The sequence below is a fragment of the Nerophis lumbriciformis genome, linkage group LG28 (assembly GCF_033978685.3).
Source record: "Nerophis lumbriciformis linkage group LG28, RoL_Nlum_v2.1, whole genome shotgun sequence".
NCBI classification, from domain to species: Eukaryota; Metazoa; Chordata; class Actinopteri; order Syngnathiformes; family Syngnathidae; genus Nerophis; species Nerophis lumbriciformis.
Window position 1 is genome coordinate 20,738,501 of NC_084575.2, and position 72,089 is coordinate 20,810,589.

The following is a 72,089-nucleotide window of genomic DNA, read 5'->3' on the forward strand; positions in this document are numbered from 1 at the left end:
GCATTTGTTGACAAAGTGGTGACCCTCGCCCCATCCTTGTTTGTGAATGACTGAGCATTTCATGGAATCTACTTTTATACCCAATCATGGCACCCACCTGTTCCCAATTTGCCTGTTCACCTGTGGGATGTTCCAACTAAGTGTTTGATGAGCATTCCTCAACTTTATCAGTATTTATTGCCACCTTTCCCAACTTCTTTGTCACGTATTGCTGGCATCAAATTCTAAAGTTAATGATTATTTGCAAAAAAAAAAGTTTATCAGTTTGAACATCAAATATGTTGTCTTTGTAGCATATTCAACTGAATATGGGTTGAAAAGGATTTGCAAATCATTGTATTCCGTTTATATTTACATCTAACACAATTTCCCAACTCATATGGAAACGGGGTTTGTATTTGCATTTTCTCCTTGCAGCATTGTGGGTGTTTTGATGATCAGTGTAAATTTTGCGTATTAATGAAGACAGAGACGCAGAATGGATTGCACACCTCAGGCTATGTCTACACTAAGCCAGGTAACTCCTTAAACAAATAATTATTTAGCCTAAGCCCAGTTTCAGCCACACTAATCCATCGTTTAAGGTCCCCCTCCTTGGACAATTTTTTAAACGGGTAAATGCGCCGTGTATTTCTTGAATCTCCGGCTCTTAGCTTTGTATGGACTCATTGATCGTTTACAAACTGAGTTCGGAGAGGAAGTGACGCCAGAAATTACACACAGGAAGTGATGTCAGAAAGAACGCGCCACAGCCAGCTTCATAATAAAGCGGTTTCGTAACTCGGAGGTAACCACTGAAAATGTGGAGGCGAGTCATCCAGACATGCCCGTGTTTCTCCTTCCGTCTGTACAGACGCTTGTGGAAATCACACATGAATACCTTAAGAGAAAGCGATTGCAGCTATTTGGGATACAACACTTCTCAGACGGCAAGAGAACTTTCCAATGTCCAGGTCAGCTGTGATTCCACTTACCAAAAAACTTTGTCCATTTGTCGAAGAAGAGACAACGAGAACGTGGGCTCCCGTGGATGTGATTAAAAAAAGGTAGCATGTGCTTTGTATTACCTGGCCGTCGAGGGAAGACTACGGAAAACGGCGAATGCATTTGGACTGGCGAGGCAGACTGTATCAGTTATTGTCCGCCATGTACCGTATTTTTGGACTATAAGTCGCAGTTTTTTTCATAGTTTGGGCGGGGGTGCGACTTATACTCAGGAGCGACTTATGTGTGAAATTATTAACACATTACCGTAAAATATCAAATAATATTATGTATCTCATTCCCGTAAGAGACGAGGCAAATGTCAGCAATCGTCACACACACACGTCAACCAATAAAAATTTGGCGGGGGCGGGTCATGGCAGAAGTGCATTGTGGGTCATGGGATGCTAGCTGCTCCTACGTCCGTAGCTATAAAAATGGATCATTTCAACATTGGCCGTAACTTATAAAAACTGAGAAGGGCTGAACAAAAATGGCACCGAAAAGGAAATCATATACTGCAGATTACAAGCTGGACGTAGTGAAATATGCAGCAGAAAACGGCAAGAGGAAGCGGCGCATACCTTTGGAGTTGGCAGACTTGTTTAGAAGCGACACCGAGGAAGAAGATTACATCGGATTTAGCGATTAGGAGTGACAGATTGTTTGGTAAACGTATAGCATGTTCTATATGTTATAGTTATTTGAATGACTCTTACCATAATATGTTACGTTAACATACCAGGCACGTTCTCAGTTGGTTATTTATGCCTCATATAACGTACACTTATTCAGCCTGTTGTTCACTATTCTTTATTTATTTTAAAATTGCCTTTCAAATGTCTATTCTTGGTGTTGGATTTTATCAAATAAATTTCCCCCAAAAATGCGACTTATACTCCAGTGCGACTTCTATATGTTTTTTTCCTTCTTTATTATGCATTTTCGGCCGGTGCGACTTATACTCCGGAGCGACTCATAATCCGAAAAATACGGTATGTCGCGGACTCAACGTCTAGGTCCAGAGTACCGTATTTTTCGTAGTATAAGTCGCACCGGAGTATAAGTCGCACCTGCCAAAAATGCACAATAAAGAAGAAAAAAAACATATATAAGTCGCACTGGAGTATAAGTCGCATTTTTGGGGGAAATTTATTTGATAAAACCCAACACCAAGAATAGACATTTGAAAGGCTATTTAAAATAAATAAAGAATAGTGAACAACAGGCTGAATAAGTGTACGTTATATGAGGCATAAATAACCAACTGAGAACGTGCCTGGTATGTTAACGTAACATATTATGGTAAGAGTCATTCAAATAACTATAACATATAGAACATGCTATACGTTTACCAAACAATCTGTCACTCCTAATCGCTAAATCCCATGAAATCTTATAAGTCTAGTCTCTTACGTGAATGAGCTAAATAATATTATTTGATATTTTACGGTAATGTGTAAATAATTTCACACATAAGTCGCTCCTGAGTATAAGTCGCACCCCCGTCCAAACTATGAAAAAAACTGCGACTTATAGTCCGAAAAATACGGTACATGGCGGACAATAACTGATACAGTCTGCCTCGCCAGTCCAAAAGCATTCGCCGTTTTCCGTAGTCTTCCCTCGACGGCCAGGTAATACAAACCACACGCTACCTTTTTTTTAATCAAATCCACGGGAGCCCGCGTTCTCGTTGTCTCTCCTTCGACAAATGGACAAAGTTTTTCGGTAAGTAGAATCACAGCTGACCTGGACATTGGAAAGTTCTCTTGCCGTCTGAGAAGTGTTGTATCCCGAGTGTTGTAGCTGCAATTCCTTTCTCTTATACGGTATATAAAGTCACCAAAAAGGAATGGACAATGAAGGTGAAGGCAAAAGAGTGAGGAGTGTCCTGACCAGATATCTAGATCCCTAGTTTGATTGATGTAACACTTTCTGTATCACATTGTGTACTTTCACATGTCCAATAAAGATTTGATTCATTTATGATGGCTCAGGTGTGATTCACTACAATAGGGCCTCACAGCACACTGGATTCCAGTTAATTGAAATACCACAACACTGGATTTTGTTCGGATAAGTTACATTTAAGAACTTGCACACAAAGCTACACTGGAGGTGACTATGGCGTGCGCATTTTCCGCGCATGCGTACTAGGCCGTGTTATTCTGCTCACCTAACAGACGAGATCCACTTTGCACACGTTTAGTAGATCAGCTTTGCGTGTGCTATCAGGTTTGCACACACGCAAACATTTAGTAAATCAGGCCCATGCTGTATGTTGTGCACCTAAACAAACATGTATCAAATCTACCGTATTTTTCGGACTATAAGTCACAGTTTTTTTCATAGTTTGCGACTTATATATGTTTTTTTCCTTCTTTATTATGCATTTTCGGCAGGTACGATTTATACTCCTGTGTTACTTATACTCCGAAAAATACGATACTCATTCACAGGCCTCCAAAACACACCTAAAGCCCAGCCTGAAACAGCAAAAGGTTAACACCAGTGATAAGTGGATACGTGCACGTGTGTGAGTGTGTGGAGTAGAGTTAAGACTCTTATGAGATCATGTTGTGGTCAGGTGAGGCAAGTCTACTTCCTACAAAGACATAGGTGATGGAGTCCCTCTCTACACCTCTCTCTCTGGGGTTGCTGCTATCCGCTTGACTGTGCTGGTGCGTGGTTCTTGCTCTTCTGGCGGAGACCCACAAGTGTTTTGTATGTTGGCGTTGTTAGCCTGACTGTCAGAAGAGGAGTTTGAAGATGTGGAGGATGCACGTGATTTAGAATCAAGACCATCAAGGACGTGTCGAAAGAGTCCATTAGTGATTGCTCCCTCAGGGTTGTTGTTTCCATTGACTGGAAGGCAGAAAGAAACAAATCTTAGAGTTGTGTTTGGGATGTTTTTTTATGTCAGGGGTGTCAAACTCCTTTTAGATGGGGGGGCCACATGGAGAAAAGTCTACTCCCAAGTGGGCCGGGCTGGTAAAATCACGGCACGATAACTTAAAAATAAAGACAACTTCAGATTGTGTTTCTTTGTTTAAAAATAGAACAAGCACATTCTGAAAATGTACAAATCATAATGTTGTTTTTTTACACTTACACGCATACTTGCCAACCCTCCCGAATTTTCCGGGAGACTCCCGAAATTCGGCGCCTCTCCCGAAAACCTCCCGGGACAAATATTCTTCCGAAAATCTCCCGATTTTCAGCCGGAGCTGGAGGCCACGCCCCCTCCAGCTCCATGCGGACCTGAGTGAGGACAGCCTTTTCTTTATGACAACAGGGTGACAAGAACTAAATCATCCAGACTAGAGATACATTGTATTATTATGTTTATCTTACCTAAAAATAAATATATTTATTAATTTAAAAAAAAAAAATTACATTTTTACTATATTTTGCTAAAAACATCAAAATTAATTGTATTTTTATTTATTTTTTCTGACTCCTTATTACATCCAGCCATAGAATTATACATTAAAATAAACATATGTGAAATCATTAATTTTAAATGATCATAATAATTCATTTAAAATGACCATATTTAATTATTAAAATAATTACTTGTTTATCAACAACTTTAGCATTTTATTCATTACATTTTGAAGCTCTCAAAAGCCAAGTTATGTTATATTCCTTAAGATTTATTTATGCAAGTTTGAAGTATCAATTATCTAAACACAGTTTTGTTTGCATACTTTCAGGATATATATATATTTATATATATATATATATATATATATATTTATATATATATATATATATATATATATATATATATATATATATATATATATATATATATATATATATATATATATATATTTGTGTGTGTGTATATGTACATATGTATATATATATATCTATGAAATACTTGACTTGGTGAATTCTAGCTGTCAATATACTCCTCCCCTCTTAACCACGCCCCTCTCAACCACGCCCCCATCCAGACCACGCCCCCTACCTCCCGAAATCGGAGGTCTCAAGGTTGGCAAGTATGCTTACATGTTACGGTTAATAGTATTCTATCTTTATTTCTCATTATTTACACTTTCCTAATAAATTATGTGATAATGTTCATCAGTCAACTCATTGGTGATCATTTTCAATCTATTAAGATAAAAAAAATAATATCAAAATCAAATTACAGGATGTTATTTATGTACTTTGCTAATTTTCCTCGACTGGTGCACTAATTTTTTTTTACATATGTAGCATAATCTACAAAGATACAAATAATTGCTATTGTGACATCTAGTGGACACATTTAGAACAGCACACTGCAAAAAGTCAGTGTTCAAAAACAAGAAAAAAAAATACAAAAATGAGGGGTGTTTTATTTGAACTAAGCAAAATTATCTGCCAATAGAACAAGAAAATTCGGCTTGTCAAGACTTTCCAAAACAAGTAAAATTAGCTAACCTCAATGAACCCAAAAATACCTTAAAATAAGTATATTCTCATTAATAACAAGTGTACTTTTCTTGGTAGAAAAAAAAATGAGACCTTTTTGCTCAATATGTTGAAAAATATTCTTAAATTAAGTAAATGCTAGTGCCATTATCATGATTTTTTTTCATGCTTGAAGTAAGAAATTATTACTTTAAAAAAGTAGTTTTATACTTGTGAGTGTTGATGACACAGCTTTGCAACAGTTGACATTCTAGTTTCAAGCATGGTTTACTCAATATAGGTCATCAAATCTCAGCAACAAGCTGTAATATCTTACCGAGATCATTTAGGACCAACACCCTTAAAACAAGTAAAACAGTAACATAAAATCTGTTTAGTGAGAATAATTATCTAATCAGACAGAAAATAAGCAAGTATCACCCTTATTTGAAATATTTAATCTTACTTAGATTTCAGTTTTTGCAGTGCAGTTTCTTTCATTCAAAAATTTCCACTCATTTTTATACTTAGCAAACTCATCCCATGGGCCGGAAAAAACCTGTTCGGCCGTACGTTTGACACCCCTGTTTTATGTCATGCTTTATACAACCCGTCGCATTACCAGGCATTGCGGAGTTCAAGAGGTTGTCTTCTCCTCCAGAGCTCAAGAAGACATCCAAGGAGTCCTGGTCAGAGATGTCAATCAGCTCCATTTGGTCCAGCAAGTCCACATTCACCTCCATAGATGAGATGCTGCCGATTGGAGCTTCAAAGAGAGAAGAAATGAAAACATTTTAGGTACTCGGTGCATGTCTGTGGAAAGGTGTGCGGAAATGCTGCCGTTCCAGCTCACGTCTTGTGTAGTCTCTAATAGAAAGGTGGGCCGAGGACAGGTAGGCATCCACGTCATGCTGGAAGACTTCCTCAAAGAAACGCTGCCTCTCTTTGAGTTTAAGCTGATGGGCTGTGTCCACATCTGGGATCCTCTGGCCCCGTTCTGGCTCCGCTGAAGATATCAGACATGAAGGTTAATATAACTAGTCTTGTCCAATCTATGTTTAAAAGGAAGTGTATCCGTACAATCAATCAAGAAACCAAAAGGAAGTTCGAGATTTCTCCAACATGGAATATTTCAGCGGCTTCCTGTCTAACACAAATCTGACAGGTCTTCTTCCTGTCTTCAAGTCTAAATCTAAGAAAGTCCAGTTAAACATTGTTGAACTGTTCATTTACAATAAAGATGTAGTCTGTATATAACAATTAGTTTGACGTCTTCAGTGATGTCTCTGCACAATTTCTCCATGAGTTGAGTCCACTCATAACCTTGCAGCGTCTAGGTCCTGTCACTTCAACTCTGCTCTGTTTGGAGTGACAGCATGATTAATTGGCCCAGGTACTTCTTCAGTCAGGCAGGAAGGAAAATACTCAGATTTTTTATGCCTGACAGATTATTGAATTGATATTTTATAAAGTACAGAGAGACTTGTTATCAGTCCAAAAGCATCTTTTTCTGCAAGTTTAAGTTCTTTGGGCTGTGTGACCTGATTAGTACTTCTTTGTTTACCCAAATGTTATATATAACTGGGATTTATATAGCGCTTTTCTAAGTACCCAAAGTCGCTTTACATGTAGAACCCATCAATCATTCACACCTGGTGGTGGTAAGCTACTTTCATAGCCACAGCTGCCCTGGGGTAGACTGACGGAAGCGTGGCTGCAATTTGCGCCAACGGCCCCTCCGACCACCACCTATCATTCATCATTCAATTCACCGGTGTGAGTGGCACCGGGGGCAAAGGGTGAAGTGTCCCGCCCAAGGACACAACGGCAGCGATTTTTGGATGGTAAGAGGCGGGGAGCGAACCTGCAACCCTCAGGTTTCTGGCACGGTTGCTCTACCCACTACGCCATGCCGCCCCAAATGTTGTTACCCTCTGCTTGTTTTCATTGAATCTATAGTCCAAATCTTTGTTTTGAATGTGTTCAGTACCACAGTGTTTTTCAACCGTGAGATACAGTCTGGTGTGCCGTGGGAGATTATCTAATTTCACCTATTTGGGTTAAAAATATTTTTTGCAAACCAGTAATTATAGTCTGCAAATGATGTGTTGTTGTTGAGTGTCTGTGCTGTCTCGAGCTCGGCAGAGTAACCATGTAATACTCTTCCATATCAGTAGGTGACAGCCGGTAGTTAATTGCTTTGTAGATGTCGGAAACAGCGGGAGGCAACGTGCAGGTAAAAAGGTATCTAATGCTTAAACCAAAAATAAACAAAAGGTGAGTGCACCTAAGAAAAGGCTTTGAAGCTTAGGGAAGGCTATGCAAAGCAAAACTAAAACTGAACTGGCTACAAAGTAAACAAAAACTGAATGCTGGATTCAATATTATGTTTTGAGCAATGACAGTTTGAAAGAAAAAAAAACAGCTTTGTTTTATTAGTCAACATTGAAAGTTTTTCTAAATTACATTTCACCTTTAAGCTTTTTTATTTCACTTTTGTTATGTTTTTGTTTATTTTAATAGTATTTTTAGAATGTGCCGTGGGCCTTTAAAGGGGAGCATTATCACCAGACCTATGTAAGCGTCAATATATACCTTGATGTTGCAGAAAAAAGACCATATATTTTTTTAACCGATTTCGGAACTCTAAATGGGTGAATTTTGGCGAATTAAACGCCTTTCTAATATTCGCTCTCGGAGAGATGACGTCACAACGTGGCGTCACATCGGGAAGCAATCCGCCATTTTCTCAAACACCGAGTCAAATCAGCTCTGTTATTTTCCGTTTTTTTGACTGTTTTCCGTACCTTGGAGATATCATGCCTCGTCGGTGTGTTGTCGGAGGGTGTAACAACACGAACAGGGACAGATTCAAGTTGCACCAGTGGCCCAAAGATGCGAAAGTGGCAAGAAATTGGACGAAATTTGTTCAAAATACGAGGCTGTGGGGAAAGCCGACGAAATGGTCAGTCGTTTGTTCCGCACACTTTACCAACGAAAGCTATGCTACGACAGAGATTGCAAGAATGTGTGGATATCCTGCGACACTCAAAGCAGATGCTGACATCAACTCCAAAACTGGACAGATCAGCTTTCAGGAAAAGAGAGCGGATGAGGGTATGTCTACAGAATATATTAATTGATGAAAACTTTAGTCATTACTCGCGGTTTTACGTAAATTATTATACATAAACTGTGTTTACCAATAATTTAGCTTAAAAACATTTATTTTTTTCAATCATTCGAGTACATTCGGGTAGTCTTGTGTAATGCAGTATTTTGTGTCTATTTAGGTATGGTTAACCTGAGTGCTGAAATCGTGGAAAAATATATGTTCTTAGCGCGCCTGAAATGGGCTGTCTGCACTCTCAAAGTGCATGTTGTTGCCAAATGTATTTCATATGCTGTAAACCTAGTTCATAGTTGTTAGTTTCCTTTAATGCCAAACAAACACATACCAATCGTTGGTTAGAAGGCGATCGCCAAATTCGTCCTCGCTTTCTCCCGTGTCGCTGGCTGTCGTGTCGTTTTCGTCGGTTTCGCTTGCATACGGTTCAAACCGATATGGCTCAATAGCTTCAGTTTCTTCTTCAATTTCGTTTTCGCTACCTGCCTCCACACTACAACCATCCATTTCAATACATGCGTAATCTGTTGAATCGCTTAAGCCGCTGAAATCCGAGTCTGAATCCGAGCTAATATTGCTATACCTTGCTGTTCTACCCGCCATGTTTGTTTGTATTGGCATCACTGTGTGACGTCACAGGAAAATGGACGGGTGTATATAACGATGGTTAAAATCAGGCACTTTGAAGCTTTTTTTAGGGATATTGCGTGATGGGTAAAATTTTGGAAAAAACTTTGAAAAATAAAATAAGCCACTGGGAACTGATTTTTAATGGTTTTAACCCTTCTGAAATTGTGATAATGTTCCCCTTTAAAACATTAGCTGTGGGCCGCAAAAGGCCTCCGGGGCACACTTTTGACACCCCTGCTATAGATAATAAAAAATTAAATCTGATAGATCTATGGATAAAAAGCAGAGCCTGGCGATGCATGCACGTTTATCATAACTCTATCGCTCTCTCTGTCTCTGCCCCTCCCTCACGAATGCTGCTGCGTGCGCACAACTTCACAATTTGTTTTGTTTTTAACCCCTTCTTAACCCTGAACGTACATTGAAAATACACGCAACCCTACCTCAAAATGCCGGACATTTGAGGCGTTTAAGAAACTCCGCCCGGACAGCCCGGACAAAAGAGGACATGTCCGGGGAAAAGAGGACTTATGGTCAGTCTAATTTAGATTATACATGTACAATGATACAAGGCTCACTTTCCAACAAAGATGTTGAATACCCTCTCGTCTCAAAAGGTATGCAAGTATTTGCAAATGTTCTGCTTGTGTTAGACATTCACCATTACAACAATGTTTGCACCAGTATCCTAAACAATTTTGTGCAAATTTGCATTCCTTAATGTGTTTATTAGCTGTGTCAAGTTTAAATGTTCCCCTTGTGTTTTAGTTGGTTTTCTCCCACAGTGCAAAACCAATGACATGAGGTTAAATGGTTGTTTGTCCATATGAACCCTGTGATTGACTTTTGACTACAACAAGACTAATGGGATAGGCTCCAGCTCACATGTGAACCTGCACAGTAGTGTGAATGAGTAAAAAAAAAAAAAGTTTCACGTATGAATGTTGAACAGGGTAACCCAAAAAAACTGAACCTACAAATATTTAAATAAATCTGTTCATTTTAATTGTGCTTCATTTCTTTTTCAGGATATACAAGTTGACTTTTTACATGACATATTGGAACAACTGTCTTCCCCAACATAACTTGGCCAACCAAGCAAAACTAATTTTGAATGGAGGCTTACAGTATTTCTCTATCAAATCATACACTGTGGCGCAAACAAATGTTCAGATAGTTTCGGTGTCGTCATGCTCCATCAATAAGCACATTTTTTTTACTGGTTTTGGGAAGTTTAGAAAGTATGGCACTGTGCAAAATCTTGATTTTAAAATACCAAAGAGGAAAGTGTTTGAGTAATTAACAATTTCGAGCGACATATGCAAGTTTGCCTCGAATGCTGCAGAGCCTATTGATTGATTGATTGAAACTTTTATTAGTAGATTGCACAGTACAGTACATATTCCGTACAATTGACCACTAAATGGTAACACCCGAATAAGTTTTTCAACTTGTTTAAGTCGGGGGTCCACGTTAATCAATTCATGGTACAAATATATACTATCAGCATAAAACAGTCATCACATAAGTTAATCATCAGAGTATATACATTGAATTATTTACATTATTTACAATCCGGGGTGTGGGATGTGGAGGGGGTTGGGGCGGGAGGGGGTTAGGTTTGGTTGATATCAGCACTTCAGTCATCTACAATTATATCATCTGAGAAATGGACATTGAAACAGTGTAGGTCTGACTTGGTAGGATATGTACAGCGAGCAGTGAACATAGTGAGCTCAGAAAGCACACTAACCTACTCAGTGGCCTAGTGGTTAGAGTGTCCGTCCTGAGATCGGTAGGTTGTGGGTTCAAACCCCGGCCGAGTCATACCAAAGACTATAAAAATGGGACCCATTACCTCCCTGCTTGGCACTCAGCATCAAGGGTTGGAATTGGGGGTTAAATCACCAAAAATTATTCACGGGCGCGGCACCGCTGCTGCCCACTGCTCCCCTCACCTCCCAGGGGGGGGGATCAAGGGGATGGGTCAAATGCAGAGGACAAATTTCACCACACCTAGTGTGTGTGTGACAATCATTGGTACTTTAACTTTAACTTTAAAGCATAAGAACAAGTATATACATTTGATTATTTACAATCCGGGGAGGTGGGATGTGGTGGGGGGAGGGTGTTAGTCTAGGGTTGTAGTTGCCCGGAGGTGTTCTTTTAGTGCGGTTTTGAAGGAGATTTGGAAAGAACGTGACTTTAATGCACAACGACCCAGATAACTGCAAGTTTAATCGTACACAGACTAAAGTTTGAGGTCACAAAATTTATTGAAATGTGTTGGACTTTTTAATACCCATTTAATACAATTTGTATGGGTTCTTTTTTCAGGGGTTTGTAGATTGCACATACAGTAAACATAGACAACATTTTTGTCAATGTATGTGTTTAATATGATCGGAGAGCCTAAACTAAACCCTTCATGTGTATCCGTACAATACATAAACAGTTTATCATTGATGATTTTAGAATGATGAGCTTAATTAGATAAAGGGGAAATATGGTGTCGGACGGACATAAGTTATAGAGTGTCTGCTCAGCAGCATGCTCCAAATAATGTGTTCATCTTTAAGTGTGTATCCTGGAGTTTTAAAGCTCAGTTAGCCATGATTGATTGCATCATTGATTGCCCCCACTTAAATGATGTAGCCCATACAGAACTAAAGGTTAGCTACAGATGCATATCCTCGGATTGATTTTGCTTCCTTATTCCAGGTCTTTTTCCCTACTGAAGCACCGTGATCGATGTGGTTTTCCCTTGCCTCGAGCAACCTCGGTGACCTTAGATAAGAGCTGTTCACATGGGAAAGTCATCTGTTTTTAGAAACGCCGCAATGCTCCCAAATAACATGACTACCGTATTTTTCGGACTATAAGTCGCAGTTTTTTCATAGTTTGGCCAGACTCCTGTGCGACTTGTATATGTTTTTTTCCTTCTTTATTATGCATTTTCGGGAGGTGCGACTTATACTCCGAAAAATACGGTATGTTCAAGAGGGATGGATGAACCACGACAGGCTATGTCGTTGGTCTTTCGGTCAGTCTTTTACTTAACAAAGACTCCTTCTGGTTGTCCGTATTTGTTTTTGTTTCCATCTTTCTCCTGTCTTGAGTCAACATTTTTCTTAGAGCGTTCTTTCTTTATTCCTCCCCTGTTGGGAGTTAAGAAAGAAAAAGGTCATAGACGAGGGCTCGGGACCAGCTGGAAATGCGGAGTGACAGGAACAAGCAGAAAAACAGTGTGCGGCCGGACGTGCCTGCGTGACAGTCTGTCTTCCCACAGAAGGACTGACATCCACTCTGAGGGCCAAAGTCTATTCAGAGATGCATAAAAGCACAGCTCTGAGGGAAAGGGGGCTGACCCGTACTGCTTAGACATGATCCAAGTTACAGGAAACCACTTAGGATGTAGTGGAGCGTAAATACATCTAACCTCTTAAGACTTTTGTTTGACTTTCACAGTAGATACTTGCAGATTCTAAACCGTTCTGTTTGCTCTTGAGTAGAGGCACATGATGAAGCATCACCATGACAGTCCAAACAATGCATGATGTTCACTTGATGACAAAGACTTCATTCATTGCCTTCTTAAAGGCCTACTGAAATGCGATTTTCTTATTTAAACGGGGATAGCAGGTCCATTCTATGTGTCATACTTGATCATTTCGCGATATTGCCATATTTTTGCTGAAAGGATTTAGTAGAGAACATCGATGATAAAGTTCGCAACTTTTGGTCGCTGATAAAAAAGCCTTGCCTGTACCGGAAGTAGCAGACGATATGCGCGTGACGTCACAGGTTGTGGAGCTCCTCACATCTGCACATTGTTTACAATCATGGCTACCAGCAGTGAGAGCGATTCGGACCGAGAAAGCGACGATTTCCCCATTAATTTGAGCGAGGATGAAAGATTTGTGGATGAGGAAAGTGAGAGTGAAGGACTAGAGGGCAGTGGGAGCGATTCAGATAGGGAAGATGCTGTGAGAGGCGGGTGGGACCTGATATTCAGCTGGGAATGACTAAAACAGTAAATAAACACAAGACATATACATACTCTATTAGCCACAACACAACCAGGCTTATATTTAATATGCCACAAATTAATCCCGCATAACAAACACCTCCCCCCTTCCGTCCATATAACCCGCCAATACAACTCAAACACCTGCACACACTCAATCCCACAGCCCAAAGTACCGTTCACCTCCCCAAAGTTCATACAGCACATATATTTCCCCAAAGTCCCCAAAGTTACGTACGTGACATGCACATAGCGGCACGCACGTACGGGCAAGCGATCAAATGTTTGGAAGCCGCAGCTGCATGCGTACTCACGGTACCGCGTCTGCGCATCAAACTCAAAGTCCTCCTGGTAAGAGTGTCTGTTGTCCCAGTTCTCCACAGGCCAATGGTAAAGCTTGACTGTCATCTTCCGGGAATGTAAACAATGAAACACCGGCTGTGTTATCCGGCACAACAGTCAGGGGGTGCATTCTACGGCGGGGGTGCGTTATCCGGCACAACACCTGCCGCAATACACCGCTTCCCACCTACAGCTTTCTTCTTTGCTGTCTCCATTGTTCATTGAACAAATTGCAAAAAGATTCACCAACACAGATGTCCAGAATACTGTGGAATTTTGCGATAAAAACAGACGACTTAATAGCTGGCCACCATGCTGTCCCAAAATGTCCTTTACAATCCGTGACGTCACGCGCAGGCGTCATCATACCGAGACGTTTTCAGCAGGATATTTCGCACGAAATTTAAAATTGCACTTTAGTAAGCTAACCCGGCCGTATTGGCATGTGTTGCAATGTTAAGATTTCATCATTGATATATAAACTATCAGGCTGCGTGGTCGGTAGTAGTGGGTTTCAGTAGGCCTTTAATAATTACATATTTGAGTGTAAACAGTGAGGTCACTCCACAATGTGCCTTGACCATTTTCAAGGACGGGACCCTGAAGCCGCTGTGCCAACTGCACAAACAGCAGAGGCAAAGCATTGATCCGGAGGCTAAATGTAGGGATGTTAGGCCTCACTGTCGCCCACAGGCTGCCATTAACTCATCTCTGTGTCAAATGAATAAGTGAGCTCACAGATTGACTCCCCTGTGACAAGGAGAAGGAAGGTCAGGCTGGAAAACTGCCTGCCCAGATGATCGACTTGCTTTAGACCCCAGAAGCAGAGAAGCTTCACTCTCTCTGTAAACTTGAGACAGGCAGCCACATGTGAAACGTTCTATCCTGTTAAGCCCTTGAATGCTGAGACAAAAGACATCAGGGTTTTTCATAAGAGACCGTCCTAATACAAATAGATCGAGTCAAATAGTTACGCGGCTTTGTACAAACTGTCATTCCTAGGATAATCAGAGCTACAGCAATTACTGTGGTGTTTGTGATTGAAGCAAAGAAATATGTCAATAACGGCGAACCTATAAAAAGTACTTTACTTTGCTTTTCTCCATTCAAAGCCCATTCAACACAATAGCACAACGTGGGTTAATGGAATGGTGCAGGAACTATAATACAGCATGCCATGAATAAAAAGGTAATTTGATACTGTCAATGTTAGCCAGTAATTAGCAACGTTTACATGCCTGTATAGAGACAGGTAAAGTGAAGTAACCATGCATTATTAGTAAAACAGGTTCTCTTGCTATTTTTACCACAAGAAACCGTGTGTACTTTCCGGTGCAACAGCAGTGGGATTAAACAACTGCTCATTAGTGGTGTTGTCTCCTTGCAAAGGCGGTAAAAAAATCCTCAGTGGTCATGAGGAGTGGAAGAGTAACAGCTTGATTTAGTTAGTGCCGTCACTAACGGCTGATTTTCTGAAGACTGATTTTTCGACAATTTTTTAGAATAATCGACTCATCGAAACTACACACAAAAAAAATTTAAGTCCTATCTTAAAACTCATTTGTATACTCTAGCCTTTAAATAGACCCCCTTTTTAGACCAGTTTATTTGCCGTTTCTTTTCTTTTCTGCTCTGCCCTCACCTCCCTTGTGGAAGGGGGGGGGCACAGGTCCGGTGGCCATGGATGAAGTGCTGGCTGTCCAGAGTCGGGACCCGGGGTGGACCGCTCGCCTGTGCATCGGTTGGGGACATCTCTGCGCTGCTGACCCGTCTCCGTTCGGGATGGTCTCCTGCTGGCCCCACTATGGACTGGACTCTCACTATTATGTTAGATCCACTATGGACTGGACTTTCACAATAGTATGCTAGACGCACTCGACGTCCATTGCATCCGGTCTCCCCTAGAGGGGGGGGGGGGGGGTGTCACCCACATCTGCGGTCCTCTCCAAGGTTTCTCATAGTCATTCACATTGACATCCCACTGGGTTGTGAGTTTTTCCTTGCCCTTATGTGGGATCTGAACCGAGGATGTCGTTGTGGCTTGTGCAGCCCTTTGAGACACTTGTGATTTAGGGCTATATAAATAAACATTGATTGAAATAAACATTGAAAAATGATTTTGAATGCACTACCTAAATTCTACTGAAAGCAAGCAGGCACACAGCTGTACTGCTCATGTAACGATTACACTTGCATGCAAGACGGGGTTAAAAACATTACTGCCAGAGTCCAAGTAGCCTTTTTAACATCCAAAGGAGGGGTGGGAATTGGGCCTAAAATCCAATATTGCAGTAGCCTATATATTGCAGGATTTTATTTAGAATATACCACAACATTATTTGGCATATACATCAAATAGAACCATTTCTAAACAGAATACTTGTAACAAAGGCTGCTCTTCTGGCTGCTGACATATACAGTAACATTTTAAATTAAAGCTGCAAGCAGCGATGGACAGGACCGACTTTGACGGCACATAAAATCCAAACCGGAGCAGTAATTAAAACTATTTGGTCAACTTTTAATCAGAAGGGTTCAATCTCTCTCCTGTGCTAGTTTGAAGCCGACACGACAAACGTGCTCAGAGGAGATAATGTTTGAAAAAAGGTGACCGTTTTTTTGCAAAACTTTTGTTTTGAAGGGGGAATTGCAAACTTCCTGGTGATTTTTGCTGGGGGTTGTCAATATATGAAATGTAGGTCTAAGTGAGACCTACACAGAGGTTTTTGTTTCATGTATCTAAGACAGGGGTCGGCAACCCAAAATGTTGAAAGAGCCATATTGGACCAAAAATACAAAAACAAATCTGTCTGGAGCCGCAAAAAATTAAAAGCCATATTACATACAGATAGTGTGTCATGACATATACATTGAATTAAGAGGACTTAAAGGAAACTAAATGACCTCAAATATAGCTACAAATGAGGCATAATGATGCAATATGTACATATAGCTAGCCTAAATAGCATGTTAGCATCGATTGGCTTGCAGTCATGCAGTGACCAAATATGTCTGATTAGCACTCCACACAAGTCAATAACATCAACAAAACTCACCTTTCATGCACAACGTTAAAAGTTTGGTGGACAAAATGAGACAGAAAAAGAAGTGGCATAAAACACGTCTTAGAGAGTCGGAGAAAGTTATACATGTAAACAAACTACGGTGAGTTCAAGGACCGCCAAAATTAGTAGGACAAAACGGCGTTCGCCAAATACTCGAATCAGTGAAGCATGTTTTATGTAAACAGTGGGCTTTGTAACAATTAGGGAGGCTTGTGTCATGTTTGTCCTCCTACAGAAACCAACTTAAAACAAAAATAGATTTTTTTCCCCTCATCTTTTTCCATTTTTCATACATTTTTTAAAAAGATCCAGAGAACCACTAGGGCGGCGCTAAAGAGCCGCATGCGGCTCTAGAGCCGCGGGTTGTCGACCCCTGATCTAAGACATTCCTACTGGAAGTTACAGCCAGTTTTGTCTGAGTTTTCTTCCTAGGAGCAGTTGTGTCTGTTTTCTTCCTAGAGGGCACTAGAGCGCAATTTTGAGTTTTGGGGTTGGATTTTTTTATTAGATCGCAATGTTTGCCAGTCCTGATGTGTGTGTCCAGTTTGGTGAGTTTTGAAGCATGTTAAGGGGGTCAAATTACAGCTCAAAGAGGCAATAGTGACAGTTTTTACAATGTTTTTGTTTTGAGGGGGGAATTGCCAACTTCCTGTTGTTTTTTGCTAAAAAATGTCAATGTATGAAATCTAGGTCTAAGGCACACCTACATAGAGGTTTTTGTTTCATGTCTCTACGACATTTCTACCGGAAGTTACAAGCAGTTTTGTCTGTGTTTTTTCCTAGGGGGCGCTAGAGCGTAATTTTGAGTTTTGGGGTTTGGTTTTTTGATTAGATGGCACTTTTTGCCAGTCCTGATGTGTGTGTCAAATATGGTGAGTTTTGAAGCATGTTAAGGGGGTCAAATTACAGCTCAAAGAGGCGGCGGAATAATAATAATAAAACCTTACAATTACAATAGGGTCCTCTGTCCCAAAGGGACATTGCGGTCCCTAATTATTTCAGGTTTTAAAGATCGGATGCGATCCTGTGTACTGTAGCTGCTTTGTGTAGTTGTATCATTCTCTGTCTAGATTCTTATTATTCAATTTGCCAATTTACTTTTCATAGCTGATTATTAGAGATGTCCGATAATGGCTTTTTTGCCGATATCCCAATATTGTCCAACTCTTAATTACCGATTCCGATATCAACCGATACCGATATATACAGTCGTGCAATTAACACATTATTATGCCTAATTTTGTTGTGATGTGTGGATGCATTAAACAATGTAACAAGGTTTTCCAAAATAATTATTTTTGATGACTTTATCACTGTTCCCTCCACCAACACCCGAACTCCAACATACTTTTTCATTTTCGTTTAAGCATTTTCACAATGACACGTCCAATCAAAATCAAAAATCAGTTTGATATAATTCCAGTCTCCCGAAATTCAGGCGGACTCAGGTCCATGCGGACCTGAGTCCGCTTTCCCACAATATAAACGGTGTGCCTACACAATGACGTTATAACTGTAGAATGATCGAGGGCGAGTTATTGGTTCCTTATGTGGGTTTATTGTTAGGCAGTTTCATTAACGTCCTCCCAGCGCGGTAACAACACACAACAACAGCAGTCACGTTTTGGTCTACCGTAAAGCAGTTCGTCTGCCGTAAACAGCAATGTCGTGACACTCTTAAACAGGACAATACTGCCATCTGGTGCATTAGATGAAAGCACTTTTGTGCGTGCCACACAGCAATGCATCATCAGAGAGGGTGTTCAGCATGGTTAGTAAAATAGTGACAGAGAATAGAACAAGGATGGACAATTCAACCCTTAACTCAACAAGTATATGTGTAAATAAATGAACACTGAAATTCAAGTATTTCTTATATATATATATATATATATATATATATATATATATATATATATATATATATATACAATAAAAGAAATATATATTTATAGCTAGAATTTACTGAAAGTCAAGTATTTCTTATATATATATATATATATATATATATATATATATATATATGAAATACTTGACTTGGTGAATTCTAGCTGTAAATATACTCCTCCCTTCTTAGCCACGCCCCCAACCACGCCCCTCTTAGCCACGCCCCCCCACCTCACCCCACCTCCCGAAATCGGAGGTCTCAAGGTTGGCAAGTATGCTTTATAGGCAGAATAGAGCGGCTCTCTTAGGCTCCATTATACGCTGACTTTAGATTGCATTTATTTAATATTTAGAATTTTTTTTTTTTAAATACATTCGTCATTATGTCTTTCATACTGATTGTGAACGATAGGCACAATTCCCACACAAAAAAGTGTACTTCCCCTTTAACAAACTCCATCTTTACATGAACATATTTCAAGTAAAGATATTTTCCTGATTGTAGAACAGAGTCAAACAAAATGTAATTCCTCCCCAACTTATACATTTTTAGTTGTTCTATATGCAGTAATGTTAATGTTACTGAGAGTATACATATGGAACCAAATGGCCCCAATAAGGGTGCATTACTATTAACTGTCATTTAGCAGGGGACACCCTCCAACTCCCTCCGGGGGTTTAGTGTGCCTTTTCTTTGGCCCAGCCCTATAATCTAAAGTTAAAGTTAAAAGTACACATGATTGTCACACACATAATGTTATTTTTTTCTGCCTACAGTAAATAAAAACAGCATCTATTTAGATCTTGACAAATAAAAACAAGACTTGTGTGTTGTTTGGGAACAGTTGACAATAGTTACCGTATTTTTCGGAGTATAAGTCGCACCGGAGTATAAGTCGCACCTGCCGAAAATGCATAATAAAGAAGGAAAAAAACATATATAAGTCGCACTGGAGTATAAGTCGCATTTTTTGGGGAAATTTATTTGATAAAAGCCAACACCAAGAATAGACATTTGAAAGGCAATTTAAAATAAATAAAGAATAGTGAACAACAGGCTGAATAAGTGTACGTTATATGAGGCATAAATAACCAACTGAGAACGTGCCTGGTATGTTAACGTAACATATTATGGTAAGAGTCATTCAAATAACTATAACATATAGAACATGCTATACCTTTACCAAACAATCTGTCACTCCTAATCGCTAAATCCCATGAAATCTTATACGTCTAGTCTCTTATGTGAATGAGCTAAATAATATTATTTGATATTTTACGGTAATGTGTTAATAATTTCACACATAAGTCGCTCCTGAGTATAAGTCGCACCCCCGGCCAAACTATGAAAAAAACTGCGACTTATAGTTCGAAAAATACGGTACATACAGTAAAACGTTGAACTCCACTTAATGTGTGTTCTTAAATGTGTGTTCCACGTCTTCCAGGTCGAGAGCCGTTTTGATTTCGGCTTACAAGGTAAACAACTCAAATTAATGATTTATCCACACATTTGTTCAAATGTGGCCAAGTACATGTATTGTGGGTTTCCTGAACGTCGTCTACATCGCTAAAAGAATAATCTAAAAGGAAGAGAATTCCTCTGCCATCTTCTACTAGGTTTTTATTTTTTTGTAAATCGCCCGCTTAAATATTTCCCCCTTCTCTTCTCTGACTCCCTCGTCGTCTGTTGTGATTTCCCTTCCTTTTTGCCCTAATCTTAACCAATCGTGACTCATCATAGTAAACCAACCATCCCATCCCATCCATCCATTTTCTACCGCTTATTCCCTTTTGGGGTCGCGGGGGGCGCTGGAGCCTATCTCAGCTACAATCGGGCGGAAGGCGGGGTACACCCTGGACAAGTCGCCACCTCATCGCAGGGCCAACACAGATAGACAGACAACATTCACACTCACATCCACACACTAGGGCCAATTTAGTGTTGCCAATCAACCTATCCCCAGGTGCATGTCTTTGGAGGTGGGAGGAAGCCGGAGTACCCGGAGGGAACCCACGCAGTCACGGGGAGAACATGCAAACTCCACACAGAAAGATCCCGAGCCCGGGATTGAACCCAAGACTACTCAGGACCTTCGTATTGTGAGGCAGATGCACTAACCCCTCTGCCACCGTGAAGCCCGTAAACCAACCAATCACAGATTTTCTTATACGTAAACCAATCTGTGGAGGGAGATGTGGCCAGTGCTGCCTGTAGGAGCAAAGGTCACCGCCTCTGTCCATGGTACTGAGGACAGAGCACCATCAGACGCGGGCATGGCAGTGCTGACGGCGAGACACAGCTGGCAGGTAATTAGATTTCACAGGTGGTACATGTTTAATCTAATCATCTGTTGTCTTTAACAGTAAGCAGCCGGGAGCAGGAGGGGAGAGAGGATACGGACGTGGCTGAAAAGTTGCGTGCTTCAGGAGAGAACATTTTTGTTAAAAACCTATGTTTATTAAAACCTTGTTAAAACCTGCACGCTTGGCTCCTGTGCCGTGTCTGACAGTGGGACTCCCACACAATCGTCATGGATACTTCCCATGTATCTTTTTCCCCTGCTTGTAGAGTTTCTCTTTTTCTTCTTCCTCTCTCTTCTTTTGCGGCGTCTAGCTTTATAGCTAAGCTACCTGCTACACGCGTCTACAGAAATCGCTACCTGTTTAAAAAGTAGTGAAGGTACTGACAAGCTACTGGGAAATGTAGTTAAGCTACTTAGCTTTGCTACATGTAGCGAGCTACTGCCCAACACTGCTGTGTGTTTAGCTCAGCTTCTGGAGTGTGCAACTACTTGGGTAAGCTAACTATGAATACTTGGCACAAAAGAAAAAATGTGTTTAATTTCACATGGACAGATTGTTTTTCCAGTGACAAAAAATAAAAAACATGAAAACTTTTGAAAGTTTATCAGCCGAGTTGCGTTTTGCGGATTTATACTATTTTTCTTTGATGCAGTCGGCGGCAAAATGTTTCGGTCACACTTTAGTATGGGGAACATATTCTAAGTACCGTATTTTTCGGAGTATAAATCGCTCCGGAGTATAAGTCGCACCGGCCGAAAATGCATAATAAAGAAGGAAAAAAACATATAAGTCGCAGTGGAGTATAAGTCGCATTTTTGGGGATATGTATTTGATAAAACCCAACACCAAGAATAGACATTTGAAAGGCAATTTAAAATCAATAAAGAATAGTGAACAACAGGCTGAATAAGTGTACGTTATATGACGCATAAATAACCAACTGAGAACGTGCCTGGTATGTTAACGTAACATATTATGGTAAGAGTCATTCAAATAACTTTAACATATAGAACATGCTATACCTTTACCAAACAATCTGTCACTCCTAATCGCTAAATCCCATGAAATCTTATACGTCTAGTCTCTTACGTGAATGAGCTAAATAATATTACCGGTATTTGATATTTTACGGTAATGTGTTAAAGGGGAACATTATCACAATTTCAGAAGGGTTAAAACCATTAAAAATCAGTTCCCAGTGGCTTATTTTATTTTTCGAAGTTTTTTTCAAAATTTTACCCATCACGCAATATCCCTAAAAAAAGCTTCAAAGTGCCTGATTTCAACCATCGTTATATACACCCGTCCATTTTCCTGTGACGTCACATAGTGATGCCAATACAAACAAACATGGCGGAAAGAACAGCAAATTATAGCGACATTAGCTTGGATTCAGACTCGGATTTCAGCGGCTTAAGCGATTCAACAGATTACGCATGTATTGAAACGGATGGTTGTAGTGTGGAGGCAGGTAGCGAAAACAAAATTGAAGAAGAAACTGAAGCTATTGAGCCATATCGGTTTGAACCGTATGCAAGCGAAACCGACGAAAACGACACGACAGCCAGCGACACGGGAGAAAGCGAGGACGAATTCGGCGATGGCCTTCTAACCAACGATTGGTATGTGTTTGTTTGGCATTAAAGGAAACTAACAACTATGAACTAGGTTTACAGCATATGAAATACATTTGGCAACAACATGCACTTTGAGAGTGCAGACAGCCCATTTCAGGCACGCTAAGAACATATATTTTTCCACGATTTCAGCACTCAGGTTAACCATACCTAAATAGACACAAAATACTGCATTACACAAGACTACCCGAATGTACTCGAATGATTGAAAGAAATAAATGTTTTTAAGCTAAATTATTGGTAAACACAGTTTATGTATAATAATTTACGTAAAACCGCGAGTAATGAATAACGTTTTCATCAATTAATATATTCTGTAGACATACCCTCATCCGCTCTCTTTTCCTGAAAGCTGATCTGTCCAGTTTTGGAGTTGATGTCAGCATCTGCTTTGAGTGTAGCAGGATATCCACACATTCTTTCCGTCTCTGTCGTAGCATAGCTTTCGTCGGTAAAGTGTGCGGAACAAACGACTGACCATTTCGTCGGCTTTCCCCACAGCCTCGTATTTTGAACAAATTTCGTCCAATTTCTTGCCACTTTCGCATCTTTGGGCCACTGGTGCAACTTGAATCCGTCCCTGTTCGTGTTGTTACACCCTCCGACAACACACCGACGAAAGTGAGAAAATGGGGAATTGCTTCCCGATGTGACGTCACGTTGTGACGTCATCGCTCCAAGAGCGAATAATAGAAAGGCGTTTAATTTGCCAAAATTCACCCATTTAGAGTTCGGAAATCGGTTAAAAAAATATATGGTCTTTTTTCTGCAACATCAAGGCATCAGGCGGATCGGTGCGGCATCTTCAGTAATGCAGACGCTGTATCGATCCGTTGTGGTGAAGAAGGAGTTGAGCCGGAAGGCAAAGCTCTCAATTTACCGGTCGATCTTCGTTCCCATCCTCACCTATGGTCATGAGCTTTGGGTTATGACCGAAAGGACAAGATCACGGGTACAAGCAGCCGAAATGAGTTTCCTCCGCCGGGTGGCGGGGCTCTCCCTTAGAGATAGGGTGAGAAGCTCTGCCATCCGGGGGGAGCTCAAAGTAAAGCCGCTGCTCCTCCACATCGAGAGGAGCCAGATGAGGTGGTTCGGGCATCTGGTCAGGATGCCACCCGAACGCCTCCCTCGGGAGGTGTTTAGGGCACGTCCAACCGGTAGGAGGCCACGGGGAAGACCCAGGACACGTTGGGAAGACTATGTCTCCCGGCTGGCCTGGGAACGCCTCGGGATCCCCCGGGAAGAGCTGGACGAAGTGGCTGGGGAGAGGAAAGTCTGGGCTTCCCTGCTTAGGCTGCTGCCCCCGCGACCCGACCTCGGATAAGCGGAAGAAGATGGATGGATGGATGGATGGATGGATCAAGGTATATATCGACGCTTACATAGGTCTGGTGATAATATTCCCCTTTAATAATTTCACACATAAGTCGCTCCTGAGTATAAGTCGCACCCCCGGCCAAACTATGAAAAAAACTGCGACTTATAGTCCGAAAAATACGGAAAGACTTAATTTAGAGTTATTTGGACACAAGGGGAACATATAAGGGTTATGATTATGGTTAGAGTTACTAATAAGCTATACTTCTGAGGTTATTGAGGGAAGACTCTTAGTTAATGGCTTACTGGTTGTATAATAAAGCCATGCAGAATAAGGCATTTATAAATACTTAATAATGACTAAAAGGCAATATGTTACTAATTTGCATGTTAATAAGAAACTATTTAATGGTGAATATGTTCCACATACTAAAGTGTTACCAATGTTTCTTTTGATAGTAAAGGTTGCAGACCCCTGCTCTATAACAACACACACAACTATTCTTTTGGGCAATACACATAATGGATCTGGTGGCTCCTTTCCAGGATGAAGTACAGTATCTGTCAAGTAATGACACAGGTTTTCATTCAATAGCATGGGAAAGTGTGTCCAAACCTTTGATGGGTGCTGTTTATTCCAGAATCATGCAGCACAGTTTGTCAGCCAAACAATCGCACCACTGTTAACCATGTATTTCCCTTCATCACGTCCACGCTAACAATAGGACTGTTTGTAGGTCAGTGTCTGGCCCCACTGCCCCTCTATAAGCCACAGGATTTATCTGCTGACACATCTTGTTGTTTGCTGTGTTTACAAATCCCTTTTATCCAGATAGATTTGTTAATTTAGGTACACCAGAATATTGGAATAGTATTTCTGTCAACAAACGTTGGTTCCCCAATGGCCCAATACAGTGGCACCTCAGGGTACAAGTTTAATTTGTTCTTTCGACATGTCTATGGATGTGACTATTCTCATCCATCCAGGTCAATGTAATCTCAGGGCATTCAATCAAATTCAACTGAACTGTTTGGTTTGTCTTAGAAGACGTTTCGCCTCTCATCCAAGTAGGCTTCATCAGTTCACGTTCATAGACTTAGAATGGTCAAATCTAGTCCTAGTCGAGTCTTGTACTTCCTATACCTCGTAGTTTTCGTATACCGCAAAACTTGTGAACTAGGCAGAGGTACCGCCGTACATGCAAATATACTGTATTTATATATGTACAAACCCTGTTTCCATGAGTTGGGAAATTGTGTTAGATGTAAATATAAACGGAATACAATGATTTGCAAATCATTTTCAACCCATATTCAATTGAATGCACTACAAAGACAAGATATTTGATGTTCAAACTGATAAACATATTTTTTTTGCAAATAATCATTAACTTTAGAATTTGATGCCAGCAACACGTGACAAAGAAGTTGAGAAAGGTGGCAATAAATACTGATAAAGTTGAGGAATGCTCATCAAACACTTATTTGGAACATCCCACAGGTGAACAGGCAAATTGGGAACAGGTGGGTGCCATGATTGGGTATAAAAGTAGATTCTATAAAATGCTCAGTCATTCACAAACAAGGATGAGGCGAGGGTCATCACTTTGTCAACAAATGCGTGAGCAAATTGTTGAACAGTTTAAGAAAAACCTTTCTCAACCAGCTATTGCAAGGAATTTAGGGATTTCACCATCTACAGTCCGTAATATCATCAAAGAGTTCCGAGAATCTGGAGAAATCACTGCACGTAAGCAGCTAAGCCCGTGACCTTCGATCCCTCAGGCTGTACTGCATCAACAAGCGACATCAGTGTGTAAAGGATATCACCACATGGGCTCAGGAACACTTCAGAAACCCACTGTCAGTAACTACGGTTGGTCGCTACATCTGTAAGTGCAAGTTAAAACTCTCCTATGCAAGGCGAAAACCGTTTATCAACAACACCCAGAAACGCTGTCGGCTTCGCTGGGCCTGAGCTCATCTAAGATGGACTGATACAAAGTGGAAAAGTGTTCTGTGGTCTGACGAAGCCACATTTCAAATTGTTTTTGGAAACTGTGGACGTCGTGTCCGCCGGACCAAAGAGGAAAAGAACCATCCGGATTTTTATAGGGTCAAAGTGTAAAAGCCAGCATCTGTGATGGTATGGGGGTGTATTAGTGCCCTAGACATGGGTAACTTACACATCTGTGAAGGCGCCATTAATGCTGAAAGGTACATACAGGTTTTGGAGCAACATATGTTGCCATCCAAGCAACGTGACCATGGATGCCCCTGCTTATTTCAGCAAGACAATGCCAAGCCACGTGTTACATCAATGTGGCTTCATAGTAAAAGAGTGCGGGTACTAGACTGGCCTGCCTGTAGTCCAGACCTGTCTCCCATTGAAAATGTGTGGCGCATTATGAAGCCTAAAATACCACAACGGAGACCCTCGGATTGTTGAACAACTTAAGCTGTACATCAAGCAAGAATGGGAAAGAATTCCACCTGAGAAGCTTAAAAAATTATCTCCTCAGTTCCCAAACGTTTACTGAGTGTTGTTAAAAGGAAAGGCCATGTAACACAGTGGTGAACATGCCCTTTCCCAACTACTTTGGCATGTGTTGCAGCCATGAAATTCTAAGTTAATTATTATTTGCAACAAAAAAAAAATTGAGTTTATGAGTTTGAACATCAAATATCTTGTCTTTGTAGTGCATTCACTTGAATATGGGTTGAAATGGATTTGTAAATCATTGTATTGCGTTTATATTTACATTTAACACAATTTCCCAACTCATGTGGAAACGGGGTTTGTACAGTCGTGGTCAAAAGTTTTGGTTACATGTCCCTTGGCAAGTTTCACTGCAATAAGGCGCTTTTGATAGCCATCCACAAGCTTCTGGTTGAATTGTTGACCACTCCTCTTGACAAAATTGGTGCAGTTCAGCTAAATTTGTTGGTTTTCTGACATGGACTTGTTTCTTCAGCATTGTCCACACGTTTAAGTTTCTAAAACCTTAATTCTAGCCTGATGTAGCCATTCCTTTACCATAATAAATTCATAAAATAACCAAACTTCATGAATGTTTTTTGTGACCAAGAAGTACATTATGTGCTCCACTCACTCTATCACAAAAAAATAAGAGTTGTAGAAATGATTGGAAACTCAAGACAGCCATGACATTATGTTCTTTACAAGTGTATGTAAACTTTTAATTGCGACTGTAATATATATATATATATATATATATATATATATATATATATATATATATATATATATATATATATATATGTCTTAATAAGGTTATCCAAAAAATAGTGCTCAATACCGTAGTAGAGCGCAATATATGTATGTGTGGGGGAAAAAAATCACAAGACTATTTCATTTCAGGCCTGTAGAGATTAAATAGTCTTGTGATTTTTTTTCCCACACATACATATATATATATATATATATATATATATATATATATATATATATATATATATATATATATATATATATTAGGGCTGTGAATCTTTGGGTGTCCCATGATTCGATTCAATATCGATTCTTGGGGTCACGATTCGATTCAAAATCGATTTTTTTTTTTTTCCAATTCAACACGATTCTCGATTCAAAAACGATTTTTTTCCCCCCGATTCAAAACGATTCTCTATTCATTCAATACATAGGATTTCAGCAGGATCTACCCCAGTCTGCTGACATGCAAGCAGAGTAGTAGATTTTTGTAAAAAGCTTTTATAATTGTAAAGGACAATGTTTTATCAACTAATTGCAATAATGTAAATTTGTTTTAACTATTAAATGAACCACAAATATGACGTATTTTATCTTTGTGAAAATATTGGACACAGTGTGTTGTCAAGCTTATGAGATGTGATGCAAGTGTAAGCCACTGTTACACTATTGTTCTTTTTTTTTTTTTTTATAAATGTCTAATGATAATGTCAATGAGGGATTTTTAATCACTGCTTTGTTGAAATTGTAACTAATATTGATACTGTTGTTGATAATATTCATTTTTGTTTCACTTCTTTTGGTTTGTTCTGTGTCATGTTTGTGTCTCCTCTCAATTGCACTGTTTATTGCAGTTCTGAGTGTTGCTGGGTCGGGTTTGGTTTTGGAATTGGATTGCATTGTTATGGTATTGCTGTGTATTGTTTTGTTGGATTGATTCATTTAAAAAAATAAAAATTTAAAAATATTTTAAAAAAATACAAATAAAATAGATGAAAAATGAGAATCGATTCTGAATCGCACAACGTGAGAATCGCGATTCGAATTGATTTTTTCCCACACCCTTAATATAAATATATATAAATATATATATATATATATATATATATATATATATATATATATATATATACAGTGGGGCAAAAAAGTATTTAGTCAGAATCAGAATCAGAATCAGCTTTATTGTCATTACGCAAGGTAACGAGATTGAGGCCATTCCATACAGTGCGATGTGTGCATGCTAGAAAAAGTCAGCCACCAATTGTGCAAGTTCTCCCACTTAAAATGATGACAGAGGTCTGTAATTTTCATCATAGGTACACTTCAACTGTGAGAGACAGAATTTGAAAAAAAAATCCAGGAATTCACACTGTAGGATTTTTAAAGAATTTATTTGTAAATTATGGTGGAAAATAAGTATTTGGTCAATAACAAAAATTCAACTCAATACTTTGTTATTGCCAACAAAGGTTATATTACAGAGGTCAAATGATTACTATAGGTCTTTACCAGGTTTGCACACACAGTAGCTGGTATTTTGGCCCATTCCTCCATGCAGATCTTCTCGAGAGCAGTGATGTTTTGGGGCTGTCGCCGAGCAACACGGACTTTCAACTCCCTCCACAGATTTTCTATGGGGTTGAGGTCTGGAGACTGGCTAGGCCACTCCAGGACTTTCAAATGCTTCTTACGGAGCCACTCCTTCGTTGCCCGGGCGGTGTGTTTGGGATCATTGTCATGCTGGAAGACCCAGCCACGTTTCATCTTCAAAGCTCTCACTGATGGAAGGAGGTTTTGGCTCAAAATCTCACGATACATGGCCCCATTCATTCTTTCCTTAACACGGATCAGTCGGCCTGTCCCCTTAGCAGAAAAACAGCCCCAAAGCATGATGTTTCCACCCCCATGCTTCACAGTAGGTATGGTGTTCTTGGGATGCAACTCAGTATTCTTCTTCCTCCAAACACGACAAGTTGAGTTTATACCAAAAAGTTCTATTTTGGTTTCATCTGACCACATGACATTCTCCCAATCCTCTGCTGTATCATCCATGTGCTCTCTGGCAAACTTCAGAGGGGCCTGGACATGCACTGGCTTAAGCAGGGGGACACGTCTGGCACTGCAGGATTTGATTCCCTGTCGGCGTAGTGTGCTACTGATGGTAACCTTTGTTACTTTGGTCCCAGCTCTCTGCAGGTCATTCACCAGGTCCCCCCGTGTAGTTCTGGGATTTTTGCTCACCGTTCTCATGATCATTTTGAACCCACGGGATGAGATCTTGCGTGGAGCCCCAGATCAAGGGAGATTATCAGTGGTCTTGTATGTCTTCCATTTTCTGATAATTGCTCCCACAGTTGATTTTTTCACACCAAGCTGCTTGCCTATTGTAGATTCACTCTTCACAGTCTGGTGCAGGTCTACAATTCTTTTCCTAGTGTCCTTTGACAGCTCTTTGGTCTTGGCCATAGTGGAGTTTGGAGTCTGACTGTTTGAGGCTGTGGACAGGTGTCTTTTATACAGATAACAAGTTGAAACAGGTGCCATTAATACAGGTAACAAGTGGAGGACAGAAGAGCTTCTTAAAGAAGAAGTTACAGGTCTGTGAGAGCCAGAAATCTTCCTTGTTTGAAGTGACCAAATTCTTATTTTCCACCATGATTTACAATTAAATTCTTTAAAATTCCTACAATGTGAATTCCTGGATTTTTTTTTCACATTCTGTCTCTCACAGTTGAAGTGTACATATGATGAAAATTACAGACCTCTGTCATCATTTTAAGTGGGAGAACTTGTACAATCGGTGGCTGACTAAATACTTTTTTGCCCCACTGTATATATATATATATATATATATATATATTTATATATATATATATACACACACACGTGGTCAAAACCCAACCTACTCTCTGTAGAGCACCAGTTTCATTAGCAGCAAAACAGGCCCAGAGCATAATACTACCACCATCATGCTTGACGGTAGGTTTGGTGTTCCTGTTCTTAAATTTAACTTATCTGAACAATATCCAGTGTTGTGGCTACGAAACTGCTTTATTTTGAAACTGGCTGTGGTGCGTTCTTTCTGACGTCACTCCCTGTGTGGAACGCGGTCTTTATGGCGTCACTTCCTCTCTGAACTCAGTTTGTAAACGATCAATGAGTCAATACAGAGCCGGAAATTCAAGAAATACACGGCGCACTTACCCGTGTAAAAAATTATCCAAGGAGGGGAACCTTAAACGGTGATATAGTGTGGCCGAAACGGGGCTTAGGCTAAATAAGTATTTGTTTAAGGGGTTATCCGGCTTAGTGTAGACATAGCCTTAGAGATGAGTGATTTTCAACACAAGTCGGTGAAGACGGCACCAGTGACTATAAAGGTGGTTTTAGGCAGCATCTTTATGAAATCTCCTGGAATAATAAGGTTTGTCACCACTGGATGGAAGTTCAAATCCATTGTGCTGGTGGATAAGTAGAAATGAATCAGCTCAAATAGACCAGACTGTAAATACGAAGACACCAAGAAGACGAACGTCTGCTAAAACCCACCCTCTGACATCATACCATAAATCATGCTTACAACAGCTGGTGAGAGAGCTTTACGCCAACGTGCCGCTCTATGGCGAGTTCCCACAGTAATCAAGACATGGTGGGGTGAAGTACAGCAGTCGGGACTTGAGGAGCGACAGATGGCTGACGGCTTCCCTGGAGTCACAGCCTGATCCTTTTTAGTCCGGTGTAATCGCTCCCTGATCTCACCGCTCACTCTCAGGTGTTGGAGGAACAAAACCTGCACCCTGATGGCACCTCATCTTATTAGAAATAAGAGGTCCTTGTTTGGAGTGGAGATTCATGGCTGTGTGTGAATTAGGGTTGTACGGTATACCGGTATTAGTATAGTACCGCGATACTAATGAATCATATTCGGTACTATACCGCCTCTGAAAAGTACCGGTCCCCCGCGCCCCCGTCGTCGTCACGTCGTGTCATTGCTGGTTTACGAGCAGACAAGCATGTTCGGCGGCACACAATCACAGAGTACTTACAAACGGACACAGTCTGTAGACAGAAAAGGGAGAACGGAAGCGTTTTGGCTTAAAGGGGAACATTATTACCAGACCTATGTAAGCGTCAATATATACCTTGATGTTGCAGAAAAAAGACCATATATTTTTTTTACCGATTTCCGAACTCTAAATGGGTGAATTTTGGCGAATTAAACGCCTTTCTAATATTCGCTCTCGGAGAAGCAATCCGCCATTTTCTCAAACACCGAGTCAAATCAGCTCTGTTATTTTCCGTTTTTTCGACTGTTTTCCGTACCTTGGAGACATCATGCCTCGTCGGTGTGTTGTCGGAGGGTGTAACAACACGAACAGGGACGGATTCAAGTTGCACCAGTGGCCCAAAGATGCGAAAGTGGCAAGAAATTGGACGTTTGTTCCGCACACTTTACCGACGAAAGCTATGCTACGACAGAGATGGCAAGAATGTGTGGATATCCTGCGACACTCAAAGCAGATGCATTTCCAACGATAAAGTCAAAGAAATCTGCCGCCAGACCCCCATTGAATCTTCTGTAGTGTGTGAGCTATTCAGGGACAAAGGACCTCGGTAGCACGGCAAGCAATGGCGGCAGTTTGTTCCCGCAGACGAGCGAGCTAAACCCCTGGATGTCTTGGCTCACACCGTCCCTTATGCCACCGAAGATGATCAAGAGAAGAATATCGACCCTAGCTTCCCTGGCCTGCTGACATCAACTCCAAAACTGGATAGATCAGCTTTCAGGAAAAGAGCGCGGATGAGGGTATGTCTACAGAATATATTAATTGATGAAAATTGGGCTGTCTGCACTGTCAAAGTGCATGTTGTTGCCAAATGTATTTCATATGCTGTAAACCTAGTTCATAGTTGTTAGTTTCCTTTAATGCCAAACAAACACATACCAATCGTTGGTTAGAAGGCGATCGCCGAATTCGTCCTCGCTTTCTCCCGTGTCGCTGGCTGTCGTGTCGTTTTCGTCGGTTTCGCTTGCATACGGTTCAAACCGATATGGCTCAATAGCTTCAGTTTCTTCTTCAATTTTGTTTTCGCTACCTGCCTCCACACTACAACCATCCGTTTCAATACATGCGTAATCTGTTGAATCGCTTAAGCCGCTGAAGTCCGAGTCTGAATCCGAGCTAATGTCGCTATAGCTTGCTGTTCTTTCCGCCATGTTTGTTTGAGTTGGCATCACTATGTGACGTCACAGGAAAATGGACGGGTGTATATAACGATGGTTAAAATCAGGCACTTTGAAGCTTTTTTTAGGGATATTGCGTGATGGGTAAAATTTTGAAAAAAACTTCGAAAAATAAAATAAGCCACTGGGAACAGATTTTTAATGGTTTTAACCCTTCTGAAATTGTCATAATGTTCCCCTTTAAAAACTAACGATAAAGGTGAAGTTATAACACTGAAAGGCCCTCTGGAAGAGGTGCTTTAAGACATGGCTAGCTAGCTCGCGTCGAACATCCATTCGCAGTCTGCAGTGTTTTAGCTACTTCTAAATCACTAATCCTGGTCTCCATGGCGACAAATAAAGTACGTTTCTTACAAGTATCATCCCTGCAGGACGAGGAATAGCTTCACTACACACCGTAGCTCACCGGCGTCAAAATGTAAACAAACGCCATTGGGGGCTCTACACCTGACATCCAATGTAATGATACCAAGTACAGGAACGTATCTAGTCGATACTTTTTGGCATCACAACATCTTTCGCTTGTTTTGTTTTTGTATTATGTTTATAACAGTGGTTCTTAACCTTGTAGGAGGTACCAAACCCCACCAGTTTCATATGCGCATTCACCGAACCCTTCTTTAGTGAAAATTACAATTATTAATTTTTTCAAATTCAAGACAAAGTTACATGTTTTTTTTACTGGTGCACAAAATGAACCGTGCATGAACATCACCTTGTTCAAAGAACAAAACCAACACAGTGCATAAACTCACAACAAATTACACACCTGCAAATCAGATGGAAAAGTAGAGGGAATATGTTTGGTGGTACCCGTAATACGCCGATAGGGAGAAGTTTTTATTTACACGATGAGTCGGGTGTGTCTTGACCTCCGCCGAACCCCTGAGGCCGACTCACCTAACCCCTAGGGTTCGATCAAACCCACGTTAAGAACCACTGGTTTATAAACTCAGGATATATGTCCCTGGACACATGAGGACTTTGAATAGGACCAATGTATGATCCTGTAACTACTTGGTATCGGATTGATACCCAAATTTGTGGTATCATCCAAAACTAATGTGAAGCATCCAAACAACAGAAAAATAAGTGATTATTACATTTTAACAGAAGTGTAGATAGAACATGTTAAAAAGAAAAAGTAAGCAGATATTAACAGTAAATGAACAAGTAGATTTAAAATTCATTTTCTACCGCTTGTCCTTAGTAATTTTGACAAAATACGTCAGCAGACTAATTAAGAGCCTGTGTTTGCATACTTACTAATAAAAGACAAGTTGTGTTGTATGTTCACTATTTTATTTAAGGACAAACTTGCGATAAGAAACATATGTTTAATGTACCCTAAGACTTTTTGTTCAAGTAAAGCCAATAATGCAATTTTTTGTGGTTCCCTTTATTTAGAAAAGTATCGAAAATATTTTGATACCGGTACCAAAATATTGGTATAGGGACAACACTACTGTGTACTTGTTTGGAGGGTGGGTGGGGGGGATTGGGCGGAGGGGTATGACCTATTCAGATGGAATTAGTGAACATTACTCAGACTGATGAGTCAACATTCCTGTCTGATTCTGGCTGTGAGTGCAGTCGCTTCAAGAAGCGTCAACACAGCTGCGACTGTTCAACGCGGCAGATGAGCTGTCACGCTGCCTCACATAATATCCATCAGACCTAAAGAAAAAATGTTTTAAAACGTACACACACGCATACTGCATATAACTCTAAATAATGTAGATGATGTACCAGGCTTGTTAAGTTGTCGTCACTCAAGTTGAACTCTGGTGTCTTTCATATGCGAAATTTGTAGACCGGTGGGTCTCAAACTTTTTTCACCAAGTACACACTAAAAAATACTGGGTTATTTTGATAACTCAATTTATGAGTTGCAAGTGTTGGGTTAAGTTTTTGAGTTCTTTTTATGAAGAGCAATCCATTTTTTGGGTTGAAAGGGTATTATTTTAACTCAATTTCTGGGTTTTCAAAATGATTAACCATTTTTGGGTTGTTTTTCAATGGAGTAACGCATTTTAGAGTAAAAGGCTTTTTTTTTAAATTAAAAAGGTACTTTTTTCTTGAGGGGAATTGTATTAAGGATAAATCTCATTAACATTATTTACAATCACCCGACATTGAGTTAGCATTACTCAACTTTTGGGTTAAACAATTCAACCCAATAGTTGGGTTGAAAAAATGAACCCAAAATGTTGAGTTAAAACAACTCAAATAAGGGGTTCGTCCTTTTCAGAATCAGCAGTTGGGTTAAAATTGGGTTATTTTTTCTAACCCAACATTTTTTAGTGTGTATACACAAAAAAATATTGGGTTATTTTAATAACCCAATTTATGAGTTGCAAGTGTTAGGTTACATTTTTTAAGTTCTTTTTATGAAGAGCAATCAATTTTTTGGGTTATAAGGGTATTATTTTAACTCAATTAATGGGTTTTCAAAACTACGAACGATTATTGGGTTGTTTTTCAATGAGTAACGCATTTTTGGCTAAAAGGCTTTTTTTTATTAAAAAAGGTACTTTTTTCTTGAGGGGAATTGTATTAAGGATTAATCTCATTAACATTATTTACAATTACCCAACATTGAGTTAGCATAACTCAACTTTTGGGTTAAACAATTCAACCCAATAGTTTGGTGGGAAATAACCCAACATTAAGTTATCACCTTTTTGGTTAAATAATTAAAACGCAAAAGTTGGGTTGAAAAAATGAACCCAAAATGTTGAGTTAAACCAACTCAAATAAGGGGTTCGTCCTTTTCAGAATCAGCAGTTGGGTTAAAATTGGGTTATTTTTTCCAACCCAACATTTTTTAGTGTGTATACACAAAAAAATATTGGGTTATTTTAATAACCCAATTTATGAGTTGCAAGTGTTAGGTTACATTTTTAAGTTCTTTTTATGAAGAGCAATCAATTTTTTTGGTTATAAGGGTATTATTTTAACTCAATTAATGGGTTTTCAAAACTACGAACGATTATTGGGTTGTTTTTCAATGAGTAACGCATTTTTGGCTAAAAGGCTTTTTTTTATTAAAAAAGGTACTTTTTTCTTGAGGGGAATTGTATTAAGGATTAATCTCATTAACATTATTTACAATCACCCGGCATTGAGTTAGCATAACTCAACTTTTGGGTTAAACAATTCAACCCAATAGTTTGGTGGGGAACAACCCAACATTAAGTTATCAACTTTTTGGTTAAATAATTAAAACGCAAAAGTTGGGTTGGAAAAAATTAACCCAAAATGTTGAGTTAAAATAACTCAAATAAGGGGTTCGTCCTTTTCAGAACCAGCAGTTGGGTTAAAATTGGGTTATTCTTTTTAACCCAACATTTTTTAGTGTGTATACACCAAAAAATACTGGGTTATTTTAACAACCCAATTTATGAGTTGCAAGAGTTGGGTTAAATTTGTGAGTTCTTTTTATGAAGAGCAATCCATTTTTTGGGTTATAAGGGTATTATTTTAACTCAATTTCTGGGTTTTCAAAACTTTGAACGATTATTGGGTTGTTTTTCAATGAGTAACGCATTTTTGGCTAAAAAGCTTTTTTTTTTATTAAAAAGGTACTTTTTTCTTGAGTGGAATTGTATTAAGGATTCATCTCATTAACATTATTTACAATCACCCGACATTGAGTTATCATAACTCAACTTTTGGGTTAAACAATTCAACCCAATAGTTTGGTGGGGAACAACCCAAAATTAAGTTATCATAACGCAACTTTTTAGTTAAATAATTCAACGCAAAAGTTGGGTTGAAAAAATTAACCCAAAATGTTGAGTTAAAATAACTCAAATAAGGGGTTTGTCCTTTTCTGAACCAGCAGTTGGGTAAAAATTGGGTTATTTTTTTAACCCAACATTTTTTAGTGTGTATACACAAAAAAATACTGGGTTATTTTAATAACCTAATTTATGAGTTGCAAGTGTTGGGTTAAATTTTTGAGTTCTTTTTATGAAGAGCAATCCATTTTTTGGGTTATAAGGGTATTATTTTAACTCAATTAATGGGTTTTCAAAACTATGAACGATTATTGGGTTGTTTTTCAATGAGTAACGCATTTTTTGGTAAAAGGCTTTTTTTTTTATTAAAAAAGGTACTTTTTTCTTGAGTGGAATTGTATTAAGGATTAATCTCATTAACATCATTTACAATCACCCGACATCGAGTTAGCATAACTCAACTTTTGGGTTAAACAATTCAACCCAATAGTTTGGTGGGGAATACCCCAACATTAAGTTATCACCTTTTTGGTTAAATAATTAAAACGCAAAAGTTGGGTTGAAAAAATGAACCCAAAATGTTGAGTTAAAATAACTAAAATAAGGGGGTTGTCCTTTTCTGAACCAGCAGTTGGGTTAAAATAGGGTTATTGTTTTTAACACAACATTTTTTAGTGTGTATACACAAAAAAATACTGGGTTATTTTAGTAACCCAATTTATGAGTTGCAAGTGTTGGGTTACATTTTTGAGTTCTTTTTATGAAGAGCAATCCATTTTTTGGCTTATAAGGGTATTATTTTAACTCAATTTCTGGGTTTTCAAAACTTTGAACGATTATTGGGTTGTTTTTCAATGAGTAACACATTTTTGGCTAAAAGGCTTCTTTTTTTTTATTAAAAAGGTACTTTTTTATTGAGTGGAATTGTATTAAAGATTAATCTCATTAACATATTTACAATCACCCGGCATTGAGTTAGTATAACTCAACTTTTGGGTTAAACAATTCAACCCAATAGTTTGGTGGGGAACAACCCAACATTAAGTTATCAACTTTTTGGTTAAATAATTAAAACGCAAAAGTTGGGTTGAAAAAATTAACCCAAAATGTTGAGTTAAAATAACTCAAATAAGGGGTTCGTCCTTTTCTGAACCAGCAGTTGGGTTAAAATAGGGTTATTTTTTTTAACCCAACATTTTTTAGTGTGTATACACAAAAAAATACTGGGTTATTTTAATAACCCAATTTATGAGTTGCAAGTGTTAGGTAAAATTTTTGAATTCTTTTTATAAAGAGCAATCAATTTTTTGGGTTATAAGGGTATTATTTTAACTCAATTTCTGGGTTTTCAAAACTACGAACGATTATTGGGTTGTTTTTCAATGAGTAACGCATTTTTTGGTAAAAGGCTTTTTTTATTAAAAAAGGTACTTTTCTCTTGAGGGTAATTGTATTAAGGATTAATCTCATTAACATTATTTACAATCACCCGACATCGAGTTAGCATAACTCAACTTTTGGGTTAAACAATTCAACCCAATAGTTTGGTGGGGAATAACCCAACATTAAGTTATCACCTTTTTGGTTAAACAATTCAACGCAAAAGTTGGGTTGAAAAGATTAACCCAAAATGTTGAGTTAAAATAACTCAAATAAGGGGTTTGTCCTTTTCTGAACCAGCAGTTGGGTTAAAATTGGGTTATTTTTTTTAACCCAACATTTTTTAGTGTGTATACACAAAACAATACTGGGTTATTTTAATAACCTAATTTATGAGTTGCAAGTGTTAGGTTAAATTTTTGAGTTCTTTTTATAAAGAGCAATCCATTTTTTGGGTTATAAGGGTATTATTTTAACTCAATTTCTGGGTTTTCAAAACTACGAACGATTATTGGGTTGTTTTTCAATGAGTAGCGCATTTTTGGCTAAAAGGCTTTTTTTTTATTAAAAAGGTACTTTTTTCTTGAGTGGAATTGTATTAAGGATTAATCTCATTAACATTATTTACAATCACCCGACATTTAGTTAGCATAACTCAACTTTTGGGTTAAACAATTCAACCCAAAAGTTTGGTGGGGAATAACCCAACATTAAGTTATCAACTTTTTGGTTAAATAATTAAAACGCAAAAGTTGGATTGAAAAAATTAACCCAGAATGTTGAGTTAAAATAACTCAAATAAGGGTTTCGTCCTTTTCAGAACCAGCAGTTGGGTTAAAATTGGGTTATTTTTTTTAACCCAACATTTTTTAGTGTGTATACACAAAAAAACACTGGGTTATTTTAGTAACCCAATTTATGAGTTGCAAGTGTTAGCTAAAATTTTTGAGTTCTTTTTATAAAAAGCAATCAATTTTTTGGGTTATAAGGGTATTATTTTAACTCAATTTCTGGGTTTTCAAAACTACGAACGATTATTGGGTTGTTTTTCAATGAGTAACGCATTTTTTGGTAAAAGGCTTTTTTTATTAAAAAAGGTACTTTTCTCTTGAGGGTAATTGTATTAAGGATTAATCTCATTAACATTATTTACAATCACCCGACATCGAGTTAGCATAACTCAACTTTTGGGTTAAACAATTCAACCCAATGGTTTGGTGGGGAATAACCCAACATTAAGTTGTCAACTTTTTGGTTAAATAATTAAAACGCAAAAGTTGGGTTGAAAAAATTAACCCAAAATGTTGAGTTAAAATAACTCAAATAAGGGGTTCGTCCTTTTCTGAACCAGCAGTTGGGTTAAAATATGGTTATTTTTTTCAACCCAACATTTTTTAGTGTGTATACACAAAAAAACACTGGGTTATTTTAGTAACCCAATTTATGAGTTGCAAGTGTTAGCTAAAATTTTTGATTTCTTTTTATAAAAAGCAATCAATTTTTTGGGTTATAAGGGTATTATTTTAACTCAATTTCTGGGTTTTCAAAACTACGAACGATTATTGGGTTGTTTTTCAATGAGTAACGCATTTTTTGGTAAAAGGTTTTTTTTATTAAAAAAGGTACTTTTCTCTTGAGGGTAATTGTATTAAGGATTAATCTCATTAACATTATTTACAATCACCCGACATCGAGTTAGCATAACTCAACTTTTGGGTTAAACAATTCAACCCAATGGTTTGGTGGGGAATAAACCAACATTAAGTTATCACCTTTTTGGTTAAATAATTCAATGCAAAAGTTGGTTTGAAAAAACAAACCCAAAGTGTTGAGTTAAAATAACTCAAATAAGGGGTTCGTCCTTTACTGAGCCGTTGGGTTAAAATTGGGTTATTTTTTAGCCCCAATTTTTACAGAAAACACTTGGCTCTCCATGTACCACCATAAAGACCAACATTAAAAGCAGTATTGTAGTAGTCCTAGGTATTCATTAAAAACAAGGCAGCAGTTGTAACATTACACATAGTTAAACAGTAACACTGTGTTTGAATATAGGAAAATAAAACTGTTAACAATATTAACTGAAGTGATTCTTTGGCGTACCACTAGATAGAGCCGGCGTACCACTAGTGGTACCCATACTACAGTTTGAGAATCACTGTTGCAGACACAAATTACAAATGAGTCTGTTTGCTAAAGCCTGGAAGGCTAAAAGAATGACTTACAGGGACGGCGTTTGTTGTGAAGGATGCCTGACGAGGAGCTCTTGTTGTCCATGTTGATGTCCTGTTAGCCCCGTGAGAGTTCTGCAGAGAGACTGTCAATCATCTCACACCTTCTCTGCATCCCACAGGAATTGATGCCGACACCCGCTTTCCCCCCGCTTTCCCCTCAGCGGACTGTGCGCCTCTCGGATGATAAAGCAAACAAGTTTGAGGCTTTGTGGAGTCGACCGGCTGACCAATGGACATGCAGGGGGGAGGAGCTGAGGGAGTGAGGAAGAGAGAGAGAGAGAGAAAGGAAAGGATTGAGGAAGAGGATTTTAGTGGGAAATGCTAAGGGGATACTTGGTCAGTGTGTGTTTTAACTAGAGATGTCCGATAATGGCTTTTTTTGCCTATATGCGATATTCCGATATTGTCCAACTCTTAATTACCGATTACGATATCAACCGATACCGATATATACAGTTGTGGAATTAACACATTATTATGCCTAATTTTGTTGTGATGCCCCGCTGGATGCATTAAACAATGTAACAAGGTTTTCCAAAATAAATAAACTCAAGTTAAGGAAAAAAATGCCAACATGGCGCTGCCATATTTATTATTGAAGTCACAAAGTGCATTATTTTTTTTAACATGCCTCAAAACAGCAGCTTGGAATTTGGGACATGCTCTCCCTGAGAGAGCGTGAGGAGGTTGAGGTGGGCAGGGTTGGGGGCGGCTGGGTTTAGGAGGTAGCGGGGGGGTATATATTGTAGTGTCCCGGAAGAGTTAGTGCTGCAAGGGGTTCTGGGTATTTGTTCTGTTGTGTTTATGTTGTGTTACGGTGCGGATGTTCTCCCGAAATGTGTTTGTCATTCTTGTTTGGTGTGGGTTCACAGTGTGGCGCATATTTGTAACAGTGTTAAAGTTGTTTATACGGCCACCCTCAGTGTGACCTGTATGGCTGTTGACCAAGTATGCATGCATTCACTTGTGTGTGTGAAAAACCGTAGATATTATGTGATTGGGCTGGCACGCCAAGGAAGTGCCTTTAAGGTTTATTGACGCTCTGTACTTCTCCCTACGTCCGTGTACACAGCGGCGTTTTAAAAAGTCATACATTTTGCTTTTTGAAACCGATACCGATAATTTCCGATAATACATTTTAAAGCATTTATCGGCCGATAATATCGGCAGTCCGATGTTATCGGCAGTTCGATGTTATCGGACATCCCTGGTTTTAATTGATTTTTTTTTTTTTTATGAATTCTATTCGAATGCATATGAGATAGGCTCCAGCACCCCCGCGACCCCGAACGGGACAAGCAGTAGAAAGTGGATGGATGGATAATTGAAAATCCAAATTTAATTTTGAAAAATTCAAAAACAAAATGACATTCTTTTTTCATGTCAAAAAGCAATGATTAGATCTATAAAAAAAAAAGGGTTTGATTTTCATTTTATATTTCATTTAACAAAAACAGCAGGAACATAAAAATGCATCAAAAAACAGAAGTTGCTATTTAAAGATAATTATGTTTTTATTATTAGATTTTTTTTTCATCAGATTAATCACACTTTTGAATTTGGATTAACACAAATTGTATTACCGTATTTTTCAGACTATAGCAGATAAAAAGGCGATTCAGAGGGTCATAAAGTCTGCACAAAAAATCATCAGCTGCCCCCTCCACTCCCTGAAGGATTTACACAACTCCCGTTGCCTCGACAGAGCAAAAAACATCACCAAGGACAGCACACACCCTGGCTTCCACCTGTTCGACCTGCTACCATCGGGCAGGCGCTACAGGTGCATCAGAGCCAGAACAAACAGGCTCAGAGACAGCTTCTTTCCCAGAGCTGTCACCATCTTGAACTCTAACTTATAATAAATAATTCACCCCTATACAATATCCTACCCTAATACCCTACTGTGCAATATTACCTTTCGAGTGCAATACATGCGACACTGATTGTTATTTATTACTCCGGTACTCTTGTCTTGTTCTGTATATTGTACAGTATTCTGTATTTCTATAGTGTTTTGTATATTGTACAGGATTGCTAATTATTTTTATTGGATAGTAGTCTATTTATTTAAATTCTTAGTTTTATCTTTATTACTTCTTGTGTAATTTATTTGTATCCCATATTTGTTCCCACTACCGCACCTTAAGTTGAAGTCCTTAATCTCGTTATATGCAAATATAATGACAATAAAGTCCATTCTATTCTATACGTACTTAAAATCCTTTCATTTTCTGAAAACTCGACAGTGCGCCTTATAACCCGGTGCACCTAATGTACGGAATAATTTTGGTCGTGCTTACCGACCTTGAAGCTATTTTATTTGGTACATGGTGAAATGATAAGTGTGACCAGTAGATGGCAGTCACACATAAGAGATGTGTGTAGACTGCAATATGATGGCAGTCACACATAAGATATGACTCAAGTAAACAACACCAAAATGTAATATTTTCCATTGAAATTATAGAACATTACACACGGCGCTCAAAAATCCATCAAAATGTTTCAGTACAACTTTGATAAGCTATGAAGCCGCACCGCTTGTAGGATTTAGTTAGGTCTTGGTAAGAATGAGGACTCAGTTGCAGACGGGGAACGATTGATGCAGGCTTTTATTCTGCTGTTTTCTAAGAACTCTTGTCAGACAGAGTGAATAAATCATACTTGCCAACCCTCATGGATTTTCCGGGAGACTCCCGAAATTCAGCGCCTCTCCCGAATATCTCCCGAAATTCAAGCGGAGCTGGAGGCCACGCCCCCTCCAGCTCCATGCGGACCATAACGTCCTCCCAGTGCGGTAACAACAACACAACAACAGCAGTCACGTTTTCGTCTACCGTAAAGCAGTTTGTCTGCCATATACAGCAATGTTGTGACACTCTTAAACTGGACAATACTGCCATCTGCTGTACATGCATATGTGACAATAACATCTACGGCTTTTAGAGAGTGCAGTGCACAACTGCGCACACAACAAGGAGACGAAGCAGAATGCATCATCAGAGAGGGTGTTCAGCATGGTTAGAAAAATAGTGACAGAGAGTAGAACAAGGATGGACAATTCAACCCTTAACTCAACAATGAGTAGATGAGTGTTATGTGTGTGTGTATGTGTAAATAAATGAACACTGAAATTCAAGTATTTCTCTTATTTATATATATATATATATATATATATATAAATAAGAGAAATACTTGAATATATATATATATATAATAAAATAGAATTCACTGAAAGTCAAGTATTTCTTTTATATATATATATATATATATATATATATATATGTATGAAATACTTGACTTGGTGAATTCTAGCTGTAAATATACTCCTCCCCTCTTAACCACGCCCCCAACCACGCCCCCCCCCCCCCGACCACGCCCCCCACGTCCCGGAATTGGAGGTCTCAAGGTTGGCAAGTATGGAATAAACAAATGGCTACAAACTCTATACTTGATACACGAGAATAAAAAAAGAAACACAGGACGGAAAATAATAAACGGAAAATCACTCCCGAGGGAGGAAAAAAGGCGATAACAAAATTTACACTGATCTAATAACAAAAGCAACAATATATGTTTAGCTACACAAAAGGAAAATCGCTCACGAAGAGGAAGAGACAAAAAGCTATAAACAGAAACTACTCTATAAGTAGAATCTACAAGTTAAAGTGCTGCAAGAAGAGGGGGAAAAATAAGGCAGAGCCCTATGAAATTAGCTCAAAAAAACTGACCAAAAAACTTGAGCAAATCAAAATCACTCTTCTTTAGAGGGTACATAGAAATCAAGGAATAAAGCAAGGCAATACTTAACAACTTGGACCAAGACTGTGGAAGACAGCTGGAGGTACGTAACGAGACGATATACTCTGGACACAAGACCGGGGGAGACGAGGACTATATACACATGAGGGAGGGTGACTCAGGGGGGCACAATCAGGCTATCAGGAGAGACATCAGACCAGGAGGAAGAGCAAGTGGCCTGAAACGAGAGGAGGATTAGATTTTCAAAATAAAAGAGGAAGTTTGCCAGACAACCCTCACCGCGGCGTGACAGATTGTACTGTGCTTCAACATGCGAGTATTATTATGGTGTGTGTATAATGTAAGACATATTATCTGGTGTTTTGTTTCCCAATATTATGCAAAAGCAACATTTCTTACCTTCTGGTACCTGCTGATCTGAATTTGGGATCTGCATAAGTCCTGAAAAGTTGTAGTCTGCGCCAACGTTGTAGTCGATAAGCTTCTTCTTTTTCTCTATCTTCTTGTTATAGGACATTCATCCTCCGCTGTTGCCATTTCTAATATAAAGTAGTGTAAAGTTCTCACTTATATCTGTCAGTAAACTCGTCATGAAAGCGCTAAAACATACCGGTGTAGTGAGTTTACATTATTCACCCAAGGAACTTTAGTTATTAGAGAGTTGCAGTCGAACGGTTTTTCACGGGACACATTTCCAGCGTTGTTATTGCACTAGTGGGCCACGGACGAGGAGATGCTGCTCCGTTATTGATTGAAGTAAAGTCTGAATGTCATTAAAACAGTTAGCTCCATCTTTTGACACTTCTTCCACTCCCGTCCTTGCACGCTACACCGCTACAACAAAGATGACGGAGAAAAGACGCTGCCAAAGGTGAGCCACGTAAATAAGACGGAGCATCCTGAAGCGACTGTCAGAAAGCGGCTTGAATATGCTCTGTAAAACATAATCTATGCAACATTTTGACCAAAGAACCACCATTACATGTTATGTAGACCACAAGGAAGTGTTTTCCATTTAGAAAAAAATAATAATAATATGACTCCTTTAATGCGCCCTATAATCCGGTGCGCCTTTTGTATGAAAATAGACCTGACTAGACCCGCTCCAGCACCCCCGCAACTCCGAAAGGGACAAGCGGTAGAAAATGGATGAATGGATAGACCCGCTCATCTGCGGTACGCTCTATGGTCCGGAAAGTACGGTAATTACTTGCATAATTTGCAAAATGGTTTGTTTTCCTACAGGCCAGTCCATCATATTTGGTCAGTGCATGACTGCAAGCTATTCAATGCTAACATGTACATATTGCATCATTATGCCTCATTTGTAGGTATATTTGAGATAATTTAATATCCTTTACTTTTATCCTCTTCGTATATAATTTAGTTTTGCATATCTCATGACATTATCTGTATGTAATATTGGCTGCCTTTCTGATAGTTGTCTGTGTGCCATGTTGTTCCAGACCACAGCAAACGTTACCCAGCTTGCAAAGGTTGTAATAAATCCTTTAGAAGAAGACAGCCTGCCGTTTCCTTTAACTTGGACACACACATCTATACCTTTGGCCGTTAAAAGCCAGTCATTTCCATGAGTTATCTCACCTTCTGAGTAGCCTCTGATTTACTAATGGTTTATAATGTTGTAAAAATGTGAAGAATAAATATTACATTTCAACATTTCTGTCAAGAAAGATTTGCTTCAGCCTGCGACAAATTGTCATTTTGATAGTAGGCTATTATAGCTAATATAGACACTTACGTCATGTGTTGCCTTCATTATAAGACTTATATACGGCTTTTCATTTTTTGAGGCTTCAGGCAGATTTTTTTTTTGTATTTTTGGTCCAATATGGCTCTTTCAACGTTTTGGGTTGCCGACCCCTGCTTTAGGTCAAATGCACAACTGCAATTTTTTTTTTAATGTTTTCATCTATTTATTTATTTATTCATCATTATTATTATTATTATTATTATTATTATTATTATTATTATTATTATTATTATTATTATTATTGTTATTGTTATTGTTATTATTATCATTATTATTATTATTATTATTATTATTTTAGGGAACTGTTTCATGTGTGGAAATAAATCCTTTAACCAAGCACAATACCACCCCCTTGTGTGGATCTTTGTACATTTTCCACTTGCTGCAGTCTGTGGAGTATCCATTGGGAGGGCCTGCCTGATTGATGTTATATTTTATGTTGGTTGTTTACAAAATGGGAAGACAGTAAGGGTTAAATATAACTCAATGCCAGTTGAGACATAATCACTCATGCTTTAGACTTAGACTTAGACTTAGACTTCCTTTTTATTGTCATTCAAATTTGAACTTTACAGCACAGATAAGAACGAAATTTCGTTACATAAGCTCATGGTAGTGCAGGATAAAAAAGCAATAAGGTGCATATATAAATAAATAAATATATATAAATATATATATAAAATAAATAAATATATATAAATAAATAAATAGATTACTGTACAGATAAATATATTGCACTTTTTCACATGCGTCCACGTTTATGGATGTATGTTATATTGTCTTTTTTATTCCAGCGAGTTAATCCATTTTGGGGGGAGTTGAGGGGATAATTTAATTATGATGCGTTCAAGAGTCTTACGACCTGAGGGAAGAAGCTGTTAGAGAACCTGGAGGTTCTGCTTCGGTGGCTGCGGAACCTCTTTCTAGAGTCCAGCAGTGAAAACAGTCCTTGGTGGGGGTGGGAGGAGTCTTTTTTTTTTTTTTTTTTTTTTTTTTTATTATTAAATCAACATAGAAAAATAACACACGATACACTTTCAACTAGTGCATCAACCCAAAAAAAAAAACTCCCTCCCCCATTCACACTCATACACACCCACTTACACAAAAGGGGTTGTTTCTTTCTGCTACCAATATTCTGGTTCCCACAACATGGACAACACTTCTGCAAGGGACACAGTCCCTGAAGCACACTTGATTGTTTGTGCTGCTGGTCCACTAACATTTTCATTTAATTACTTTATTTATTTATTTTTTTTAATGTAATCATCCTTATATTGTTTTACTTTCTTTTTTTATCCAAGAAAAGATTTATTTATCATATCTAAAAAAAATAAAAAATAAAAATAAATTAAAAAAAGGACCTTATCTTCACCAGACCTGGTTGTAAATGAAATTAGCTTCATTTAAAGGTTTTTTTTAAAACCAGGTCCAGTCCAGATAATGTCCAAGTCGGGTTCAGCAACACACACCTTCATTCATGTACACTGGGAAAAAAAAAAAAAAAAAAATAGAAACATTTTGGAACACAACAGATTGCATATAATCTATAAACAAAATTTTTATAGATTAGCTGGGAGGAGTCTTTGCAGATTTTCTGAGCCCTGGTCAGGCAGCGGCTTTTTGCGATCTCCTGGATAGGAGGAAAAGGAGTCCTGATGATCTTTTCCACCGTTTAGTTATCTAATTGGAGGAACTTACCTATATGATTAGTAAAATCCATTTTAAATCATTGATAATATTAGTGTTGTTGTATCAGAACCCTTTGAATGCCCATTTGACCTAATTATGTTAGTTTTTATTTAGAAAAAAGTTATAGAGCTGGGGTAAAAAAAACAGTATACCTTACATCAGTGATTTTCAACCACTGTGCTGCGGCACACTAGTGTGCCGTGATATATTGCCTGGTGTGCCGTGGGAAATTATGCAACTTCACCTAATTGGTCCCAAAAAATTTTTTGGAAATCAATAATCATAATAATGTGCCGTTGTCTAGTGCCTGTGCTGTGTAGAGCTTGGCAGGGTAACCATGTAATACTCCATATCAGTAGGTGGCAGCAGGTAGTTCATTGCTTTGTAGAAGTTGGAACGCGTCGAGGATGGTTTGTCGTGATCCCAATAGGCAGAGCACAGCGGGAGACAGCGTGCAGGTAAAAAGGTATGTAACGCTTAAACCAAAAATCAACAAAAGGCAAGTCCCGCTAGGAAAAGGCATAGGGACGGCTATGTAAAACAAAAGTAAAACTGAACTGGCTACAAAGTCAACAAATACAGAATGCTGGACAACAGCAAAAACTTACAGCGTGTGGGACAAAGACGGCGTCCACAAAGCACATCCCGTACATGACATGACAATCAACAATGTCCCCTCAAAGGAGGATAGCGTATGCACAACTTAAATAGTCTTGATAGCGAAAACAAAGCAGGGGTGGGCAATAGCGCTCAAAGGAAGGCGTGAAGCTGCTACAGGAGAACACCAACAAAACAGGAAAGGTCACCAAAATAACAGCGCAAGACAGGAACTAAAGCAATACACACAGGAAACAACAACAAACTCAAAATAAGGCACGACAACCTGGTGGAGTTACATTTTTTAGCCTTTTCTGCTGGTGGTGTGCCTCCGTATTTTTTTTATGAAAAAAATGTGCCTTGGCTCAAAAAAGGTTGAAAAACACTGCCTTACATATATCTTAAATATGTATATATGTAAGATTTGTTGCATTGTTGCCGTTTCTAATTTAGGGTGGTCATTTTGGAGAAAAATAGTACAATTTATTAATTGGAATAACGTGGACTCAAATATTTATGGCAGACAAATGACTTTACTAGTGGTTTCTAACAGATGATTAAATATCTGTGTGTAACTACATACATGGTTCCAGAATGTTTTGGGGTTTTTTCCCAGAGGAACAGAGTCAAACATAAAAGAGCCAAATAAAAAGCAAATATAAGATGACCTTTGATTTAAACTCTGGACTTTGTTTTAGAACATTTTCCCAAAACTTTTTGTCCATTCTACCCCTGGGGTACCTTGTTTCTTTTTCCCATACACTTAAATATCATGAAGTCAGGGAGACGCGATAGAGCGCCACTGGCCAAAGGTCCTTTTGTAAAGTATTTTATCCCGAATGCCGTTGCCATTCTTAAAGTGAACAAATCCACATTTGACCTGAACCGCTTTACTTTCATGTTTTACCAATACTCTTTTAGATCCAAACTCATAGTTACTTTTATTCCTGTTTTTACCGAACCTCTGTCCTTATTGTCTGTTACATGTTTTATAAATGACAATGTTTGTGTTTTAGTACTGTCTGTTGCCTGCGTTGGTGAGCCAGAAACAATTTTCCACATCAGTGGACAACAAAGATTTATTCTATTCTATCTTTCTCTCACACCCCCACAGAAGTCCAAAAAGTCCATTGAAACGGATTTCTCCACATGCATAGTACTGATAGGAGAGTCAATATATATATATATATATACACATACATACATATATACATACATACATATATATATATATATATATATATATATATATATATATATATATATATATATATATATATATATATATATATATATATATATATATATACACACATATATATATACATATACACATATATAATGCACATATATATATACATACATATATACATATACATATATATATACACACATATATATATACATATACACATATAAATACACATATGTATATATATATGTATATATATATATATATATATATATATATATATATATATATATATATATATATATATATATATATATATATATATTATATGTACGTTAGGTCAGGAAAAAACACAGAGGCTATTTCATCCCTACTAGCCTGTTTCGCAGGTTTCCCTGCTCTTCAGGCAATTTTATAACGGATTGTATAACAGATAAACCACATAAACCTCTACTATATATGTGTGTGTATATATATATATACATACATACACCGTTATGTTATTATTAGTTATTAGTATCAACATTTTAGCTTTTTCCATATTCCGTCACGCCTTTTTGCCCTATTATGTCATTTTTATTGTTTTTTTGTTGTTGTTTATTTTAGTTCCACAATGCTCCACCCCACCACACCCCACTCCCCAGAATAAAAAATCTTTGGACTGCTTTGTGTATTTCACTGGGAAGTCAAAGTGTAGTATTTTCAGTACTATCACTACACTGCAAAAAGTCAGTGTTCAAAAACAAGAAAAAAAAATACAAAAATGAGGGGTATTTTACTTGAACTAAGCAAAATTATCTGTCAATAGAACAAGAAAATTTGGCTTGTCAAGACTTTCCGAAACAAGTAAAATGAGCTAACCTCAATGAACCCAAAAATACCTTAAAATAAGTATATTCTCACTAACAACAAGTGCACTTTTCTTGGTAGAAAAAAAAGAGACCTTTTTTGCTCAATATGTTGAAAAATATTCTTAAATGAAGTAAATGCTAGTGCCATTATCTTGACATAATGATATACACCCTGCATTACATTTATTGAAACCAGGAAACTTTTTACTAAAAACTAATTTATTGTTCTTAATTGAAAGGCAACAGGGCAACCGGTTATTACTCTCGGGGTCTCCAAATCATATTGTCTAAAAATGCATTTTTCCATCGACAACATGACATCATCGCGCCAAGTGCGTGCTCTTTCAGTCAATTAGTGCGCATATATACAGCCCGGCCCCCGGCCAACATTTTTTTAATTGTAATTTTGAGGAATTTATCTGAATGTGCATGAACTATTTCTGTTCAAAATAGTTTGAAATGTCAAATGTTAAATGTTTAAATATTAACTGTCAGTTTACTGTACTGTGCCAACTGTACTACTATATGAGTATTTTCTATTGTTTCATTGAAAATAAAACAGTAAAGTCCATTTGGCTGTCATCTGTTTTAATTATGAGACACAATTGTGTCAAAATCATGATTATTTTTTTTCATGCTTGAAATAAGAAATTATTACTTTGAAAAAGTAGTTTTATACTTGTGAGTGTTGATGACACAGCTTTGCAACAGTTGATATTCTAGTTTCAAGCATGTTTTACTCAATATAGGTCATAAAATCTCAGCAACAAGCTGTAATATCTTACTGAGATCATTTAGGACCAAAACCCTTAAAACAAGTAAAACACTCTAACATAAAACCCGCTTAGTGAGACGAATTATCTTATCAGACAGAAAATAAGCTAATATCACCCTTATTTGAGATACTTTATCTTACTTAGATTTCAGTTTTTGCAGTGTAGTCATGCCTCTTGCTAGGAAGTCAACGGCTAAGCTTGTGGAGTTTGTTCGGCACGCTTCCACGCCTCACCTTTTACATCCGTGTCCCAGGGCTTGTGGAGGTGCTCGAATGTATGGATCTCCACTCCTGTAGTCTTTACAGTACTACTACTAGTCATGACTCCCGCTAGTCAATGGCTAAGCTTGTGGAGTTTGTTCGGCACGCTTCCACACCTCACCTTTTACATCCGTGTCCCAGGGCTTGTGGAGGTGCCTTGAATGTGCTTTCACTTTTTGTGGTCGTTTGTATTTGATTCAACACCTTCTGTTTCTCACTTTTAATACGTATGGCGTGGGAGTTACAATGCAAACCGCCACCCAACAGGCAGCGCCAAATCAATTCTAGGAAGTTAGAATTTGTCTTCTTTATTCAAGTCTTTTTCTTCTACTGCTGCTTCATTGTGACTCGTATGCCTCGACGTTGCCCCCTGAAGACCAGAGGAAGTACTGCATGACTGAGCACTTCTTTCATGAGACCGAACGGTGTCATTATTGAATGATTGAATTGATTAACGTGGACCCCGACTTAAACAAGTTGAAAAACTTATTGGGGTGTTACCATTTAGTGGTCAATTGTACGGAATATGTACTGTACTGTGCAATCTACTAATAAAAGTTTCAATCAATCAATCAATCAATGTTTGGCCTGTTGAGAGCCCCCAAAGAACTTGAGGTCTTTTCATTCACACACATTATTATTTACAGTCTTTGCAATGCATCAAGTTGCCGTACACTTGACTTGGTCCAGCTGGTTTTTGCTGAATGCCTGTCCAAAACTATAAAGCTTGAAGTTCTGCTTTTATCCGGATGAGATCTTCTTCAGTCCTTCCAGAACAAAATGTGCAGATCGGTGATTCAAAGTTCACAACGTGGCCAATGCATAATCATTTTGATTTGGAATGGTCACAACTGAAATAGAGACAGTATATCTGTTCCAAACAGTGATGTTTAATCCAGTTCAAGTATTCCTTAGTGCAGTGTTTTTCAACCTTTTTTGAGCCAAGGCACATTTTTTTTGCGTTGAAAAAATCCAGAGGCACACCACCAGCAGAAATCATTAAAAAACAAAACTCAGTTGTCAGTGAAAAGTCGTTGTCGCAATTGTTGGATATGACTTTAAAGCATAACCAAGCATGCATCAATATACATAGCTCTTGTCTCAAAGTAGGTGTACTGTCACCACCTGTCACATCACGCCGTGATTTATTTGGAGTTGTTTGCTGTTTTCCCGTGTGTAGTCTTTTAGTTCTTGTCCATCCCTCCATTCATTTTCTACCGCTTATTCCCTTTGGGGTCGCGGGGGACGCTGGAGCCTATCTCAGCTACAATCGGGCGGAAGGCGGGGTACACCCTGGACAAGTCGCCACCTCATCGCAGGGCCAACACAGATAGACAGACAACATTCACACTCACATTCACACACTAAGGCCAATTTTAGTGTTGCCAATCAACCTATCCCCAGGTGCATGTCTTTGGAGGTGGGAGGAAGCCGGAGTACCCGGAGGGAACCCACGCAGTCACGGGGAGAACATGCTAACTCCACACAGAAAGATCCCGAGGCCGGGATTGAACTCACGACTACTCAGGACCTTCGTTTTGTGAGGCAGACGCACTAACCCCTCTTCCACCGTGCTGCTCGTAGTTCTTGTCTTGCGCTCCTATTTTGGTGGCTTTTTCTCTTTTTTTGGTATTTTCCTGTAGCAGTTTTGTGTCTTTCTGTGAGCGATATTTCCCGCATATACTTTGTTTTAGCAATCAAGAATATTTCAGTTGTTTTTATCCTTCTTTGTGGGGACATGTTTGATTGTCATGTCATGTTCGGATGTACATTGTGGACGCCGTCTTTGCTCCACAGTAAGTCTTTGCTGTCCTCCAGCATTCGTTTTTTGTTTACTTGGTAGCCAGTTCGTTCTGCATAGCCTTCCCTAAGCTTCAATACCTTTTCTAAGGGACACTCAACCTTTAGTTTTTTTTTGTATTTAAGTATTAGACACCTTTTTACCTGCACGATGCCTCCCGCTGTTTCCGACATCTACAAAGCAAATAGCTACCGGCTGCCACCTACTGATTTGGAAGAGTATTACACGGTTACTCTGCCGAGCTGTAGACAGCACGGACACTCAACAACAACACATCATTTGCAGACTATAATTACTGGTTTGCAAAAAATGTTTTTTAACCCAAATAGGTGAAATTAGATAATCTCCCACGACACACCAGACAATATCTCATGGTTGAAAAACACTGCCTTAGTGCATATTTCCAAGTTGCTCTGAAAAAGACAAAAATAGACAGAATAAACAAAGCATTTTGAGTAAACAGTGGTTCTAATTGCTCAGCTCCAGGTCATAAATACAGTCTCATATATAAAAGTCGAAACTGTGACAGGTAGTAAAGCATTTCTTGTCTCTAGGTCCTCCACTTTCTTCTTGAAAACAGTGCGTTAGAAATGACATCGTAGAACGGACGAGCAGCTGTCAGTGGCAGCCACAGGATCTGACCACCATGTTGCGGTACTTCTTGAGGATGACGTTGGAACTGTCGTCAAAGTAGAGCACGGAGATCCCGTGGAGCTGTGTGGGAGCGCAGCAGGGCTTAGGCACTGTTCCCGGGTTGATAAAGTGCACCTGTGGTTGGAAGAAGTATAAATCAGCAGACACACTCGTCACAGACCATGAAGTCTGCATAAAAAAATGGCTTCTGCGGGACTTACCAGAGTTTGCACAATCGCGTGATTCGTGGCATTCATGTAGGAGTTGAGAGGGAAGGCGCACTCTCCCTCGCAGTAGTATGCTGCATAGCCCTCTGGTGCGATGATCCAGTCCTAAGCAAACAAATTCAGTTCTATTTGTCAACTCAAGTACATCATATTTTGATATTGTGTAAAGAAAATAACAAATATTCCACATACCTGCCATCCTAAATCTCTGAAACTGACATACAGCTCGCGTTTTTTGCATCCATCCCTAGAAATGCCCAGAGTTTCTGAAATTGAAACAAATACTAAGAATTAAAAGTGTGTAGGACTAGTTCCAGTCCTTATTAGGTTATATTTGGTTCTAAAATATTAGAGCAACACTGAAAAAATTAGTTATAGGTCATATACTTCTGATAAAATATTGGTAACATAATAAGGTCGAAAAAAGAACACAAACATAATTTGAATGATAATAATTCTGCTATAAATATCATGAGAGTAATGTGGTGGTTCTAATTACGAGAAATAAAATAGAATAATAACATTTAAAAAAAATAACAAATAAAAAATAAAAATAAATAAATAAAAATAAATATATACCGGTATATATATATACCGTATTTTTCGAACTATAAGTCGCAGTTTTTTTCATAGTTTGGCCGAGCTCCAGTGCGACTTATATATGTTTTTTTCCTTCTTTATTATGCATTTTCGGCAGGTGCAACTTATACTCCGGAGCGACTTATCCTCAGAAAAATACAGTGTATATATATATATATATATATATATATATATATATATATATATATATATATATATATATATATATAGTCAAGCTTTCTGTGGTTTATCCGTTATACAGTGCTCAACACCGGGTCAGAGCGGAATATACGTTAGGTCAGGAAAAAACAAAGAGGCTAATTCATCCCTACAAGTCTGTTTTGCAGGTTTCCCTGAAAAATCCCTGACAAATCCCCCGAAGAGTAGGGAAACCTGCAAAACAGGCTTGTAGGGATGAAATAGCCTCTTTGTTTTTTCCCTGACCTAAAGTATATTCCGCTCTACCTTGGTATTGAGCACTGTATAACGGATAAACCAATTTTCCCCCTGAAGAGCAGGGAAACCTGTGAAAGAGGCTTGTAGGGATGATATAGCCTCTGTGTTTTTTTCCTGATATATATATATATATATATATATATATATATATATATATATATATATATATATATATATATATATATATATATATATATATATATATATATATATAGGGCTGCAACTAATGATTAATTTGATAATCGATTAATCTGTGGATTATTACTTCAATTAATCGATTAATAATCGGATAAAAGAGTCAAAATACATTTCTATCCTTTCCAGTATTTTATTGAAAAAAAACAGCATACTGGCACCATACTTATTTTGATTATTGTTTCTCAGCTGTTTGTGAATGTTGCAGTTTATAAATAAAGGTTTATAAAAAATAAATAAATAAATAAATAAAATTTAAAAAATTAAATTAAAAAAGGCTCTGCGCATGTGCATAGCATAGATCCAACGAATCGATGACTAAATTAATCGGCAACTATTTTTATAATCGATTTTAATCGATTTAATCGATTAGTTGTTGCAGCCCTAATATATATGTATATATATATATATATATATATATATATATATATATATATATATATATATATATATATATATATAAACACATGGGAATCAGTTGAAAGTTACTATCAGAAGGTTGTATTTTTAAGAAAAATATAAGGTTTTAAGGCCTGCACAACATAAGCAAGAAGATTACGTAATCGTTGCAGTCAGTCAGTTAGTTTCCGGATATTTTTTACCAAGTTACTTTAAGTTTACGCTACGAGCCTACGAACTATGACGCAATAGATAACTCAAAAACTTATGTAACGTTGTAATATAACTTTCAGGAAACGTCAGAAATGAGACAAGGAACAAGTCACTATGTTTGCAGCTGATCAGGATCTTTTCTGCTATGTTGCTTTAAGTTTACATTACGAGCCTCAACCATAACTGTCAACATTTGCATTTTTTAAAATATTGAACAAATACAAGGGAATTTCATTTTCATCAAATATAAATACAAAATAAATTAACCCGATCGCTGTATCATGAATCGATTAACGTGGACCCCGACTTAAACAAGTTGAAAAACTTATTCGGGTGTTACCATTTAGTGGTCCATTGTACGGAATATGTACTGTACTGTGCAATCTACAAATACAAGTCTCAATCGATCAATCAATCAATCAGGTGCCTGGAAAGAAGAACAAAAAAATGATTTCCCAGCAAAAACAGGAAGGTTGACAAATATGGCCTCAACTTCTGATGACTGACAAGAGGGTTTACTCCATTTCTTTCATTTCGATACAAGTAGCTCAAAAAGTTCAAATCCAATTCAGATCACCGTCTGGATTCAGGACTTTCTTTTCTGTGGGACTTTCATAGGCCACAACCGTTACCGGTGAATACATTTAAAATGGTCACCTGTGGCGGCCTCGACTGCCTTGAGTGCATCCTGGACGGTCCTCTGTGGTTTTGAGCGGTTCGAATGACGCCCCTTGTGGCCGTGAGCGGAGCGGATGTTGCGAAAGCGAACCTCGTTGGATTTGAAGAAGGCAACCAGGAAGGGCTGCTTGTCTCGCGCCCCGCTGCCTGTTGACAGCCCCGCCAGTCGGGGGTTCCTCCTGTGGCCTGCAGTGGGATAGAGTGATGCATCAAAAATAGGTTTTGTTTGTGTTCAGGTGTTATATACAGTACAGGCCAAAAGTTTGGACACACCTTCTCCTCATTCAATGCGTTTTCTTTATTTTCATGACTATTTACATTGTAGATTGTCCCTGAAGGCATCAAAACTATGAATGAACACATGTGGAGTTATGTACTTAACTAAAAAAGGTGAAATAACTGAAAACATGTTTTATATTCTAGTTTCTGCAAAATAGCCTCCCTTTGCTCTGATTACTTTTTTTGCACACTCTTGGCATTCTCTGGATGAAATCCCCATTAGCAAAACTCACTCTTCCAGAAGTTACCATGAATTGATTAACGTGGACCCCGACTTAAACAAGTTGAAAAACGTATTGGGGTGTTACCATTTAGTGGTCCATTGTACGGAATATGTACTGTACTGTGCAATCTACTAATAAAAGTTTCAATCAATCAATCAATCAATCAAAGTCCGTTTGAGACATTGTTTGTTACTGATACGGACTGACTTGTAGATGCTTTTGCAATATTGATACCAAAGCTGTACCTTCTACCTGTGACAGTTTTTAAATACATTTTGTTATAATCTACCTGTCGACTTGACCTTTGACTGTTCAACAAAAGAATATAGAAATGTATACCGTATTTTTCGGACTATAAGTCGCAGTTTTTTTCATAGTTTGGCCGGGCTCCAGTGCGACTTATATATGTTTTTTTTATATATATTTTTTTATGCATTTTCGGCAGGTGCGACTTATACTCCGAAAAATACGGTATGTGTATATATATATATATATATATATATATATATATATATATATGTATATATATATATATATATATATATTAGGGATGTCCGATAATGGCTTTTTGCCGATATCCGATATTCCGATATTGTCCAACTCTTTAATTACCGATACCGATATCAACCGATACCGATATCAACCGATATATGCAGTCGTGGAATTAACACATTACTATGCCTAATTTGGACAACCAGGTATGGTGAAGATAAGGTTGTTTTTTTTAAATTAATAAAATAAGATAAATAAATTAAAAACATTTTCTTGAATAAAAAAGAAAGTAAAACAATATAAAAACAGATACATAGAAACTAGTAATTAATGAAAATTACTAAAATTAACTGTTAAAGGTTAGTACTATTAGTGGACCAGCAGCACGCACAATCATGTGTGCTTACGGACTGTATCCCTTGCAGACTGTATTGATATATATTGATATATAATGTAGGAATCAGAATATTGATAACAGAAAGAAACAACCCTTTTGTGTGAATGAGTGTAAATGGGGGAGGAAGGTGTTTTTGGGTTGGTGCACTCATTGTAAGTGTATCTTGTGTTTTTTATGTTGATTTAATAAAAAAAAAAAAATAAAACAATAAAAATAAATTTAAAAATGATACCGATAATAAAAAAAACCCGATACCAATAGTTTCCGATATTACATTTTAACGCATTTATCGGCAGGCCGATATTATCGGACATCTCTAATTATATATATATATATATACACACGGAAAAAACACAGAGGTTATTTCATCCCTACAAGCCTGCAGGGAAACCTGTTGAACAGGCTTGTAGGGATGAAATAGCCTCTGTGTTTTTTCCTGACCGAACGTAAATTCCACTCCACCCCGGTATTGAGCACTGTGTAACGGCATTCTCTGGATGAGCTTCAAGAGGTAGTCACCTGAAATGGTTTTCACTTCACAGGTGTGCTTGAAGCTCATCTAGAGAATGCCAAGAGTGTGCAAAGCAGTAATCAGAGCAAAGGGTGGCTATTTTGAAGAAACTAGAATATAAAACATGTTTTCAGTTATTTTACCTTTTTTTGTTAAGTACATAACTCTACATAGTTTTGATGCCTTCAGTGACAATCTACAATAGTAAATAGTCATGAAAAAAAAGAAAACGCATTGAATGAGGAGAAGGTGTGTCCAAACTTTTGGCCTGTATTGTATATTGACATGATTTTTTATGATAGGTTGGTAAGGTTTACATGATTTTCTCATTACATTTTGGTCACATATTGATCACATGCTCTTTAAAAAAAAAATGTTGTTATCTAATTTATGAAGTTCTGCCCTCTTGGGTCTTGTTCATGTTGATAAGACGTAATTAACACGGTAACTTTTTTTTAAAGAAGTTGTTATCTTTTGGAGGTTAATTAATGTGGTATACTAACTGACCATGGCTGTCTTCCAGGACCAGATGCAGGCCAAAGTTGTGCTCAGGGTTGGCCAGCCAAAGATTACTGGTGGCAGTGAGGTCAAAGATAAGCCAGCCCTCCTCTGCGGTCCACACTTCTCTCTGGTCCACCAGCAGCAGATCCCCTTCACTGGGGGTTGGGGGTGGGAGATAACACAAAGGTAATGTATCAGACTGATAATGTTCCAAAGGAAATTCACCAGTAGAAAAACGTGTAATTATTGTATTCCTGTAAAGACAACATCAGAGAAAATAGCAACTGTCTTTCCAATCACTGTCACTGCCTGGATAAACTAAAATGTAAATATTTTAAGAATATATATTTCCTTTATTGAACAACTTTGGAAGAATAACTTTTTTGATGCACTTCATCATTAAAGGGGAACATTATCACCAGACCTATGTAAGCGTCAATATATACCTTGATGTTGCAGAAAAAAGACCATATATTTTTTTAACCGATTTCCGAACTCTAAATGGGTGAATTTTGGCGAATTAAACGCCTTTCTATTATTCGCTCTCGGAGCGATGACGTCACAACGTGACGTCACATCGGGAAGCAATCCGCCATTTTCTCAAACACTGAGTCAAATCAGCTCTGTTATTTTCCGTTTTTTCGACTGTTTTCCGTACCATAGGGACATCATGCCTCGTCGGTGTGTTGTCGGAGGGTGTAACAACACGAACAGGGACGGATTCAAGTTGCACCAGTGGCCCAAAGATGCAAAAGTGGCAAGAAATTGGATGTTTGTTCCGCACACTTTACCGACGAAAGCTATGCTACGACAGAGATGGCAAGAATGTGTGGATATCCTGCGACACTCAAAGCAGATGCATTTCCAACGATAAAGTCAAAGAAATCTGCCGCCAGACCCCCATTGAATCTGCCGGAGTGTGTGAGCAATTCAGGGACAAAGGACCTCGGTAGCACGGCAAGCAATGGCGGCAGTTCGTTTCCGCAGTCGAGCGAGCTAAACCCCCTGGATGTCTTGGCTCACACCGTCCCTTATGCCACCGAAGATGATCAAGAGAAGAATATCGACCCTAGCTTCCCTGGCCTGCTGACATCAACTCCAAAACTGGACAGATCAGCTTTCAGGAAAAGAGCGCGGATGAGGGTATGTCTACAGAATATATTAATTGATGAAAATTGGGCTGTCTGCACTCTCAAAGTGCATGTTGGTGCCAAATGTATTTCATACGCTATAAACCTAGTTCATAGTTGTTAGTTTCCTTTAATGCCAAACAAACATACCAATCGTTGGTTAGAAAGCGATCGCCAAATTCGTCCTCGCTTTCTCCCGTGTCGCTGGCTGTCGTGTCGTTTTCGTCGGTTTCGCTTGCATACGGTTCAAACCGATTTGGCTCAATAGCTTCAGTTTCTTCTTCAATTTCGTTTTCGCTACCTGCCTCCACACTACAACCATCCGTTTCAATACATGCGTAATCTGTTGAATCGCTTAAGCCGCTGAAATCCGAGTCTGAATCCGAGCTAATGTCGCTATAGCTTGCTGTTCTATGCGCCATATTTGTTTGAGTTGGCATCACTATGTGACGTCACAGGAAAATGGACGGGTGTATATAACGATGGTTAAAATCAGGCACTTTGAAGCTTTTTTTAGGGATAGTGCGTGATGGGTAAAATTTTGAAAAAAACTTCGAAAAATAAAATAAGCCACTGGGAACTGATTTTTAATGGTTTTAACCCTTCTGAAATTGTGATAATGTTCCCCTTTAACGCCTGCCTCATCAATAACACATCTTCACGGAAATGTGTTTACCAAGGTCATGCTTGGAACTAATTGGGAGGACTGTACCAAAGAGGTGTGTGGTCTCCCTGCATCAACAACTGTTTGTCATCTTAAAGGCAAATTTCACCAACAATAGCTTTGTTTACAGAAACGATTTTTAGACGTCTGTCTTTTGTCCTGACGCCTGCTCGTCTGTGCCGAGTCTGTGTGTCTGAGTGGGTCTTTGAATGACAATGGTCTTGCCCTCATCAGGGTCGTCAGCCCTACTGTCACCGTTGAAGGACCCCTCCTCCATATCTCACCGACACATACTGTAAGTAAACCAACAGTGCAGTAGTTTTAAATGTGGGTAATCATTTTGAAAAAAAAAAATGTTGTTTCCATTTTCTACAGCTCAAATCTTGTTTGGAATAACAAAACCCAAAACCAGTGAAGTTGGCACGTTGTGTAAATCGTAAATAAAAACAGAATTCAATTATTTGCAAATCCTTTTCGACCTATATTCAATTGAATAGACTGCAAAGACAAGATACTTAACATTTGAATTTATTTTTTGGAAAATATTAGCTCATTTGGAATTTGATGCCTGCAACATGTTTCAAAAAAGCTGGCGCAAGTGGCAAAAAAGACCAAGAAGGTTGAGGAATGCTCATCAAACACGTATTTGGAACATCCCACAGGTGAACAGGCTAATTGGGAACAGGTGGGTGCCATGATTGGGTATAAAAGCAGCGTCCGTGAAATGCTCAGTCATTCACAAACAAGGATGCGGCGAGGGTCACCACTTTGTCAACAAATGCGTGAGCAAATTGTTGAACAGTTTAAGAACAACATTGTAAGGAATTTAGTGATTTCACCATCTACGGTCCGTAAAATCATCAAAATGTTCACCGAATCTGGAGAAATCACTGCACGTAAGCGGTTAAGGCCGAAGAATTCGACCCCACAGGCGGTACTGCATCAAAAACCGACATCAGTGTGTAAAGGATATCACCACAGGAACACTTCAGAAAACCACTGTCAGTAACTACAGTTGATCGCTACATCTGTAAGTGCAAGTTAAAACTCTACTATGCAAAGCGAAAGCCATTTATCAACAACACCCAGGAACGCCGCCGGCTTCGCTGGGCCTGAGCTCATCTAAGATGGACTGATGCAGAGTGTAAAAGTGTTCCGTGGTCTGACGAGTCCATATTTCAAATTGTTTTTGGAAACTGTGGACGTCGTGTCCTCCGGACCAAAGAGGAAAAGAACCATCCGGACTGTTATAGGCGCAAAGTTCAAAAGCCAGCATCTGTGATGGTATGGGGGTGTATTAGTGCCCATGGCATGGGTAACTTACACATCTGTGAAGGTACCATTAATGCTAAAAGGTACATACAGGTTTTGGAGCAACTTATGTTGCCAACCAAGCAACGTCTTTTTCATGGACGCCCCTGCTTATTTCAGCAAGACAATTCCAAGCCACATTCCGGACGTATTACAGCAGCGTGGCTTCGTAGTAAAAGCGTGTGGGTACTAGACTGGCCTGCCTGTAGTCCAAACATGTCTCCCATTGAAAATGTGTGGCGGATTATGAAGCGTAAAATACCACAACGGAGACCCCCGGACTGTTGAACAACTTAAGCTGTACATCAAGCAAGAATGGGAAAGAATTCCACCTGGAAAGCTTCAAAAATTGGTCTCCTCAGCTCCCAAACGAGTGATAGCATCAGGATATCGCAGCCAGCTCACAGTAAAACAGCAGAGCGCTACTTAGTTGTGTGTTATCAATCCGCCGCTAAAAATAGTTTGTTTGTATTACCGCTTATGACAACAACATTGCTAATATTTGGTTAATATTCAGGACACGATATGTATAAAGAGTATTGTTGCCGAATTTTGGATGTTTTTTTAGAGGGTTTTGTGGGCGAAATAGAGAGCCCCCATTGGCTACATTGTTAGCGGACTTTTTATGTATTTATTTATTTACGACTTAGAATACAAGAAAAAAAGAAAAACGTATGTGTTCAGGATTGTGAATGATAGACATCACATCTCTCTCAATTTTTTGGCGTATTTTCAGTATGAATGATGTGATATTATGGTCCAAAAGCGTTACTCCAGTGACGTCAATCTATGGAAATTACAGAAGAGGTTCGAAAACGCGGAATATTCCCAATGGTTGACTGAATTTGTGGCATTTTCTCATACTTTGCAGATTGTAAATACAATTGGATATGGTTTAACGGATACAACGAAACACAATTAAACATATAATGTCAACTTCTTTTTCCACTCCACTGGTACTTTAACCAAGACGATGGAAGGAAAACTGTTTACCTGTTTGCTGCCTCCTGCAAGGCCTGGTAGATGCTGACTCGGAATGTCTCATTCTCGTAGCGCTCCTGGATAAAATCCTTAAAAATCCTGAACTCTGCCGCCGTGACAGCCTCTCCCTCTGGAATACGGGAAAGGTCGAATTTGAATTCCCTGTGGTGCTTCTGGTACTGAAGTTCTTTATCCTGGTCCACTGTTAGGACAAGAACAAACAGACACATTTTGTATTTATTAGTGCTAACTAGGGTTGTACGGTATACCGGTATTAGTATAGTACCGCAATACTAATGAATCATTCTCGGTACTATACCGTCTCTGAAACGTACCGGTTGAATATGACCAATGTATGATCCTGTAACTACTTGGGTATCGGATTGATACCCAAATTTGTGGTATCATCCAAAACTAATGTAAAATATCAAACAACAGAAGAATAAGTGATTATTACATTTTAACAGAAGTGTAGATAGAACATGTTAAAAGAGAAAATAAGCAGATATTAACAGTAAAGGAACAAGTAGATTAATAATTCATTTTCTACCACTCGTCCTTAATAATGTTGACAAAATAATAGAATGATAAATGACACAAAATGTTACTGCATACGTCAGCAGCTAAATTAGGAGCCTTTGTTTGTTTACTTACTACTAAAATACAAGTTGTCTATTATGTTCACTATTTTATTTTAGGACTTAAAGGCCTACTGAAATGCAATTTTCTTATTTAAACGGGGAAAGCAGGTCCATTCTATGTGTCATACTTGATCATTTCGCGATATTGCCATATTTTTGCTGAAAGGATTTAGTAGAGAACATCGACGATAAAGTTCGCAACTTTTGGTCGCTGATAAAAAAGCCTTGCCTGTACCGGAAGTAGCAGACGATGTGCGCGTGACGTCACAGGTTGTGGAGCTCCTCACATCTGCACATTGTTTACAATCATGGCCACCAGCAGCGAGAGCGATTCGGACCGAGAAAGCGACGATTTCCCCATTAATTTGAGTGAGGATGAAAGATTTGTGGATGAGGAAAGTGAGAGTGAAGAACTAGAGGGCAGTGGGAGCGATTCAGATAGGAAAGATGCTGTGAGAGGCGGGTGGGACCTGATATTCAGCTGGGAATGACTAAAACAGTAAATAAACACAAGACATATATATACTCTATTAGCCACAACACAACCAGGCTTATATTTAATATGCCACAAATTAATCCCGCATAACAAACACCTCCCCCCTCCCGTCCATATAACCCACCAATACAACTCAAACACCTGCACAACACAGTCAATCACACAGCCCAAAGCACCGTTCACCTCCCCAAAGTTCATACAGCACATATATTTCCCCAAAGTTACGTACGTGACATGCACATAGCGGCACGCACGTACGGGCAAGCGATCAAATGTTTGGAAGCGTACTCACGGTACCGCGTCTGCGTATCCAACTCAAAGTCCTCCTGGTAAGAGTCTCTTTTGTCCCAGTTCTCCACAGGCCAATGGTAAAGCTTGACTGTCATCTTTCGGGAATGTAAACAATGAAACACCGGCTGTGTTTGTGTTGCTGCATGCCGGCCGCAATACACCGCTTCCCACCTACAGCTTTCTTCTTTGCTGTCTCCATTGTTCATTGAACAAATTGCAAAAGATTCACCAACACAGATGTCCAGAATACTGTGGAATTTTGCGATGAAAACAGACGACTTAATAGCTGGCCACCATGCTGTCCCAAAATGTCCTCTACAATCCGTGACGTCTCGCGCGAAATTTAAAATTGCACTTTAGTAAGCTAACCCGGCCGTATTGGCATGTGTTGCAGTGTTAAGATTTCATCATTGATATATAAACTATCAGACTGCGTGGTCGGTAGTAGTGGGTTTCAGTAGGCCTTTAACTGCAATAAGAAACATATGTTTAATGTACCCGAAGATTTTTTGTTAAAATAAAGCCAATAATGCAATTTTTTTGTGGTCCCGTTTATTTAGAAAAGTACCGAAAAACACCGAAAAGTACCGAAAAGTATCGAAATAATTTTAGTACCGGTACCAAAATATTGGTACCGTTACAACACTAGTGCTAACAAACGATTAAGTATGTCAATTAGATTAATCACACTTTCGTTAAAATATTTGGTAATTATTTTATCCTTAGTCCGGTCAGGGTGTATTTTGAAGTGAAATTTGTCATAGAGCAACTTTTTCACTAATCTTTGCTTTGACCTGATAAAGTATATGAGCCGCTAAGGTAACGGGACATGAACAGTCAAAATAAATTCAGTGATTGATGCTATAACTTAAGGGGTTCAAACACATAAATATAATATGTATAATGTCTAGCAGGAGGCATAGATCATGGTTTGATCGTCCCTTAAATACTGTTGTTATAATAAACGATATTACAATAACAGCAGGATTTGTGGTTAAGTGTTTAAAGCCAGTCGCCAGCTGCCATTGTGACTCTCAAAGACAAAAAAGTCAAGCATTTGAGAGATGCCGAACCAGTCTATGATGTCAAGCGCTGTCAAAACTGTTACAGGCTCGAGCAATTCTCTGATGTGTGTCGCCTCTCACCACATCTCGGAAGCACCACAGCAGGAATAGAAAAACTCTCGCCTCAGACTGCGACGCAATTGCTCTAAATATCACTTACGTCTCTCATACAAGCCAATATGGGGGGATAAAACACACCCTGCACCCGGTTTGGCTCGCACATGCGTCGACCACAAGAAAAGGCTCGTTAAGGCACTGCCCGGAAAACCACAGCTGCCAGGGCTGCTTTTACAAACACATTAGAAATCCACACAATTCCTACCCGTGTCAGAATGTGTACCACACACACCTCCCCGATCATTTTCCCATGTATCCCTGCTGCAGGATTTCATTCTGATTGTTGAGGATAGACGTCAAGGCAGTAGTAGTAGTTGGTGGTGTTGTGGTCTTCGCCTTTCCAACACTCAGATTTTCCAAAAGAAAATAGGTCTCCCTATGTCTAGCATTAAAAAATTACAGTTGGTACAAAATGCGGCTGCTAGACTTTTGACAAGAACAAGAAAGTTTGATCATATTACGCCTATACTGGCTCACCTGCACTGGCTTCCTGTGCACTTAAGAAGTGACTTTAAGGTTTTACTACTTACGTATAAAATACTACACGGTCTAGCTCCGTCCTATCTTGTCGATTGCATTGTACCATATGTCCCGGCAAGAAATCTGCGTTCAAAGAACTCCGGCTTATTAGTGATTCCCAGAGCCCAAAAAAAGTCTGCGGGCTATAGAGCGTTTTCTATTCGGGCTCCAGTACTATGGAATGCCCTCCCGGTAACAATTAGAGATGCTACCTCAGTAGAAGCATTTAAGTCCCATCTTAAAACTCATTTGTATACTCTAGCCTTTAAATAGCCCCCCTGTTAGACCAGTTGATCTGCCGTTTCTTTTCTTTTCTCCTCTGCTCCCCTTTTCCTTGAGGCGGGGGGGGCACAGGTCCGGTGGCCATGGATGAAGTGCTGGCTGTCCAGAGTCGGGACCCGGGGTGGACCGCTCGCCTGTGCATCGGCTGGGAACATCTCTGCGCTGCTGACCCGTCTCCGCTCGGGATGGTGTCCTGCTGGCCCCACTATGGACTGGACTCTTACTATTATGTTGGATCCACTATGGACTGGACTCTCACAATATTATGTCAGACCCACTCGACATCCATTGCTTTCGGTCTCCCCTAGAGGTGGGGGGTTACCCACATATGCGGTCCTCTCCAAGGTTTCTCATAGTCATTCACATCGACGTCCCACTGGGGTGAGTTTTTCCTTGCCCGTATGTGGGCTTTGTACCGAGGATGTCGTTGTGGCTTGTGCAGCCCTTTGAGACACTTGTGATTTAGGGCTATATAAATAAAGATTGATTGATTGATTGATTGAAAGCTGCTTTAGCAAAGTCCACCACGCTTCCTGACATTCGCAGCATGGAAAGAGGGTCAAAGGTGTAGAGTATATATATATATATATATGTATATATACATATATATATATACAGGCCAAAGGTTTGGACACACCTTCTCATTTCAATGCGTTTTCTTTATTTCCATGACTATTTACATTGTAGATTGTCACTGAAAGCATCAAAACTGTGACACCTGTGATGTGAAAACCCTTTCAGGTGACTACCTCTTGAAGCTCATCGAGAGAATGCCAAGAGTGTGCAAAGCCGCAATCCGAGCAAAGGGTGGCTATTTTGAAGAAACTAGCATACAAAACATTTTTTCAGTTACTTCACCTTTATTTGTTAAGTACATAACTGCACACGTGTAAATTCATAGTTTTGATACGTTCAGTGACAATCTACAATGTAAATAGTCATGAAATAAAGAAAACACATTGAATGAGAAGGTGTGTCCAAACTATATATATATATATACATATATATATATATATATATATATATATATATATATATATATATATATATATATATATATATATATATATATATATATATATATATATATATACAGGTAAAAGCCAGTAAATTAGAATATTTTGAAAAACTTGATTTATTTCAGTAATTGCATTCAAAAGGTGTAACTTGTACATTATATTTATTCATTGCACACAGACTGATGCATTCAAATGTTTATTTCATTTAATTTTGATGATTTGAAGTGGCAACAAATGAAAATCCAAAATTCCGTGTGTCACAAAATTAGAATATTACTTAAGGCTAATACAAAAAAGGGATTTTTAGAAATGTTGGCCAACTGAAAAGTATGAAAATGAAAAATATGAGCATGTACAATACTCAATACTTGGTTGGAGCTCCTTTTGCTTCAATTACTGCGTTAATGCGGCGTGGCATGGAGTCGATGAGTTTCTGGCACTGCTCAGGTGTTATGAGAGCCCAGGTTGCTCTGATAGTGGCCTTCAACTCTTGTGCGTTTTTGGGTCTGGCATTCTGCATCTTCCTTTTCACAATACCCCACAGATTTTCTATGGGGCTAAGGTCAGGGGAGTTGGCGGGCCAATTTAGAACAGAAATACCATGGTCCGTAAACCAGGCACAGGTAGATTTTGCGCTGTGTGCAGGCGCCAAGTCCTGTTGGAACTTGAAATCTCCATCTCCATAGAGCAGGTCAGCAGCAGGAAGCATGAAGTGCTCTAAAACTTGCTGGTAGACGGCTGCGTTGACCCTGGATCTCAGGAAACAGAGTGGACCGACACCAGCAGATGACATGGCACCCCAAACCATCACCCAACCATGCAAATTTTGCATTTCCTTTGGAAATCGAGGTCCCAGAGTCTGGAGGAAGACAGGAGAGGCACAGGATCCACGTTGCCTGAAGTCTAGTGTAAAGTTTCCACCATCAGTGATGGTTTGTACATGTAGAAGAAGGAGAAACACAGGCATGTCTGGATGACTCGCCTCCATTTTTCCAGTGGTTAGCTCCGGTTGTTATGAAGCTGGCTGTGGCGCGTTCTTTCTGACGTCACTACCTGTGTGAGGCGCAGTCTTTCTGACTTCACTTCCTCTCCGAAGTTAGTTTGTAAACGATCAATGAGTCCATACAAAGCTAAGAGTCGGAGATTCAAGAAATACACGGCGCACTTAGCCGTGTAAAAAATGATCCAAGGTGGGGAATCTTAAACGACGGTTTAGTGTGGCTGACACGATGCTTAGGCTACATAATTATTCGTTTAAGGGGTTATCCGGCTTAGTGTAGACATAGCCTTAGTCAGTATAGGATTGCAAAGAAAATCAGCAGTCAGTGGATTGAAGTCAAATAAAATGTAGCGCAAAAGGTAGGGATGTCCGATAACATCTGACTGCCGATATTATCGGCCGATAAATGCTTTAAAATGTAATATCAGAAATGATCGGTATCGGTTTCAAAATTATCGGTATCTGTTTCAAAAAGTAAAATTTATGACTTTTTGAAACACCGCTGTGTACACGGACGTAGGAAGAAGTACAGAGTGCCGATAAACCTTGAAGGCACTGCCTTTGCGTGCCGGCCCAGCCACATAATATTTTCGGCTTTTGTGAATGCAAGGCATACTTGGTCAACAGCCATACAGGTCACACTGAGGGGGGCCGTATAAACAGCTTTAACACTGTTACAAATATGCGCCACACTGTGAACCCACACAAGAATGACAAACACATTTTGGGAGAACATCCACACCGTAACACAACATAAACACAACAGAACAAATACCCAGAAGCCCTTGCAGCACTAACTCTTCCGGGACGCTACAATATACACCCCCGGCCCACCTCAACCTCCTAATGCTCTCTCAGGGAGAGCATGTCCCAAATTCCAAACTGCTGTTTTGAGGCATGTTAAAAAAAATAATGCACTTTGTGACTTCAATAATAAATATGGCCATGTTGGCACTTTTTTCCATAAACATGAGTTGATTTATTTTGGAAAACCTTGTTACATTGTTTAATGCATCCAGCGGGGCACCACAACAAAATTAGGCATAATAATGTGTTAATTCCACGACTGTATATATCGGCATCGGTTGATATCGGGATCGGTAATTAAGAGTTGGACAATATCGGAATATCGGATATCGGCAAAAAAGCCATTATCGGACATCTCTACCAAAAGGGTATATATTCGGAAATATCCCAACAGTGTGTAAAGCCGAGCAGTGCAGCAATCAGCCTGCTTCAAACAAGCCCGGTGACATCATCGTATAGCGTCACACGTTACAATACTATTTTAATGTCAGAGCCCGAAAGGTCTCCCAGTTGACTCAGTCTTCTAAAAACACTTCCAACGCCACAAAAAAACACGCAGCCCACTCGCTCTTAAGAACCGTGCATTCTGAGCCCTGCTAGTCATTTGTGTGACCGCAATTAAATGCTCGAAGAAGGGAACAGGGGGTATTTTTATGAAAGCAATAATTGCTTGTAAGGACTTGGTGTGTTTATGTTAGGGACCATTAGCTGCAAAGATCAGACCTCAGATATGCAAACTTCCCTCTGGGAGGCATTTCAACACTTCAGCTTGCCCCTGACACTGCAGGGCCACACAGACATGGGGCTTTCATTAACCATTTGTGATTTTATGAGGATTTTTTTTTTTTTTAAAGGATCAGCTTGGGTGGTTTTTAGAGTGTTAAAGTGGCCGTAAGATAGAAGAAAAAAAATGTCAATGACTTCTGAAGATATAAAATATCAACTCCATCACTTTAAGTTTTTCTCACCAGGGGTTTGTCCTGTGATGGAACACTTTGCCTCATTCACACCATTGCATGCCTGCGTGTCGAGCTGTTTGACAGCATTGCACAGCTCAACTGTTTTCTTATAGATTATCACAGCTACCAAAAGGACCTTGTCTAAACAGATATTACCCTCGTGCTTAGGTCTGCCCCAGACAATGTCTGCTTGTTTAGAATTTTTGCAGAGCTTAATAAAGTTTGACAAAAATCTGCAAACTACTGCAAGGATGAAAGCCCACAGTTAAAGCAGGTGTGATCAAGCGTTGTCTCACGTTTTAACAAAATAACAATCATGTACATTTAAGATGCTGAAACTAAGGCGTTAATACGGTTTAATCCATCATCTTTATTGATAGGGGTGTCCTAATACAACTTTTTCACTTCCGATACGATACCGATATTGGTCGATAGTAGAGATGTCTGATAATGGCTTTTTTGCCGATATCCGATATTGTCCAACTCTTAATTACCGATTCAGACATCAACCAATACTGATATATACAGTCGTGGAATTAACACATTATTATGCCTAATTTTTTTGTGATGCCCCGCTGGATGCATTAAACAATGTAACAAGGATTTCCAAAATAAATCAACTCAAGTTATGGGGAAAAAAATGCCATATTTATTATTGGAGTCACAAAGTGCATTATTTTTTTTAACATGCCTCAAAACAGCAGCTTGGAATTTGGGACATGCTCTCCCTGAGAGAGCATGAGGAGGTTGAGGTGGGCGGGTGAGGGGGGGGGTGTATATTGTAGCGTCCCGGAAGAGTTAGTGCTGCAAGGGGTTCTGGGTATTTGTTCTGTTGTGTTTATGTTGTGTTACGGTGCGGATGTTCTCCCGAAATGTGTTTGTCATTCGGGTTTGGTGTGGGTTCACAGTGTGGCGCATATTTGTAACAGTGTTAAAGTTGTTTATACGGCCACCCTCAGTGTGACCTGTATGGCTGTAGACAAAGTATGACTTGCATTCACTTATGTGTGTGAAAAGCCGTAGATATTACGTGATTGGGCCGACACGCAAAGAAGGTGCCTTTAAGGTTTATTGGCGTTCCGTATGTCTCACTACGTCCGAGTACCACTCCGTACAGCGGCGTTTTAAAAAGTGATACATTTTACTTTTTTAAAACCGATACCGATAATTTCCAATATTGCATTTATCGTCCGATAATATCGGCAGTCCGATATTATCGGACATCCCTAGTCGATACCATATTGATCCGGCACGAATCATACATACATATTATTTTGTAGTTAGTGTGGAACGTTACAAAAGGCTAGATCAAGGGAAATTAAACAGGGAACATTGGAAGGTATGAAAAACCCTAACCTATTTATTATTATTATTTTGTATATATCTGAAATGCACTCATTCTGTCTTTAATTAGGTTGAAGTGAACTGGTGATGGACGCATCCGACTTTGCCCGCTAAGCCACGCCCCCTTGGTTACTGTTATTATGTGCCACACACTTTCGTCAAAGATGGCGGAAAATAAGCAATCGCTCGCTGGAATTTCCGACAAAATTAGCATATCTTTCCTTTCCGATGCTGAAAATCTGTCACAGTGATCACTGAAAGGGACCCAATCATGCAAAACCAGCTTGTCTTACCTATTGTTAACTGCTGTTGTTCATTTGGGATCTGCATAAGTCCCGAAAATTTGAAATCAAAGCATTGAGGCATTACGGAGATATTTATAAAACAATCTTATTGGTGATGTCACCAATTGATAACATCGTCAGCGGATTATCCATATATGGTGTGTATCAACCCAGACTGCCTTGCGCACGTCCGCCATTTTTAGTTTATGCACACGCATCTGTAGTTAAGTTTACAAAATGGCCGAGATTTGGCTCGAAGAAGGAAAATGTTGTTATTGGTTGTATTACCCAACACAGGACACTATTTAAACCTCCAGTCTCATCTGAAGAAGTAAGAAGTGCCTGGCTACCTTTTTTTCAACTGTGAATAAGTCGCTTCGAGTGTGTGCCAAGAGTTCTACTTTACTCACTGACTTTCACAAAAAGGTGGATTTTTCCGAAAAAATACTTTTAATGGCAGGCTCTGTGACTACTATTTGTGGCAATGGAGGAGACAATGAAACAGTAAGTAATAACAGTACGTTAGAAATGTGTGAATGACTCCTGAGCAATGTTAGCTCAATTTGTTGTGTAGCTAGCTTAGCCTTTTACTGTAAGACAATAGCATCATCGTCCTCAGGCAAAATAAAAAAAGATTTTCCTAAAAACTACTTTTAATCGGATCAATGTCTACTGTGTTTGGCAATGGACGAGTAAGTTATATAATCCGTTATTATGTGAGCAAAGTAGCTCGTAGCATAGCTGATAGCCTTTAGCCTCTATTGTTTACAACTCGAAGCAGCCGAGCAGCCAAGTTCTTTACATGATAATAGAAGATAAAAACCTTTTATTGTCAATATACACATGTATACGTGTCCCAGGATCAAGCGTTACAAAGTTAGACTCGTGTATAGTTCCAGACCTGTACGTCAGCCGTGTTTCCTTCCTCTCTCTCGTCCGTCCGCATCGCCTCCTTCCTTAGTGCCGCCGAAGAAACTGAACTCGCTATATTTATTTCATTTTTTCTTTTTTTTTTTTCTTCGGTCAATGGTCAACAAAATAAACAAACAGTTTTACATAAACAAACAGCTGTACATTCATAAATAAAAAATGTTGCAGTTTGAAAGGGTTTAAGCTGAAGTTGA

General features: G+C 38.9%; 2 protein-coding genes across 2 annotated transcripts in view; both read right to left on the reverse strand.

The window, feature by feature from the left end:
• Positions 1-2,797: 2,797 nt before the first annotated feature.
• On the reverse strand, positions 2,798-39,746 carry LOC133570753 (dysbindin). The gene is made up of 4 exons (XM_061923449.2): positions 39,556-39,746; positions 6,245-6,397; positions 6,014-6,157; positions 2,798-3,852 (listed from the first exon to the last, which is right to left on the reverse strand). The coding sequence occupies exons 1-4, from the start codon at positions 39,605-39,607 to the stop codon at positions 3,623-3,625; spliced, it is 579 nt and encodes a 192-aa protein (XP_061779433.2). The 5' UTR covers positions 39,608-39,746; the 3' UTR covers positions 2,798-3,622.
• A 12,997-nt stretch (positions 39,747-52,743) lies between these two features.
• Positions 52,744-72,089, reverse strand: part of LOC133570754 (bone morphogenetic protein 7-like) — a 41,467-nt gene continuing 22,121 nt past the window's right edge. Inside the window, exons 2-7 of the mRNA XM_061923451.2 lie at positions 62,155-62,344; positions 58,063-58,211; positions 55,632-55,838; positions 53,325-53,398; positions 53,127-53,237; positions 52,744-53,040 (exon numbers count right to left, since the gene is read on the reverse strand). Of these exons, the coding sequence (XP_061779435.2) occupies positions 52,891-53,040; positions 53,127-53,237; positions 53,325-53,398; positions 55,632-55,838; positions 58,063-58,211; positions 62,155-62,344 (881 nt within the window). The 3' untranslated portion in view covers positions 52,744-52,890. The remainder of the gene's footprint in view (positions 53,041-53,126; positions 53,238-53,324; positions 53,399-55,631; positions 55,839-58,062; positions 58,212-62,154; positions 62,345-72,089) is intronic.

What these genes read in the sequence shown, in the direction of transcription:
- LOC133570753 (XM_061923449.2), bottom strand. Translation starts at nt 39,607, where the DNA reads ATGGACAACAAGAGCTCCTCGTCAGGCATCCTTCACAACAAACGCCGT. An exon ending in TCACAACAAACGCCGTCCCT is followed by an intron (nt 6,398 to 39,555) that starts GTAAGTCATTCT and finishes TGATATCTTCAG; the next exon opens with CGGAGCCAGAACGGGGCCAG. An exon ending in CTTGAACTCCGCAATGCCTG is followed by an intron (nt 3,853 to 6,013) that starts GTAATGCGACGG and finishes TCTGCCTTCCAG; the next exon opens with TCAATGGAAACAACAACCCT.